Here is a 53,578-nt window from a genome sequence, read left to right as displayed (position 1 = left end):
TGGACTGGGATCCAAGGCCCAGATTCAGAGGGTATAACTTCCATCTAAATTCCTGTATCTCCTCTTGTTTTTTGATTGCCTCTAGGCCTCTTGAGATGTCCGCGCAATAGGAAATATAGAGACTTAGGTGGAGTTAAGCCCTCCGAGTCTGGACCCTGGACCCATTACAGACCTTTATGGGCAATGGAGAAACTGAGGAACAATTGTAATGTCTGTTAGACGATGACTCTGGGGTTTAGGCTGAAGTTCTTCATAAGAGTATAAGACTTCCAATAGGAGAGGACCTGTAAGTCCATAAAACATCTTTTAAAATTCCATTTCCAAACCTCAAGCCTTTGCTTCAGTGGCTTTCACTGTTCATTATCATTCAATGACAATGAACGTGTTATCATTTTTTCCTGTATTACTGGTTATTTCTACGGTGTGGTACGTTTTACTGGAATATGCATAGCACAGAGGATACCAGTTGCCTGCTGAATTTACCTCTCCAGATCTGAAAATTCATTTACATATTTATGTATGCAGGCGTGTGCCTGCATGCTTATGTCATATCATTTTATCCGTGTAAAATCTGCTTTTCTACACTCAACAGTTCCGCATGATACCTGAACTTCTTACTGCTGTTGCTAAACTGGGGCACTCAACACCACTGAGAAGTGAGGAAAAACAACGCAAACCGCACACGAGAGAAAACTGAAATGTGGGGGCTGAGGCTCAGGGTCTCTTCTGTTGCGGGGTTTCCAGAAGGACCGAGCACACACAATTCCTTCTTCTTCTGTTGCTTTCCTATTTCTCATTCAGCTCAGATGTTCTTTCAGTAAAACGCTGTGATGGCGTGTTTATTTTGTTATTTATATATTATTTTTATTAAATAATTGAGCCATACAACCCAAACTACCAGCCCCCCCCGCCCTCCCCTTGCACATTAATCCTTTCGGGATTAAAGTCTGCATACATCAGCAGGCTGTAATAAGGAAAACCGACATTGCAGCTTTCGTCACCATGAGCAGGGAATTGCGGCAGGCTGCAGTTGCTCAATTGCGCATCTCACTGATGCAAGCTGCAAAAGAGAAGCGAAAAAAAGTAATTAAGTCACTCAGCAGCGTGTTCCCCTCCTCTCCTCACTTCCCTTCTTTGCCTCCGGTTCCCTCCCTTCCGCCTCCTCTGAGTTTTTTGCCCTTATTTTGAGAGACTGACTGGTTGCATCACTTTCAACCACCAGCACATTGGGCCACGTGCAGGCACCGGATTTCCTCCCAGCCTATTTTGCCCACCGCTGGCTCCCACACATGGAGCATCCTCTCTCGGCATGGCTTATGCTTATGCGGCTTCTCCAAAGCATCTCTGAGGGTGGTCATCTCCTGGCCACCATTTCGTGAAGCCACCGGCCCCAGCTCCCCCAGCACAGCAGTGCAGGTGGTGGGGCGAGCAAGCGGTCTTAACCTTGGTTTTTGGTGCCGCAACCCCAAGCCCATAGCCAGTAAACAGATGTCGGCGGTGTCTGTGGGTTGTGGCGGAAAAGGGTGGAACTGTGTGGCTGCCGGTTGGGTTGGGGCTGAGAGGCAGCCAGAGCGGAGATGGGGGGAAAAAAAATGCAGCCGGGGTGCTGAGGGGCTCAGGGCCATCCTGCTGGGGGGCTGCCGGCCACGCCGGGGAGCTGGACGCTGTGGGGGCCTTTGTTCAGGGATGTTTGTATGGGAACATGGTGGGGAAGCATGAACTTTTGCCATTTTGACCCCTTCCATCCTGGATGACTCACGGATGAGTTGGGGCAGATACGTCCCTCAAGGACTCTGGGATTTCCTGCCCAGTCCGATCGAATGGAGATATCACAGCCACTGGGTAGATCCTACAAAGAACGGCGTTTTTGCCTAGGTTGTGGCTTTTGTGTGGCGTTCATTGCGCTGATGCCTGTGATGAAGAAAACCAAAAGTATGTTTTGCACAAGATGTTTGTTTTGATGTTGAGGTCTGTGGATCTGTGTCTAGATTGTATCACTCTTTTCATGCAGCTATTGCAAGCATAACCATTTTTCTTGGAAATGTAGGAGTAAGGCTACTCCAACAATATATGGAGTATAAAAGACATATACTTTTTTTCCCTTAAATAGATATATATTTTTTTTAGAGTGAAGAAGGCTAAGGACAAGATGTTATGCTAAAAGGCATGCTGCATGTGGCATCAATGCGTTGCTGGACGTTCATGCCTTTGGAAGCACTCATCTAAACAAGCGTTTCCCCAAGACTATCACTGACCAGCAGGTATCTGGGATAACGACAGCAAATCGTGCCAAGTCACTGAAAATGGACCATACAATGTACCTCATCAGAAAGAACAGCGTTCGTTACATTTGACTGATAACACGCGTCACCCCCCGGCTATGTCCCTGGCTTGGCAGTGTGGGTCTGTGGTTCAAGTCTAGAGGAGAAGAGGGCATGGTGTGCCTCCTTACTCCTGTTAGGAGACAAATCTGTGGGAAACAGATGTCAAAGCGGCTTTCTATTCCCTCTTTCCTGCATGTGGCACAGGCTGGCTGGCAACCTTCTTCCCTCCATAGACAAAGGGGAGCAAGGGCTGAATTGTGCCTTCCTGAAAGGCAGCTCTTTCCCCTTCTGGAAGTGTTTTAGGGAACGGTGGAGAACACCCCTTGCCATGGTCTTCACGCTAGGGATGCAGTCTGGCCCTGAGAAATCATCTGCTGCCCCCCACCTCCCTCTAAATTCCCACTGAAATACTGGAATTCAGCATAGTGTGCATCATGGCTGCATGGCTGTAAGACTGGCTGCATTTTTCTTTCACTGATCGTTAGTTTGTCGAAGTCAAAACAATACTGAATTAGGAAACAGATTCAGCACGGAGGCTGCCAGCTTCCTTTAGCTTTATTTTGTTTACTTTTGATTTGTCTGCCGCCACTTCCTGGCTTTAGAAAATAGCGTTGTCTATGACTTGTAAATAAAATTAGGTCAAATAATAAAAACTGTTAATGGCAATATAATCATTTTATGGCAAGTGATTAGAAAGATGTAAACAGAACATTATGACTTTAGGATGCGTACCGACGATACAGCATGACTTCCACAGGGAAAGGACGTACCCAGAAATCTGGGGCAGCAGACTACAAAGAGCAGTTAAATGGAAAATGAATCTGTTCGCATATAGATGCCCAAGGATCAAATATAATTTTCCATTAGATCTTTCTAAAAACCCATCCTTTATGCCCGTTTGCTAGCAGAGAGAATTCTTTAAATCAATAGCAAATTGGCTAAGCGACAAACTTGATCAAAGCCTCATTATGTATGAAAATTTAATTTCGCTGGTTAGGGAATTGCGAGGGGGAAGGTTCTGTGCCTCTCTGCGTTTCCTTTGTGCTTCTTATGCAGTACAAAGGGAATTGCAAATTTCCGAGACCCCCATAGCGGGTGTAGAGGAGCAGAGGACACCACCCCCTTGTGCATCAGTGTCCAGGAGGACGGTGACTCCAACGCCGTCCTCGTTGCCAGGCCCACAGGCAGGGTGAGTGTCAGGGCTGGGGTGGGGGCTTTCGGGGTGGGGAAAAGATGTTCTTGCAATGCTAAGATGACAGGTCTTTTTCTTTGGAGCTGATGCTAGCTGGTCCACACGGCAGCCACCCCTCGGCTTCTCCAGCCTGCACTGAGGCCACAGACCATCACAGTTCGACAACCTCAAAAAGACAACGCAGATCTTAAGAGAAGATGCAACTGCCATCCTACAGGGAGAAGCAAGGCAACACATTGATGCCACCAGCTTCTCCATATCAATGCAAAGCGCACAACGCCTTGGGTAATGCTAAATGTAGGAGGGAGCTACCTTCCCCAGCAAGTCCACAGAGGCTTGAAGAGATGCCTCCCTCTCCTCTGTGAGCCATGGCGAATCAGGAAATCTGGCCCAGGGCCTAAAAACGCTTTTAAACTTGTGTCTCCTTATCTCTCCTCCGGAGCTAGAATACTCTTTCCTGCCTCCCAAGAATTATACAAAAATAAATCTTCTCGGATCTGCAGAATGCTTTGCTGACACTAATTGTGTTGTAAGAAAGAAACAGATTTATTTTTAATGGAATGGGATACTCATTTCTAAAGAACATGTTTAAAGGTCTGTTACCAAGATGAAAAAAGTATTCAAATTTAATAAGAGGAGCAACATGACCTCTGCATACTTCCCATTGCTTTAGCAAGGCCAAATCCTTCTCACTTTACCTCAGCTTGTGCTAATCTCTGTCAGGGCTGCATGCACAGAAGCCTTTGCCAGCACAGAAGCCTTTGCCGGCACCGAAGCCTACAAAGACGACACCAGTTAGGCTGCCCAGAATCAACCAGATGCTGCTGCAGAAAAGATGGACATTGTTAATCTTCTCCCTCCACATTCATCCCCGCCTTGCCATGATACTGTCTGAAGTCTTCTGTCTCATCTCTCCCCGCTTCTCTTCCCTCCCCTCAGTCCTCAACCCACACTCACTTGCTGGGGCAGATGCAGCAGGCTTGTTGTGGGCATTTCCCCCTTAGGACCTAGACACGAATCTCAAGAACTCTGCTCCATCAAGGCTTTCATGGCCTTTCTGCCCTGGCTTGATAAAAAGGAGGGGTTTCGCCTTTCTTCCCCATGTGCCAGCTGGCACCCACAGAGTATGCCCAGGGTTTTCCAAGGAGCTGAAGGGGTGTCGGTGCCCAGATCTCACTGGCTTTGCACCGAGTGACACACATCCTCTGCTCTGTATCACTGCGGCACGAACTCTTGGATGTGCAATCTGAACGTTTGCTTTCTGTGAGTGGTAATGCTAGAGAAAAACAAAAATTAGTGCTGGATCATTGGGGAAGGAAAGCATGAGGTGGCGTGGGGCATATTCATTTTTAAATGGGTGAATTCTCCTGGGATGTCCCCCTCTTCTGCAATTTTCAGATCCATTGTGAATGTGTAGATCATGTGTCTGATAGAGGAAAATGAATTAGCTGAGGTTATAATTTTAGACACGCATATTCGGTGGGGAAATGTGATACCTAGATTTCTAAGATTTCAACCTGACCATGGCAAAGGCAATACTCACATGAGACAAGACAAAGGAAGAAAGGTGCTTCTTGCCACCGCTTTGTCTAATGTGATCTCTGGATACCCTTCGTGAAAGAGAAGAAACCTGCTTTGCTTTAGGGAGTGAAGCAGACCCTTTCTGTAGCACCACCAAGTGGTTGAGCACCCGTAGAAAAAGAATGTCTGCAAAACAAGCATGCAGCAGGGCTCCACAGCAACATTTTTCAACAACTTTACAGTCTTTTAAGCGTTAAATATTATTTTCGGCATGCAAACCTGAGTGTAAATTGGGAGTAACATCACTGAAGCTGGCCAGAGTGTGGGTGAAGACGGTATTAGACGTGTTGCACTCAAAGCCGTCAGAAGAAGACTGACAACACCTTAATGCTTATGTGTTGTTGCGGGCGAGCAGATGTCTTGAGCTGTGAACCAGGACCTGGCTGCATTAGAAGCGCTACAGGCAGAGAGTGATAGACAGATCTTTGTTTGACCAATTTTCCACTGGAAAGTGGTATCGGGAATCGGTGATAAGTGAGATTTTTTAGTGGTTTTTGAGCAGAATTTACTTTTCTTCTCCTGAAAACAAAATATCTCCGTGAATTTATAAATCAGATTTGAACATCTAGGAAAGGGGATGTGATCAGAAATGAAGACAGGGTTCCTTGTTCCATGAAAGGCTCCTGGTGTAAAATTGCCCTGTGCTAGTGATAAATGATCAGTGAAACTTTTTCATATGACGTGTTATAAGCTGTTGCTGCCCTAACTGCAAGGTTTCTACTCAAGAAGGCCTTGAGTCTTCTTATGATGGAGAGGGGCCTGTAGTAGCTTGGCTGCCCAAGCTCACCCCCACCACAAAGAGACTTACAGGCAAAGGGATTGCCTGGGATGTCCCTTGCAAAACCTGGCTCTTCATGAGCACACAAGCATCCAGCATAAGAGTCCAAGCCACTGGAATTGTCCTGGTCACGGCTTACTTGAACCTGCCAATCTGACTCATGGAAAGTCCTCCTGGAACCAGACCATCTGCATAAAACTGATTTAATGTGTTTCAATGCGGGAACAAAGTCCTTGCATCTGTGGTAATTAGCCCTTAAAAAAAGCACACTGCGTAATATGCCTCTCAGCTATCACGTCCCGCTGTAATTGCTGCATTCATCAATTGTAGGTATCATTAGGTCTCAGCCAACGACCCCAGCTTGCTTCCTGGCCAAAAAGGAGGACACTCGGGCTTGTGTTCGTCACTGACCTTTTGCAATGCCACAGCAACATTAGCTCCATTCTGCCTCCAGGAACAGGGTGGGCCAAAGGTGTCTCTGCTCTTCATGGGGGCAGCTCAGGTGAAAAGAGCCCCAGGAGGAACAAAGGCCCCCTTCTTCTGTACCAGCTAATGCTTCTGTAATTAATAAAGCAGGTGCTCGGTGGCCATTCTGTTTCCCTGCCTGCAAACTTGCAACGCAGCCAGAGATGCCTGAGGTGATGCTGTTTGGAAAAGCAGCAGAAGACCCAGCATTCCTAATGACAGAGATAGATGCGCTTTCAAAAATACATTTCTTAGCACGACAGGCAAAGCTGAAAGGGGCCTGAGGTGAAGTCTGAGGTGAAGCTTTGCAAAGTCCCATTTTCAAGAAGAGCAGCTGCCAGTGATACGGTTGTTGGATTCATCCTCCAACAAGATACTGCAGGCATATGATGGGAATATTTGTATTTGAAAAGAAGAGAAGCACCAACAGATCACGACCCATCATAAGCAAGCTTGTGAGAGCTAAATGTGATTTTCGGAGGAGGTGGTTATGCATGGCTGCCACAGCGTTTGATGGGAGCAGTGGCTGTTCAGCACCCCTGAAGAGAAGGCTAAGTTGACCCTGAGGGAAAGTAGATAAATTGAGTCAAAACACATGGCACTGTCTGATTTCTAAGGGATTATTAAAATCAATAAAAATTCTGAGCATTCGTGCATGTGTGTCTGTGATATAACAAAGAGCAACACATATATATGAATGTATATAAAGAATAGTATCTACATATATATATGTCTGAAGTTGCGGCGGGGGGGGTTAGATTAGACATTAGGAAGAATTACTTTACTGAAAGAGTGGTCAGGCACTGGAACAGCCTGCCCAGGGAGGTGGTGGGGTCACCATCCCTAGAGGTGTTTAGGAAACGTCTAGATGTGGCACTTCAGGGCATGCTCTAGTGGCAGAGATTGTAGGGGGTTGGGTTTTTTTTGTGTGTGTATGGTTGGACTCGATGATCTCAAAGGTCCTTTCCAACCATGAAGATTCTATGATTCTATGATTCTATGTATGTACACACGCAAGCTCATATTGCTTAAATAGCTATAATAGGGATCCTGTCAGTATCAGCCATCCATACCAAACCTCCTTTTGTGTTTATCTATCTTGATGCTTGAGGATCTGAAAGCCAAAATTGACAAGCAGTCAAAATATTGTTCACTGATAGCTCTAAAAATATAATCACAGTGGAGCACGTCACTATGTTCAAACCAAAGTCAAGCTGCCTGTTTTAATACAAAGCTGGGCACTCCATTGTCGCTCAGGCCATCTGCGTGCACGCTATATTTAAAATGGAAAAAGGCCTCCGGGGAAAATGAACCAAATTCACCATGGGTACAAACAGGCATGGCTCTTTTGAGGTCTGTGGAATGCATTTGCTTACACCAGTAATGGATTTAATCCAGAGACCGTTGTTCTTTATGAGACCTCCTTTTTCTTTGTGTTTATGCCAGTGTAACTCCACTTGTTTTGGTAGGAATAATACTAATTTATACCAGTGTAAGCGGCAGAAATTTTTATTTTTGCTTTTCAGCACAGATGCTAGGTAACAACTTTCATAGCCTGTTTCCTTTCCTACTTTGCTGTAGTTTTTCTGCAGGTGCTGTTCCTCTGATTTTTCTACATTTACTTCGGGTTTCCTTAGTCTCAATGAGAAGGCAGCCAGGCCTTCACGGTGCTCGCTCCTTAGAGTCGATGTTTTTCCCCAGTGCGTATCCCATTCCTGGTGCTGAGGATTGCCCTGCTGCCTTCACCAGCACTTCCCTCCTGCCACCATCACAGCCACCACCGTTCTGGCAGGGAAGGGCTGCGCCCTCCAGTAGTTCATTAATGCTACTTGTTAATTGTCCAAAGACTGGAGACGGGGGGGTCTGGCTCCATGTGCATGAAGCATCCCTTCTCTTCCTTGTGGCTTGGCTGCACAACCTAATTTTCCCTGGAGAAATAGCTTGCGGTTAATAACGCAGGCCATGTCAATAAAACTAGGTAGAAAGTAATAGTGTGCAAGTAGCAGGCAGCATTGTAGAGCATCAGAGATGATCAAAAGGGCTTAATATTTAGTGGTTGGAAGAGTAGACCAGGATGAAGATAATCTTAACTCTCCCTATGATGCAGTTAGCAAAAAGCACACATCTATCTCTGCCTCTTTTACTGTCAGGCTGGGTCTCCGGACTTAACCTTGCACTGCCACCAAAAGCAATTCCCTATTTCCTTAAGTTTTACGTTCCTGAAAATCAGTGGCAGAAGAGGTGAACGTATTTGGGCTATTGACTTTATACAGGCTACTAAAAAAAGAACAAAGCAGAAAAGGGTACCTAAGCATCGCACCAAGGGTGTGGTAGGAGATGTTAAAGTACAAGCTGCCTTTCTTAAACGCCTATCCTCTCACCAGCTGATGTCATTTCCCCCGATAGCTCGAGCATTAGCCCTCTCGTCGGTTGAAAAATGAGTCCCCGAGGAGCCTAAATTAAAGACGCCCGTACAAAAGTGCAGGGCCTGACCTCTCGCAGCTGCGCCGGGGGCTAATACTGATTCATTGTGCTGCTCCGTGTCACCGTCCGAGGGCAGAACAAGGGGGCAGGGGAGGGATACGGAGGCATTTCGGGCCCCTCGTTAGCTCATTCATAGACACCTGGTGTCCCGCCTCCTCCTCACGCTTCGGTGCATCCCACCCCTATTGTATAGAAAATCCACTTCTTTAGAGATCTGAGCTGCCTGGGCCAGACAAAGACCAAAATTAAATCCGCAGCTGCCCAGGAAAAGGCTCTCCCCATCGGGGGTTATTATCGAGGATCTCTGATGAGCGAGCGGCGCGGGGAGCTCCTCTCGCCTCTGTCACTTCCAGTTACAGGTTTGGAGGGATGCATCCGCACATATTTTAAATAACGCGGGCCACTGCATAGCTGATGCGGACTGTCATGCCTCCGTTGACCCAGTTTAGCTCCAGAGCATTACGAGAGGTATGTGACCCGCTGCGCTCACCACGTTTGGCTGGACAACACTCCAACTGTTTGCAGCCTGCAGGAAACACTGAGTGTCACGGGGCGGTGAGGCCAAAATACCCTCGTGGCAGCTCCCTCGCCCTCAGTGAAGCTGCATCAAGGGTAAATTTGAACCGACAAGGGCCAGCTCCTATTCTCAGTAACCCCAGAGAGTGTCTGGAATTGCATCATTAGCGTCCGAGGAGTTATTTTGGGTCTACACGGGCACAAGCGCAAGCAGAGTCTGGCACTGAGTTTAAAGGAGCAAAACAAAGAGAGGTTGACGTCAAAAAGCAACAGCGGCAGGCAGCACATGTAGGCTATATAGTCCCAAGTTTTGAAAGGAAAAGGAACATAAAGTTAATAGAAAACCTTTGCGGCTACTAAATACATTTTATTCTTGAATCCCCTGTGGAACCAATCAGTCCCTTGGCTTATAAAAATAGATGCAACAGGTGTTAGTTTGAAGACTTTTGTGCCTCGTGTTAAGGGCACTAATGAAAAGTTTATGGTCAGTGAAACCTGGAGGAGAAAGCAGGATTACAGCAGAAAAAATTCTGCCCCGCTACACTAGAGAAGATCTGGAGCCGTGCCATTGACCAGGGGAATTTAAATCTGCATCTCAAAAGCTTTGCATATCTGATCACCATTCCTACTATCGCTGTCTAAATAGCCTCATGCTGGTAACCTGACCTATTTCGTTGGTGGCAGCTCCTTCTGTTCTCTCCATCTAACTCATTTCTTTCAGGGCGATGCTGAGGATGAGTGCTGTTATCTGATTTTCTCTTGATTTCCTTCTTTACTCTGATGCGTTTCCTGTGTTTTCTTTGGGCACATCAACTTAATTGCAGCTCTTTAAGACAGCCAAAGACAAGTTGCCTCCTAGGGACTGGCGCTAGCCAAGCTACAGCATGGGGGTGTGAACATTATGCACATAGCAAGATATGGAGCTGAGAGTGGGATTTTCACAGCCGCCTAGGGGAGCTGGATGACTGAATCCCATTAGGGCTGCAGTGAGGTTTGGCAACCTTGCCTTTCCTGGCCGCCTTTGAAGAAGTCTCAGCACAGAGCCAAAGTCTAAATCTTGCATGAAGCAAGACATGCTGTTCCTCCCACAGGACTGAGTGCTGCTCTCATTGCTGTTGCAAGAGCTGAGCTGGAGGCTGTGGAAGGATCCCCAGGCACAACTCCCATTATCCTATATAAGGACATAAGGAAATAAAAGGAGAATTTCAGGCACTGTCAGAAGATATCGTCAGAGTGTTGGAGATCTGTCTGAATCTGTGCAGGCAAATCAGCTAGAAAGATAACTGCAGTAGATCCTTGTATTTGGGAAGACTTGTACGTGTTTATAATTATACAGCATTTACAAAAAATGGTCAATGTTCTACTTCAGAGGTCAACATGCACTTTAGCAAATGGTGTGTGAATTACTCATGTGATCTCTTCAGTCACCAGAGAAAGTCTGGTCAACAGCAGTGAGCCTCCCTATGCATCGTTACAGCAGCAAATGGGAAATTCTGCCCCAACTTGAGAATAGTATGGGATCTGGGACAGCAAGAGGCAGTTAATTAACATGTTTAGCCCAAAGATGGGCACTACCAGACCTGTGCTGCACGACATCTTAAGTAATGCAAGTTCTTGACTGATTATGGAATTGTTTTTACTTTGAAGTACATTTGCAACTATCAGAATGATGAGAAGGGACTCTCATGTCTCAACAAACCAAGCTGCAGAATTAGGAACTTCAGCATTACCTCTCATCCTAAGGACACCGCAGTCTTCCTTTGCCCTCTGCTGTTGGAGCCATGCAAGAGGGTGACCAGGCACCAAATGAAGCTCTGCTGAATCCAGGTGCTCTGGGAAGATCTCCCACAGCTGCTTACTTACATTTAGACATTTAACATCATTACAGCATCATAACAATGTGCCATTTTCCTCTTGTTTATAGGTACGCAAGAGTTTCTTTGACAAGCAAAAAACCTACTTTAAAATGGTTTAATTTTGACCTTGAGAAGAGTAAATTGAGTTGAATCGCCTTGAAATAGAGTGTTTGTCTGTAACAAATACTCCTAATAAAATGAGCAGGAGAAGGCAGGGGAAGAACAGACAGACCCAACAGTTCCCTTCCAAGGGTTAATACAAGGTAGACCAATATTGTGGTGGAAGCACAGGAAGCTGTAAGATTCTCCACAAGATTCAAAACAAAGAGTTGTTTTGAATAAACTTACTGGTAGTACCTGCCTTAGAGATCTGCCAAAGCACCCAACCTTTTTCCTTGATAACTGTGAAGGAGACTCAAAAATAGAGCCAGCCGGAGGTTTTATTGTCAGAAATGTGCATATAATGCCTAAAATCAAAATGTATAAGAAGAATTTCAGCTACGCCTGAAATGTTGCTGTTATTTTTGAAAGCGGGTTAAGTGGTGGTCTTGAGTCTTTCACTGCACTTAGGATCTTTCCCCAGAGGGAATTTTCCTTGACTGCAAGGACTTACTCTACCTTACTGTACTGGAAGCGATGTGGGAAAAGGATTTCTCCCGCGGTAAAAGCATTTCAGCGAGTGCATTGATGAGGAATGCCTGAGACTTAATTGCAGGGAAACCTATACCTGACAGCCTGGAACAGAGGGAGGTGTAACAAGGCAACTTTAAACAAAAATATAAAAAGCTAATTACAAACATGTGTAAAGCATAAGGCAAGAAAAAGAAAACAGAGAAAGAACGGCGAGGATGCTGTGGCAAAGTGGCAAAGTGACCGGTGGGGAGCTGTCATGGCCAAAGCCACTGGATGAGGACTGCAGCGTTTATTGCTCACTGGAAGTCATTTTTCAAGTCAAGGAGCAATGCTTCTCCAACATAAATGAAAAATTCCAGGCAGCAGAGGGTAACTGAAGCCCTCTTAAAACAAAAGTATCATTGAAGAGAGACTAATAAATCACACAGTGACTAAATTTTTTCATTTGGAGTGGAGAACTCCTCTCTCAAACCAGGTCCCCGTGTCAAGCCCACCCCCATAGTATTAACAAAGCATTTCAGGATGTGTGTTTATCTTTAGTCGGTACAAACTTCAGAAGGATGTAAGCACTTCGAGTTGGGGCTGGGAGTTTTGGCTGTGCTGGTGGGAGAGCGAGCCGCTAGCCTGAGACCCCTTTGCCTGTGAACACCCACAGTAAATCTCTGCTTCTGCTTCCTGCTTGCAGACGGGAAGGGAGGGGAGGAAAGGAGCTCCTCTGGGCTCCTCTGCCCTAAAATGTACTAAATCCTGCTCCTCAGTACAGGCTTTTGTCCAAACGTTTTAGGCATGAAGGAAGTTTGGGATCACGCTCAAGATGCAGAATAGCTGCACCCTCTGAAGCTGCCTTCCCTTTCGCAGGCAACGGTATTGAGGTCGGCTGGATTCACTGAAGAACACGGTGATGTACATGTGCTTGTTCCGTTCTTGATTCCTTTTTTCAGGAATCAAGTGCAGATCACTAGCCTCAGCCATCATCCTGAGACAAATTTATCTCCGGATTTTGTCCAGGAAACCTTGAAATGAGGGCTGTATTAACCACCTGGCTGCTTCTAAATAGTTCACAAAAATGCAAATGCTGAACTCCACTTGCTACAGTGCATCTCTTCTCAGTTTGCTTCTCTTTTGCCGACGCAAAAAGCACACCTAGTCCTCAACTTGGATTGCGCAGTGAAGATTGCAAGCACTTAGATTTATTTCATTGCTCTTCAGGAGGAGGGTAACTTTCTGTTACGGTGACGTGAGAGAAATTGAAAGGAACAATAAACAGCACTCCAAAACCTCTTTTTAATAGACGTGCTTCTTTTTATAGTTCAAATACTTTCACAAACAGGGATTTAGCTCTGTGCAACCATTTGAAACAGCAGCTTTGTTACTGAGTTAATTTTATAGGTAAAGCAGTAAATTATAGCAGTTCCAATGAATGCAAAATAGCAAACCTAAGGAAACTGGAGAGCTTTGTGAAGGCAAATGGAGGCAAATCAGGATCTGAACAAAGGACAATGCAGATTGGATAGATTAAGCCTTTACTCCAACTGTTTGAGGATACGGGACAGACCTCCACATGCACAAGAGCTGCATTACTGGGCCGTGTTAAGTAGAGAGTCAGCATGCATGCTGCAAGGGGCAGGACCCTAAGACATTAATATGAGACACACACTTCTCTGCCTAAAGTATTTGCAGAGCTTCTACAACAGCAAAATTACATGTGAGCAGTGATCCCCCAAACGGGATGAAAAAGTGCGTGAAGTCCAAATGCAACCCCTCACCCAACCCTCGGTGATTCCTGTGGACTTTGGCGAAAATACGCTAATTCTGGAGAGTTCAAACATGTCATTTCTGTCTTGCATTATGGAGTTGACAGCACTTCTGGAGCACTTAGTTGCTATGCTTAAAGTCCTTGATCTTCTTCTGTGACCTGACCCAAGACCTCAAAAACTATTTTTAAGGATTGTATTTATCAAATAACACCGCTATCCATTGCCAGCTGCATTACAAGTATTCCCTGTCCATACTGAAAGAATGGACAGAAAAAATAGAAGATTCTTTGCCCTGGAAGATGTTATAAACTAATAAAGCTTCCCAAACCCTGGTAAAATATGTCGTGGGGCTGGAGGCTGGAAAGCAGTAGGTATCTATTCTATTTTGTCCTTGCAAATTTTGCTTTGTAACTGAATTCTTCACCTTCCCCTATCCCTGTCCCACACACACCTCATCCAATTACCGTGAAAATCAAGAGAGAAGAATCTATCCATGTCCACGGGCCTCGGATAATATCTCATGAAAGATGTGATCCCACAGAAGACAGGGAGGAGAAGGTGCAGAAACACCTAAAAGTTAACATTATAAAAATGTAACAGGTGCAATGGTTGCCACCAGCCACCTGAACTGGCTGACCTCTCTCTGCTGTGTGCCGTGTTGCTTTAGCACACTTTGTCTTTGTCCCTCTGCTGTCTTTGGTTGATCAGCTCCTTTGGGCAGGTAGTCTCTTATATGACTGTACAGCAGAATAGAATGGAATATAGTAGAATAGAATAGAATAGAATAGAATAGAATAGAATAGAATAGAATAGAATAGAATAGAATAGAATAGAATGGAATGGAATGGAATGGAATGGAATGGAATGGAATGGAATGGAATGGAATGGAATGTGTTGGGTTGGAAGGGACCTTTAAAGGCCACCTAGTCCAACCCCCCTGCAGTAAGCAGGGACATCTTTAACTAGATCAGGTTGCTCAGAGCCTCATCAAGCCTGGCCTTGAATGTCTCCAGGGATGGGGCCTCCATCACCTCCCTGGGCAACCTGTTCCAGTGTCTCACCACCCTCATTGTAAAGAACTTCTTCCTAAGTGGAGGGAGGGGACAGTGACACAAAGGACAAATGTAACCAGCACCCTACAGCTCCGCAGCTAAATTTTTTCCCCGTGTTGTTACAGGATAACCCAAAAGTGCGTGTGTGATAATACACTCTGAAGGCTTTAAGATGTCCTGCCCCTGACTTAATGAAAGGAGGTTCCCCTGAACCCAAAGGGGGCCAGAAGGAGTCATCCTGCTGTCTCTACAGCTGCTGCAGGCTTTAAAACCCCAGCGATGACGGAAGGAGGTACAGGGCTTTTTTCAGTTGTGCCACCAACCTGCAGTCCCTGGAAGCCTGTGACATTCTTCTGAGATGAAGTAATGCAGTTTGATCACCGAATGCATTCAAGTACAGAGGTATTTTTATGGGTCTAAGAGGTTATTATCACCTCAGTTAATTATCTGTAAGGATTCAGACTCCAGCAAATGTTAATTACCCTTCCATCAATCTCATGTTCATGAAGGCTTAGTAGGGCTATTTTTAGCAATGTAAGTATCTCCTTCCGGAATGGAAAAGCTGTTATTTTCCTTGCATATCTTATTTTAAAATGTTAAACACATTAAAGAGAACTGAGTGTTTTTCCTCTCTCTTAGAAACCATCCTAAGGACGTGTAATACTTCATGAAATTGCTAAGAACAACACCATCTTCAGACCTGAATGTATGATGTTAGAAATCTGTTGTGGGGATGAGATAAAAATTACCAGAACGGGGTGCTTGAAGTCCACATTTAATCCTACAAAATATGCCATTGGGAGAGGGGTTTGGTGCCCAGAGCATTCTAGTGGGCAGGTGCCTAAACAAGTCTTCTCATCCATCGTCTGTTAGGCTAAGGTTTGAACCTCTGGGCAATGGCGTTATACGCATGACGTAGGAATAACAACAGCTTCATTCACTCAAGGCACTCCATTAGTCAATGTCCCTTTTGTTTCTAGCTCTGAGGGTTGTGAGGATCTCTGAAGGCATCAGCTCATCGGGTACCGGCATAGGTGCTCTGCCTGAAACTCAAGGCAGCTGGAAACAATAGCATGGAGAAGGCTGTCCCTCGGTTAGATGTTTACTCCAGAGCTTAATGATGAGCATTGGGCTGTCTGTACTGTTAATGTTTGCAATCTTTTAGAACAGAAATAGCTAGTAAATATACCCTGAGGCCCCATAAACCATATTTATGTAAACCATAAACCCTACAAGCCTGTACTACCTCCTTTGATAATGTTCTTACGTTGCTGCGTCCAGACCCTGAGAAGGGGACTTCAAAAAGGAAAGGCTCTCTCAGTATGGAAAGATCTGTTAGCTATTAGGTATTCTGGGAAATTGCTCTGATGCATTCGAAGGAAAGGAGAGGATTTTTGGAGCTTTAGGTACTGGAAATCATTGCTGGGTATATTACAGGTTTTCTGTGTGGCTTTGGGCGAAGTACTTTGGCCTCGATTTTGTACCAGGAAAGGAAATGGGAGTGTAGCTACTGACTTCAGTGGGCTCTGGATCAGGACGCTTGTCTCTCCATAATTTCTAAGCTTCCCATCTGGATGGAAATTTTCTTTTAAGACCTCACTGTTTTCAATTTACAGACTTTGAGCACTCCGCAGACATCATCCGAGCGAGGCTTCCCAGCCTGCACAGCCCGGAGGCAGCTGCTGCCATTCCCAGGTCTCCGGCTCCCAGGCAGACCACCTTGCAGGCTGGATCCTGCTCCCTTGGGCAGAGTATTTTGAGTTCCCAGGGCAGGGAAGTACCTGGGAGAAAGGTTTTTTGGCCTGTGTGACACCAGTGTGAACTATCCAAACACACTCTGGGAACAGCGATGGTTTGGTTTTATCTGACACTAACAACCATGTCAACATATTGGTTTAGATCATGTCCCTTGCAGTGCTCTCTCTAAACAGTATATGTTTAGACAGCATGTATATATTGATGGGAAGTTTGATAAAAAGGAAGAAAGGATGGGAAAAGAAAATATTATCGGAACTTTGTTTGAAAGTCAGCGCACTAAAAAAAAAATGAAAGTTTCAAGGTAACCCTGATTCTTTCCTCGCTTGTTATGTTTTCCATCCTTACTCATAATTCTAGGACTCCAGCCCAGCCCCAACCTAAGCAGTATTGACAGGAAAGGATTATCCGCAGGAATTTGACATATTTACATCTAGAGAGTGCCAAAGGAAAATCTTTGTGAGTGGAACAAAGCCAGCCTTATTTAACTAACTTCTTCCTCTAGAATTGTGGATGGACACCAGGGTGGGGCACAGGAATTAACTGGGTAACAGGTATTTCATCATAGTTTTTTCTAAACAGGATATTTGGTAAAATGAGAAACTGTTTCTTTTGCTTTTATTCCTCTTACAGTGAAACTGGAATCACTTGAGAAAAGATTTGTCCACGCACGCTAAGCTGAGCATCTAGATAGCATCACCTTGGAAAAGATTTTGAGATGTATTATTTATATATCCATAGCAGCCAAAGAAACACCTGCTACATAAGCTCCAATATAAAAAACCCTAGAGTTCAGGGATCTCTTTGTCTGAGGTCTAGCGGGCTACAGCTGTGATGCTGCATTAACTCTGAATAGCTCCGGGGTTTAATATTTGCATTATAAATGCAGGAATCATCCAACTCTGCACTTACAAATGGATCTCTGAGTTCCTTTCTCAGTGCATGAGCAAGCATGGACTCCTGAGAAGATACATTATATTGGGAGCTTGCATCACATTGTATACTAGGTACTCTGGAGAGGTTGTGCTGCGGAAGCAAGCAGAAAATATACTTTTTGCTTTGGTGTCCAAGGCAGAATTGCTCTTTGAGCATCCTTGGTCAGTGTTAGACCAAAGGGGTTATTGGGAAAATGAATTGTTTTGTCCGCTCTTTGACAATTTCATCCCAGGATTTACGAATAAGTCCTGCCTGTAAATATTCTGACTCTGCATCTCTGGCATCGGTGAATATCTGTTCCTGGTTGGTGGAGGATGATGGTGACTGAAATGCATGCACGAAGGGCAGGGTAGCAGCAATGTACGAGCACCCAGGGGACCAACAGGGATTAGCACCACACAGTGCTATATATCATACACAGCTGATATTAAAACCAAAACCACCACAGCTTCCCTTCCAGCACAAACGGGAGCACAGGATGTACCACGAGGAAAAACGTCTTTCCTTTGAGGGTGGCAGAGCACTGGAACAGGCTGCCCAGAGAGGTGGTGGAGTCTCCATCTCTGGAGACATTCAAAACCCGCCTGGACGCGTTCCTGTGCAGCCTGCTCTAGGTGACCCTGCTTTGGCAGGGGGTTGGACTAGATGATCTCTTCCAACCTCTGCCATTCTGTAATTCCCCCTCCCTAAACATCTATGAACGAAGCAGTTGGTGACACAACAAATGGGCCAGGGACCAGTTATTATTAGCAAAATGGCTAAATTGGGCAGAAAAAGTAGCAGCTGCTTCTAGAATCAGCCCGGCACCGGATGGCGGTGTTTTCAGGGATGATACCACATTGATTCACGGGATATCACAGAGTATTGAACAGGGGACCCGGAGCAGGGAGATGTGGCGGGGGGAGCTGCCGCCCGGCCGTCGCAAGCAGGAGCCTCCGGGCTGGGCGCCTTCCCGTTCCCTGCCCAGGGAAGGAATTCCAGTGCGTCGGACAGACGGACGCGGAGGGGACGGACGGGGCAGACGGACGCGCAGCCCTCCCCGAGCCGCCGGCTGCCGTGCCCTGCCGTGCCGTGCCGCCGCCACCGGGGGGCGACCGCCGCCCGCCGCCCTGACCCGCCACCCCCGCCGCCAGCAGCACCGCCACCGCCTTGAGCACACGGGCTCGTTCTTCCCACAGAACAGCCGCTGAAGATTCTATTTCTCTCATTCCCCTTTTCCCTTCAACCCTCACTCCAGCCCAAATTGCCCGATCTTTTTCCCGGAGCATTTCAGCTCTGACCGTCACCGTTTTCCCCTTCAAGAGTGTCTCCAGCTCAGCCACATCTTTCTTGAAATGCCCCCGAATCCCAGAGTGTCCTTGGCAGCGCCGAGTAGAATGGAGGGCCCACACTGCCTGTTTTTAGGCTATTCTGGTGTTTGTACATCTTGGAAAGACTTTTTTTCCCCTGTAGTCGTTTAACTCCTTTGCAGCTATGTTTACACCAGCTGAGGATGGCAAAAAGACTAAATCGCTACTCCGTTTTCTAATAAAACCTCTAACATAAACATTTAGGCCACCAGAAACTCTTCTTGCCGTTACAGGTTATTTCCCTTGAAGCGGTGGTTGAAGCCCTACCGGGAGAAGTCCCTGCGGCAGCACAAGATTAATCTCCGTCACGTTTGCCAGCGTAGTTATTTGGGCAAGCCCTTTCAAGGGTGATCAAGTCCACAGCACCTCGGGCTAATGGCTTCTCCATTTATAAGATGAGAGCTGGAAATGAAGACAAATGCTAATGAACTAGCTCGATCAATACATCATCAATCAGGTGGACAGTTTCCGCTGAAATCTGTTACTGTAACAGCATGTTATTGATGAAATACTAATAATGTAAAAGAAGATTGGCAACATAGACTATGGCTTGCTTGAGACCTTCTCCACTGCTTTTATTGGAAAGTGTGAAAACACTGGTAAAGAGCAGCACTAGGACTGGATGTGCTCTTTTGGATGTGCATTTATGAGGGAATTAGGAAGTGTTTCTGTGCGATGTGCCTATGAAGACAAATATAAAAGCTGAACCTCCAGCCCACCAAGGGATCCTGCTGTGCCTGCCTCCAGCCGTATTATTTACAGAGAATTATTGTTCCTATTGAGTGAAATAGGTCATTTCGATAGATTGACGTAGAATTTAAGTTACTAGAAGGGTAACTAGTAATTTTTCATCTCGAGATCCAATTTGGCCCAGCTGCACTGCTGGCTTTACAGCAGCTTTAAGTTCCCTTATCATGCTGCTACTACTCTTCAGAGCCACTGCGTCCTCATTGAGAGCTTTAAGTCAACCTGGTCAACAGGTTATGTCAAATCTCTTCTAGATGGAAGGGCTTGTGTGGCTCACCTATTTTGTTGAACATGTAGGTAGTCTAATAACAATATTACCTATCATCTCTATGAATTTGGTCTCAGGAACTGCCAGGACATGACGATGCCCACACTCCTTTACAAACACTATAAGCAGTACAGGAGAAATTAGATTTGGCTCTCACCATTCCAAAGCTGCTTATATGGCAAGCTTGGAGTCATCTTCACAGGCAATCAAAATGAAATCACCCTTTCCCAAAGTTTTGAAAGCCAGGCATCCTTCATGAAGCTGGTATCCGTATATGGGCCTTGTACTCCAGTGCTCAAAGATAATGAAAAGGAACAGCCACTTCGGAAAGATTATCTAGGTAGGTCCTTTCTGCACATTAGTTCTGTTCTACATGCTTTGGGCATTCAGAAAGTCTTACCAGGGCATTGCTGGCGGTGTCTGACACGGCGTTCCTTCAACGCATAAATCACCTATTTCACACCTTGCATCTCGGTCTTCTGTGCACTCTGGTCAATACCACTGCATTGAACTGGCTCAAGTCTGTTTTCAAGAGTTCCTCTGTAACCACAACAGACAGGATTGCCTCCACATTCCCCTGTGAACAAGTACAGGGCTGCGTCACATCTGGTTCTTCCCGCAAGCCCTCTCCTGTACCCCACTGGAAGCATCCTGGGATGCACTACGTTAAGTAAGCAACAATCAAAAAAAGCTGCAAAGAATATTCCAAATGTTTATTATGTATTAAAAATACCGCAAATAAGCCATACAGTTCATTTCACAGTAACCTAAACAACATTGTTCAAGAACTTGAGAAGTCAACAAAGAACAGTGCAGTTCTAACAGTGACAACAGTTACCTTAATGCCGCTGGTGCCTCTTTCTTTGCCAGCAATTCTCTCCCGTTTACAGTGGGAACAACACTAGATATGGTTCAGTATCTTATTTACCGAGGAGAACTCGGAACCGTTCCCACAAGCACACCACTTGTGGGACGTACTGTTTCTAATTCTTCTTCTCATTAGAATTATTCTTCTAATGTAGCCACGGATCCAGCAAGAGCAGGCTGAGGTGGGCATGATGTGCACAACCTATTTCCAAGGTATCCACGTGCAGACCCTGTTACCAAATCTTCGGATAAAAAAAGTAAACTTGAAAAGGAGGGGTATGAGAAATCTTTTACAAAAAGACAGAAAACCTAGCAAGTTCCATGAGGAAGTGGTTTGTAAATGAACATCTCGAGAATGACATTTTTTTCCTCACTCTCAACCAGCTCCTAGAAGGATCCGTTGCTACCAGTGCCCCAGGCAGGCACCCGGTGACAATAATGGTGACAAGAATCAGGCACCAAGTCCTGAATATGTAACAAGAGTTCAGGTCACTGTCAGCTGTGTGAAAACTTGGAAATGTATACACCTTAGAAGCAATTCTGCTGATTTCATGGTGATTTTCCCTTTTCCCCCTTGTGTGTTTTGGAGTGTACTATTATCGTTAGCATGCTTGCTATACATGGAACACGAGAGGTGCAATTTTGGTCCTTCTCTTTCCTCATTCAAATTCATGAGCATTTTTACAGAAAATCCTGTATCACAGACAAATCAGGCCTTTCCAGGAAAGACACAGCCTCATCATGTAAACAGCCCCAAAAATACGACAAAAATATTACTGTACCCTCTTGAAACTAATCCCATCCTTCAGATGTCCCTTCTAAGACCTGATCTTCTGCAGCAGCACCTGAAGATGCTGGGAAAGAAGCCTGTGATCCCAAAAAAGGAATCTCTCCAGCCACGTGGTGGAACACCTCTCTTAGGTCTTTGCCCCAGGCAATGCCGCTTACCTCAGACCTTCCTTTTGGGGGGTTCAGCTAACCCCTTGTTTAGGTCTTTGGTACAGCTGAAGGACTCACAGAAATATACTACAGCTCAACTGACGCCTGGTAAACTGACCACATGGCTGAGTCCCAAACTGCAGAAACGGATGAGTTGCTTCAAACCTGGTCCACACTGAAACTTACCGGTCTAAACAGTTTAAGATAGGGGTGTAGTTTTGTTCATTTGTTTCTTAAACCAAAACATACCAGTAAAATTCTCAGTGTGTACAGCAGTACGCTTTTCGTACAAGAACAGCTGTAGCCCTTCCGTGGGGGGTATCTAGTGTCATAGTGTGAAACACCTTCATGCCATTAAATATGTGCCCATGCTAACGAGGCTGTAGTGCCTTAGTTACACCACTACAGTTACAGCGGTACAACTTTATAGCGAAGATGAGCCCTTAGAAACTCAACCCCCAACTAAACTCATGTTTTCTTAAAACAAAATTTTTAAAAAAAAAAAAAAAAGGTAAACAAAAAACCAAAAACACTACACAAAAGAGAAATAAAGGAAATAAGCAGAACTGTCTCTATTATTAAAGTATTCTTATTCTTTTTGGAGGTATCAAATTGCTTTTAAAAAGAGTAAAAAACTGGGCATAGAAAAGCTATTCTCCTTGATCCATTATTTGCACAAGGAGCACCGCTGCCTAAACTTTTTCGTGTATTTTTTCTACTTTCACAAACAACCTTTCCAGATCATTCCTCAGGTCGTCTATTGAGCTCTTCACAGACTCCAAGTTGTTCTCATTATTTTCAATTTTCACCGAGTAGGAGACTAAACTATCCACTGCAGTTCTTATCATTTTCAAATCGGAATCAACCTGGCTGACAGAAGATCTCAGTTCATCTACAGAGCCTTCCACAGAAGAAAATTTTTCAAGATAGCCTTGAGAATGTGCTTGACCTGCCTGAAGATTTCCTTGATCCAACAAAGTACTAATTTGTTTCTGGACATCCTGAAGAGCGCCAGAGGATGGCAGGTCACTGATGCTTCTCCTCAGGTTTTCCACGTCATTGTACAGCGAGGTCTGTGTTTCACCAAGATTTTTCAGAACGTCTGTGACTGAAGTTATGTCCATGTCTGAGATCCCCTGAAGAGCAGTAATGCTTTGTTCTAGGGTACTGAGCTTATTCTCGTATTCTGCCTCCTTAGAAAAGAAAGATTGCAACTTTTCACTGTTTTGAGCAGCAACAGAAGCTAGAGACTCCAGGCTGTCTTCAATGTGCCTCAATCGAGACTCCAGTCCTTCACTGTTCTTCCCAAAAGTTTCTAATGCTTTTCTAAAGAGTTCATTTTCTTCCCATTTGTTGAGGTCGGCTTTGACTTGAAGTAAATCTTCATCAAGTCTTTTAATGTCACCAGGGAGCTGCATAATAGAATCCTCAGCTCTCAGAACTTTCTCTTGTAAAGCTTTTAATGAAAGGTGTTCAGTGTCTGCAGCCTCTTTGAATTTCTCATGTTCTTGTTTGAGGTTGACTAGCTCTTTCACTTCAGTATACACATCAGACTCCATAGAGTCTATAGTACTCTTCAGGGTCTCTATGTCCTTTTCTTTGGTTTTCATGGATGCTTGCATCTCATCAAAAGCCTCTTTTAGCACCTTAATTTCATGTTTGTACACATCTGCTTCTCCTAGTGAATTAACCTTTGCTTTCATATTGTTGATTTCATCTTGGCTCCTTTGCTGGACTTCAGTGAATACAGCAATGTTATCATTTATAGACTTGGTTAGCTCTGTTAGTCTCTCTTCCACTGTGTTTTCCAGAGATGTGAAGTCTCGTTCCCTTGCATCCTTCACCATGTGGATGCCGTCAGACAAGTCTTTCAAAATTTCATTTTGCAGCTTCTGAAGCACTTCGCTGATCCGGTTTATTTCACTCTCCCCTTGTTTAACAGCCTTCTCAGTAACCTCCTGCTTCTGCTGAGCAATTTTCATCATGGACTCAAATTCTCCAAATGTGGCTTGAAGGGAACGCACCTAAAACAGAAATCCACATGGTTAATTCTTACAATTTCATCCTTACCTACATTCTCACCCTTTGTGTCTAAGATCCTTATGGCCCTTGTTACCACATGAAACAATCACCTTGCAATCCTTCATGCTCCCTACCTGAGGTGACCCTATGGCATACAGGAGGCACAAAAAGCCCAGCATCTAGAGCCTTACAGCTCTATGGATACATACATCTTCTGCTCGAGGATCCTTGGCCTCACTGACTTGCCACAGACAATCCAGGAAATCCACAGCAGTAAAAATCAAACTCAAATCTCCAGAGTTTGCATCTGGACCCCTGAGCCATCCCTGCCCTATATGATTCCTGTTTCTGTGGGCCACAAGGGAGGAAAGAAGGGGAGGGAAACAACAAAGAGTATCTTGCCCCGGCTTCTGAATACAGAAAAACTGGGATTAGACTTTAGCAGGCAATCGAACCAAGACCAATTCCTGAACATGAAAGAAGTTTCGAAGTAGACAAGAAAGAGTAACAGGAAAAATCAGGGGGAAAGGGGAGCTGGGAATGGCTCCGGAATGGAAGTAGTAATCATGACATTCTGCTGCACCTAGACACCAATGGAGACACAGATTTTTCTTGTTAACTATTTTTTAAGATAAAAAAAAAAAAAACCAAACATAGAAAGGCTTTAATGTTCTAAATACTTAGTACCTCATTACTCACACACATGCATACACCCACATGCTCTTAGTGAACAGGGGCACACATAGGTAGACAGACAGAGAACAAAGCCGCAGCAGCTGCCAAGGGAACTGACGCGCATCTATCTCAGGTTAATACTCACAGAAAGTTGTAACCACTGGATCAGGCAGGCCGTTAAGCCTCCCAATTACAAAAACTATCTTTACAGCTGGTTTTAGTAGCAGCAAGAGGGAAAAGGTCAAGAGGTGAGTGGCCACCACATTCATTTACTCTCACATTCAAAGGCAAGATCCAGGCACAGCGAAGGGGAAGTATGCCTTACTTAATTTTGGGGCCAAGCAGAGTAACAGTCTCAAGACTGCGGAGAAATCTTTTTGTGCGTGTGTGGGTTGTATTTTTTTAAACTTCGTAAAGCAATGTAAGAACTCCCACTGGCTGCAACCGGAATCCATCACGTAGCAAATACCTCAAGGCTTTGGCAGGATGGCAAGTGCTGAGTAACGCGTGTTGCCTTGCCTCACGCTGCTCCCTGTGTCTGAGGGGTATATTAATCAGCCGTGCCACATGGGCTGCCATGTTTACTGATTAGATACACAGCTGGAGGGGTGGTTTTATTTTATAAATAGAAGGAAGTATATTTTATATGTTCTTCAAAAGAAATATACAGAGCTTCTATTTTTTTCCTTTTTAACTGAAGGAGGCTCCAGCAGTTCCCAGTCAGACTCTGAAGCTAGAAATTAATCTCAAAAGACCTAACAGGCTTACTAATAAGAAATTAAGTTATTCGCATGTATTTTTGCATGGTACATGGTATCCCTGGCCAAATCTTCCTTGGTTTTCATGGAAGTCTACACTGTGAAAGGACTGTAGAGTTTGACCATGAGACTTGCCCTTGCTCTAATAGAACCCCGCAGTTTGAAGAATACCCATAAAGATAGCTTCCTTTTTTCCCCCTCTTCTATGAAAAGGTTTGTATTGACTTTCCATTCCCTATACTTCTATTCTGTAGCGCACACATATGCAACTAGAAATGAACTAAAGAGTAGGTATGACCATATGTATTGCAGCAGGACACCAGCCATTACACTGATCTATCAACCTCATTTTCATTACACCTTAGCTGTCATTCATTCTGATTTTTTCCAAATAGACAGCTTTTTCTGTATCACTACAGATGGACGTCAGGAATCAGGAAAGTTCATCTCCTCCTCTTATGACAGAAGTTATTTTCTTTGACACATTCCAACCAAATGACCAAATTCATGTTTGCAATTAACTATCTTCAATTGTTAATCTAAGGACAGGCATCAGAAATGGCCAGGGAAACTCTCACGAGGGCCAGGAGGTCTCCACTGCTGTATATCTGACAGAGACAGATCCCACCCCTCCGCAGTGGAAGTACTTTATACCTGCTCCTCCACTGCAATTTGGGCAATGCTCAGGGCGTAACATGAATCTATTCTCTTATACTTCCAGCTGCAACGGCCACTTGAAGATCAGAGACCTCTGACACAATAAAATGGGCCGAGATCTTCATGTTAGACCAGCTTATAATCTGATCTGTCCTAACCAAGAGTGACCAGGGTCCAAAGCAAACCCCTTGCACAAGACAGGTAAAACTCACAACTTTGAAGTAATAGTTCACATTCACTACACAGCTGGTTTGCATGTGCAGCTGCATCTGTTTGGTGTTCATAGCTGGTAAGGTTTGAAACCATAGCCCTTGAAAGGTTTAACATCATAAATAGCAGATAAAAATACCTTGATAGAAAACAACTATGTCTTCTCTAACCAGTCATCCTATCTTGCGTTTAAAACACCAAACCACCCTGGCCTCTCTGAGAATTGTGCTATATTGAAGACTAAACTTCCACATCATTTCCTTTCTCCTCCTACTGCTGATGTGTAAAGCAGATGAGTTTTATGTAACGCTTACTCCTGACAGGAGCTCTCTGCAGTAAAAGACTGAAGGGAAAAGCCAGATCCTTCTGGCAGCAGCCTGCACTGAAGGCACTCCCAAAGTACAATGCAAGACCCTGCACTTCTGTAAAGCAGTGAAATACAGCCTGCTCTCCTCTCCCTCAAGCATCATCTTCTGTAGAGATACCCCCAAACCACAGCAAGCAAAGCTTTCAAGGGTTACATCGAAACTCTGCATCATCTCCTCCCTCAACTTTTATTCCTGCACTACTGCATGTATGTCTGACATCGGCCACCTGCTAATTACAGGCAAATAGTTTCAGTTCTCTTTGAAAGAAACTATTTATAAACTTCTGGTATATACCTCCCTCCTAGAATATGTAACATATACCTATGATTTTCTGCAACAACATGGAGACGGAGGCAGCAAATTGTATCCATCTCTATGCTTAGGAGGGCTTATATATTGCACATATATCTGTGTTCTATACTCATGTATTGTGATCTTACATCCTGTGTGTCCTGCCATTGCAATGTCTTCCTTCATACAAAGAGTCTGTAAAAAAGCCCCAAAAACTAGGAAAAAACAACAACCCTTGCTAGTTCAAATCACAGCCCAGTCATCAGTGAGTGAAACCCCAGGATTTAAAATTAGCTTCAGAAACTACACTATAGCCCTGCCTTTAACAACCCTTTTCCCTCCCTCTTGCAAGATTTCCTTTTCCTCCTTCTTGGAAGGAAGAGGAAACACCAAGACTGACCCTACAAACTCCACACGTGCCGGCTGCCGGGCTTCCGGGAGCGTCACAGAATGGCTAGAGGATCTCTGCCAGTGCCCGTCCAACCGCCCTGTCCCCCCACCACCAGCCAGGGCCTGAGCTCAGAGGGAACATGGGGCACCTGCAGGGCTCCCGGTGCAGAAAGCAGTCAAGCTGAGACAAGAATTTCCTTTTCTTTGATCTGACTCAGCCATAACTTTACATACCGCTTTCTAACCGATTTACCTACTCCCTAGACAGGCGCTTGATTATATGTTGGTGATATGCCTTCACGGATGCCATTTTTTAAAGGTTTTAGGCACCCTAAGACATATCCAGATGGATAGTGTCACTTGTGAAACTCTAGCTTGGGGGCTAATAAGGCCTGAGTGAAAAAAAACATGGAAGGAAATGAGCATTTCTTTGGTTTCACTTGAGCCACACCCTTTGCCAACAACTTCACAGCTCTTCCATGGTCCCGGACTGCCACGGGCATGGTGAGTCTCGCTCCCTTGGCCAGGGCAGCGTCAGGAAGGTGGAAGGCTGGGTACGGCAGGAGTGGCATTTCTGGCAGGGGCTGTGCTCCTCGGTGAAGCTGACACGGCTTTTGTTCTCCAGAGCGTGCGGGGACGTCGAGGCAGGATCCTGCCACGTCCCACCCCGCCACCACACCATGTCCCTCGGCGCCCACACCTGCCCGCTCGACGCGGTGATGAAGCGCAGCCCGTCTGCCACACGCAGTTTCAAGTGACTTGCCAAGAGGTGAAGCTGTAAAACCACCGCCGGCAGGCTCTCCAAGCTGCAGGTCTGCGCTTCTGCCAAGGCAGCAAAGCGTGCTGCCTGCACGGCATAAAATGGCTTCACGCCCCAGCCCCGGAGCAGCAAAGCCGGGCACAGAGCCGGCTGCGGGCAGTCCCGGGGGCCGCCCGTCCGCCGCGGGGTCCCGCCCCGGCCCCGCTCCGCTCCCCGCCAGGGATTTCTCGCTTTACCGAGGCCACGTTTGCAGGCCCAGACTCCATTAGTCCCGCTAATGCCATGAAAGCATCTTTACGGAGGGGGGAGAGACGGAGGGGGCGGGGAATAGGACACGTTTGCTTTCTCGCAAGCCGGGCTACCCGAGAGCTGCGCGGCTGCCTATTTTTAAGGGGTGAAACCCCCGCTTCCATCCCCCCTCCTGCAGGGGGGGGCGGCTGCTGCCCCCCGCCCCGCCGCTCTCCGGCCCGCCTTCTCCCGGCGCCGCCACGGCGGAGCGCCCCGGCGGGATGCCCCCCCGCCCCGCCTCGCCCCCCGACGGTGCCCGGCGCCGCGCTACCTTCTGCGCCACGGCGTCCAGGGTGGCGGCCAGCTCCTGCCGCTGCCGGCCGGAGGCCTCCCTCTCCCGGGCGCTCCGCCCGACCTCCTCCCGCAGCTGCCGCACGTACCATCCGGCGGGCAGCGCGGCGCCCAGCACCAGCGCGGCGCCCAGCACCAGCGCCCAGCCGCGGCGGGGGCCAGCGCCAGAGCGGCTCCCGCCGCCCCCCGCGGCGGACCTGCCGCCCCGGCCGTGCGACGACGACGCCGGCTTCTTCGCCGCCGCCGCAGCCGCCTCCTCGGCGCCGCCGGGCTGCGCGCCCCGCTCGTTGGCGGCGGCGGCGGGCGGGCTGCCCCCCTTAGGGCCCCGGTGCTTGGCGGCCGACATGCCGGGACGCCGCCGCCGTCGTGAGCGGAGCGGGAGCGGCGGGAGCGGGCGAAGGAGGGAGGGATGGAGGGAAGGAGGGCGGGGGAGCCGGCCCGGGCAGCGCCGCGCTCCCCGCCCCGCCCCGGCCCCCGCCCCGGGGAGCCGCCACGCACACGGGGACGGCTCCGGTCCTTGCTGGGGGGAGCAGCCACGCACACGGGCCCGGCCCCGTCCGGAGGGAGGCAACGGGACGGGGGAGCGGCGGGCAGGGCGGAGGGGCAGGTTCTCACCCCGGAGGTGGCGGCGGACCCTCGCCCGAGCGGGACCGCCTCAGCGCGGGGTGCGGCGGGCCATCACCCCTCGCAACACCCCCAGGCCCAGCCCGGCCCCGCTGCCGGTTTTTAGCCTTGCGTGATGGAGTTTTGGTGGCAGAGCCCCCGCCTCCCCCAGCTTGCGTTCTGCTTGATTGTGGTGCCGCCTGGAACGACTGCAGCAAAGCTCCGAGAGCCAGGCGGGGAGAAAAAGTTTTCCCTATGGGCAACCCACCCCACACCTCCCCTCGTTTCTAGTGCCGCCAGAGCGGAGGCTCGGCGCTGGGCCGGTCCCTGGGGCACACGGCGGCTGGCAGGAAGGGCCCCAGCTCCCCCAGCTTTCACCGGCGGCTTTGTCTGAGCGCGCTCGGTAGGGGCTGGGAGCTCAGCACCGAAATTCCCGGCGGAGCCTTGCCGCTCCGAGCATGCTCCCTGGGCGCTCCACGTCGGCAGGAGGCCGCTGCGTTCATCTTCCCCAGCAGAGCGCGTCCCCGCTGCCTTCATCTGCCCAACCGAGCGTGTTCCCGCTGTGTCCATCTTCCCAACAGAGCGTGTCCCCACCGTGTCCATCCTCCCAGAAGAGCGTGTCCCAACAGAGGGCAGGGAAGGCTGAGCAGGTCTTCTCCTGTGCCAGGCTCCAGGCAGGGCCTGCCGGGATGTGGAGCACAGACCCGCCATTTGGTCGTCTTCGTGCTCTGGGTTTTTCTCGTGCTAGGAAGGAGGTGGATTAGAGGGAGGTGGGAGCTGATCAATTTGGAGAAAATGAGCGCGAGGCAGAGCAAAGGGATGAGGTGTCAGTGGAGGAAACAGTCTGCTGCGCCTTGAATTAATCAGCAGTCATATCGGAGGGAAAGAAATGTCATCTGGTCGTGTAGTAGAAGATCCTTATGCAAGGGAACTGGGTGCAATTTTAGGGCACTGTTAATAGAGGGCTGGGGGGTGGGTGCTCTTCTACACAGGGGAAAGGGAAGGAGAATTGGCTCTATGCCCGCATTTGGGTGGAGATACCATATTGGAATAACTTTAAAACTTCTTTTGAAAATCCCTCAAATTTTCCAGCTTAAACCCTTTTCAGAAACCGAGTAGTTATATCTTAAATTGTTACTACATACTCGTCTGATTGTGGAAACTTGAGAAAATAGAGCCTAAGTCCCCTCCTGCTGTCTGCCTGCTGCTTTGGGCCAGACTATAGGAGAGGTGATAGCACAGAAAAGCTTAACTGTTTCAAAAATGCACCTTGAATTCATAAGTATTGTACCTCTTTTTGCTTCCATTACCACTGACTGAACAGGTTAACGTAGTGACTATTGTCTGGTAGACATTTAACTGCTCTGCCAGGTCACTAAAGAATTTTATGATGTGTTGGGTCTAGACCATACATCACTGATGGCTGACAGGGGAGGGTTTTTTGTAACCTTTTACATAAAGTTGTCCACATAGGCACCGTGCAAGGCTAAGATGTGTCACTGCATCTGATTTTTGAAACTCTGGGTTACTATTCTGGAAGTGAGTTGTAATTTTTACAAGAAAGGACTGGGGCACATTTTCTGTTAATGTCAATAGGTATACTGGAGGCAACGGCAATACCAACTTTTTCATATACTGGCTGATGGAGTACATTGCGCTTGTATTTTCTTGGTCCTCTTCAGTTCTCAAGCCCCTCCTCCCCTCTTCAGTTCTTGAGTCCCCTGTGCTGATGTCCTGTTCACAGCTCCCTTCAAAACTGGAAGCAAGACTTATTCTCCTATCCAGAAATTGTGTTTCATGAGTTGCCTGAAGATTCAACGCAAGATGCATACTGGAAGTTGCTGTTTCGGAGTTAGTAGAAGCCTGCAATCAGGTAGAGTCTGCATGTTGGTGGCAGCTTCCAAGAAGCACTTGGACCCAGGATTCTGAACCTAGGACAGCATTGTACCAAAGTGTCCAATGTGACAGTATTTGTACTGGAGAATCCTAAAAATAAAATCATGCTAAAAAGTCTTCTCTGCTGCTTTATCCCCATGGTTACCAATGTTTCAGACAGGAATAGAATAGAATAGAATAGAATAGAATAGAATAGAATAGAATAGTTCCAGTTGGAAGGCACCTACAACATTATCTAGTCCAGATGCCTGACCAATGAGGCTACTCAGTTTCTAACACCTCCTTTCTCCTATCTGATAGACAAATGGAGCAGCTAGGGTATCAGGACAGACTATCAAGTATTTCTGGAAATGGCCTTTCATTTCATCACAAAACGATCAATGAACGAAGTAAGCTGGTCCCATTTTACCCCTTTCTTTCACAGTTATTAAGACCCGAGAGGCTTACATGGTAGACTTCTATTACCGCCTCTATCTCGTGTTCTCTCGCGGGGCTTCACAACTAGGATCATCCAAAGTAATAATGGATTTAGACCTGGGCTAAAAGCAAACAACGGCTAGACAACCAGTAGCAATGATGGTGGTTTCAAAATGATTTGTTGTTTGTTTTTTGCAGAGCAATGCAATAAGTTCTTGGCAGTTGTTTTCTCCCTCAGACATGTTACTTCTGTATTTTAATGCGTATCTTTCTATCTAAAGCTAACTTCTAAAATGCCTGTATTTGTGTTTGTGTCTGTTAAATTTGCCCGTATTAAAGATCTGTGTGGGATGAAAGAAAATTCCGTTCAAGACACAGTCAATGAATGAAAATAATGCTTTAAAGCTTTACCGGGGCTTCTGGGCAAAGATCTTACGCATGTAGCTTCAGCCTCTCTGAGACATAAAAAAAAGTTAGTAGCAACAAGCTCTTTCCAGTCCTACACCTAGGCTGCTGAACTGCTAGTGCAAATTTGATTTATTTCCTTCTCATGCTTTTATGTTATACTGAAATGCATTTGCTTGCCAAGAGTCATTCCACGAGTGGAAGTTCCTTGCATTAATGTGCAAGCCATAACTCCTTGCAAGATAAAACCTGAGGTCCTAATTTATCTGCTTCTCTGTTTGATTACAGCAAGAAATCCAATCAAGTTTTTGTCTTGGAAGACATTTTCTTTTCTTGGTCTTTCCTTTGATTTCCAGTACATTTTTAGGTTTTTTAAAATAAATTTTAGGTTGAGTATTCTTCACAGACTGAATCTTAAATGTAAGCAGGATCAGATCACAGCCCCTGATGCCAGCCCAGCAAATCCGGTTCTGTTCAGTACGTCTGCCAAGGATTAGGATGAACTGAACTCCTTGGTCTGTATGTGGTGTTCTAGCCAGTGACTACTAGCACGGGTGACAGCAGGAGAATTTATAGTTGATTGTCTCAGGCATTTTGTCAGCACAATTCCGTCAAATGCACAGGCCAAAAGTCACTAGCTGGAGAGGATGCTGGAGCAACTGCAGGTTATGGACACTACAACTTGGTTAGCTGATTGCCCTGAACCTAACAAGTAGCAGAGCACTTGTGCAGGGTCAGGAGGTTGTCTTAAATACATCCCAGAGGCAGCTGGAGCTGATAAGGGGGTGGGGCTTGCACTGAAAAGGATGAGGAACCCTCAGAATACTCTGTTCTTGTCAATACTGTGGGAGTAGGAACCCTCAGGAGTAAACAAAGCACCCTGGGAAGGCCAGAATAGCAGAGTTTCCACCGTGAACCACGGCCTTAGCTGTCTCACATTTTATGATAAGGGGGATTTCAGATTTCTATTTAGGAAGGGACTAGAAAGGCCAGGATTTGTAGCAGTACCCTAACACCCAGGATTTTAGCTCTGAAGCCGTTTATTTCAGAGAGTTTACCATAAGAACTGAGCCATATGGACGTAAGCAGAGACAATAATCAAGAGGATCATCAATGTTAAGCATCGAGGGATGTAAATCTGTTTCAGGTAGTAAGGCAACTGTCATACCATTTCTCCTTCTCCAGCTTGGCAGTGACAAGGAAAATGTTAGCGATGTAGTAGCTAAGGCGCTTTCTCACCAAGGAACCGATACAAACTATTTCTGACCACTCTACACACACCTTCTTGTTGTATTTGACGCAGCGGGTCAAAGTCTTTATTTCCTATGTACAGAAAGACAGACCACTAGTGCTGAGGGGAGCGTGCATTAGGAATTTGCTGAGGTGGTAAAGTAGCTAGACACCGCAGACTGGTGCCGTTGGGGAATTTACTGTTGTACCATTGTTTCTCAGAAGTTTCAATATTCTGTTTTGCCTCTGTGTGAATTTGAAGCTGGATACTTCAGTGGGGAGAAGCAGCAATCCTGTTTGCCTCTCAGAAGACCTATTTCTCCTTGGAATACAGGAAACTCCGCAGAAGAGCAAGCTGAGAAAGCATCCTTACACCTGCCTTGTAGACTTTTTGTCTCACCCTTGAGCCTATTATCAAATCTGGGCCTGATGGTCTCAGTCAACCCAGAGTCTTAACATCCATCTGTTAGCACTAAAGCCAGCCTGGCTGGCTCAGTTATTAGGATTAGGGCAAAATATCTTGTGACTTCAAGTTATGTTCTCAACTTAGTTGTCATGGGCCCTGGTGTAAACAATAACAAGCCTTGCCCTTTCCCTCTCTTCCCACTCTGACCACCAGTTAGCCACACACTGGGACATTTCTGACCTGCGGGGCCAAATGCAGCTGCATGTCTTACCCACTCAGTAGCTGCGTTGCTGTTTGCTGGATAAAGCAGTGCGTTAACTGTCAGCTTTGTTGTCTTTGCCAGTTTCACTGGTAACAGTAAGGAAAGGTTATGAACTAACTTGCTGCAAAGGCTGAGCACAAACTAGACCTTCATTTCAATTAACGGCGCTTCTGTAGTGAAAGGCGGAGAATTAAGGCCAACTTGAGACACTAGTCAAAATTCCAAATTTTTACCTTGTCATGATTTAACCCCAGCTGGCAACTAAGCACCACACAGCCACTCGTTCACTCCCCCCAGCGGGACGGGGGGAGAGAATTGGAAGGGTAAAAGTGAGAAAACTCATGGGTTGAGATGAAAACAGTTTAATAATTGAAATAAAATTAAATAATAACAAATTGTAATGAAAATAACAGAGGAATAAAACCCAAGAAAGACAAGTGATGCAAATGAAAACAATTGCTCACCACCAACTGACTGATGCCCAGCCAGTCCCCGAGCCGTGCTCCCCTGCCAACCTCCCCCCTAGTTTTATTGCCGAGCATGACATCATATGGAATATCCCTTGGGTCAGCTGGGGTCAGCTGTCCTGGCTGTGTCCCCTCTCAAGTTCTTGTGCACCCCCAGCCCTTGCTGGTGGGGCAGTTCGAGGAGCAGAAAAGGCCTTGATGCTGTGTAAGCACTGCTCAGCAGTAACAAAAACATCCCTGTGTTATCAACACTGTTTTCAGCACAAATCTAAACCACAGCCCCATACTAGCTACTATGAAGAAAATTAACTGTATCCCAGCCAAAACCAATGCATACCTGTATGTCCTATATAAGACACAAGGACATTGACCTTAATTGAGCAGAACAAATTTAAAGGCTATACAATTATTTTCCTGCTTGACATTGCAGAAGACACAGACAACAAGAAATGAGCCACATTTCTCTGTGGAGAAAATCTCCACAGTAGGAAATCTTCTTTGAGATCCATATAATGGCCTATAGCTTCAGTGCCCCTCAATCTGGAATGAACTGAAACAAAAAAGGAGGTTTAAGTGCTGAGTACTGCAGTGTCTAACTTGTTCTTGGCCTTTGGACTGGAATCCTGATGCATGTCTTTGGTGCCTCAGCTACATATACAGATGCACATCTCAGGTAGATAGATAGGAGGGAGGGAGGTAGAATAAGCTAGGTACTTAAGAATGGGCTCCAAAACAGCTGGTGTGCCGTGGGAGAAGGGCACTGCTACAGCTGAAAAAAGCAGTTGTTTAAAGCCATTCCTTTCTGGAATTCTATCTCTTACTCCATGATGTAGGGTGATACCCCTGAGATACTTTTTCCTTTAAAGTTGCTCTTTCATATAAATATTTAGGATATAATTTACTTAGTGAGGCTGAAGCATCCCTTTCCCTCCCTGTGCAAGCCAGGCCACTGAGCACCACAGGTTTCCCCAACTGCCAGTCCACACAGACAGCACACAACATGGACCCTGAGTCACAGGCCCTGGCCTCTGCTGCAACTACTCTTTGTGCAGTTTTAGATGATACAGATGGTTATTAATAAAAGGCATCAGCAGCCACCACAACAAAGAACAGAACTCAGGTTTCCCCCATCTTTCAGATGGCATTTAAGCCAAAATAGGTGCAAGAAAATAATAATAAATAATGTCCTCGTAAGTGAAAACAGTCCTGGACAAGGTAGCCCATCTGCACGCTATCACAGACAGTCTTCTCCAAAGCTCTTTGAGCTTCTCTCAGATTGCCGTTGCCATGTGACATGCACAAACTGGGGCAAAGTAGCGCAAACACGGTTATTTAAAACATTGTCTTCTTTATGGAAGTTATCGGATTAGGCTGCTGGATGTAATCCCATTTAATGTCTCTGAGGGCTGGGCTCAGAGCGGCAGGGCTGACAGGTGCTCTGCATCGCTGGGAGACAGCGCTCCCGCTCCAGCTCCAGCGGGGCACTTGGCACTTGCATAGCTGAACTGCGTTCCCAGCCTCGGACCTTACTTTTATAGCGGAGGCTATATTAATAAGACCTACAGTGGGCTTCCATCTATGCGAATACAACATCTATCCCATATAGTTCATCACGCATGTTAAAGATGACATAATTATTTGCAGGAAGGGGATCTCTGTGTCTTCATGTTGAGCAAGGTTTGACTTAGCACCTGCCTCAGAGATGACTGTTTTGCCCTCCACACTTCCTGGTAGGTGAGGCAATGGTGGCACGTAGCCCCTGTGACAGGAAGAGATGATCACCCCAACAGGTACTGCTGGCCCAGTGGGTGCCTGAAGCTGCTCGGTGGGTGAGGTCAATACAGCAATAAGCAAAGCATTTATAATAATAGTGCTCAACTGCTTCACGCTGCGTTCCTCAGTGGGCGCTCAGCAGGCCTCCGAACACCACAGCCCTGAGCAAGGCAGGTGACTAAATTCGGCAGTTCCACAGCGGCTCCCCTGGGGCTAAGATGGCGGGGGGTTGGGAGTGGGGGGCCCAAGATGGCGGGGGGAGGGGGCGCCTCCCCACACTCCCCCGTCGAGAGACTAAAGAAAGCAGGGCAGGATAGCTCGCGGGGGCATATTTAAAGCTTCCTTAGCAGCGCAGTGAACAGAGACGGGCAAATACGTCCTGAGGCGCAGCCTCTTTTCCTGACGAGAACGGGCACCCTGGGCCCCCCTCCCCGCCCCGGAGTCGCCCCATCCCCTCAGGCGGCTCCGGGGCGGGGCTAATGCGGAGGCCCCGCCCCGCCTCGGGGAAAGGGGCGTGGTCAACTCGGATCGACGCGGCTCTTCCGTAAACACCACCCAGCCCTTTCCCCGGCCTTCCTCCCCGGGAAGGGCCCATTCAGCGCGGGGGGAGACTGCCGAATCCCCTTCACCGTCGTCACCTCATCTTTCTCCCCGCTTAGCGCTCGGGCAGAATGAGGAGACACGGCATTTTTCGGCGCGGGTAGCGGCGGGTTGACCCAAGTCCCTCGCCGTTGGCAGGCAGGTAAATGTTACGTGTACCCCCCACCACCCCCCCGGCAGAGATGGACGCGCCCAAGGAAGGCACTAATAGCCCGGGCTGGGCATACAAACTCGGGGGGGCTGTTTAAAGCCCCGGCGAGCGCTGCGAAGGGAGGGCGAGCTCCGGGGCCGCGGTGAGTGACCGGGGCGAGCGAGGGGCAGGGCCCGGCGCACGCCTGTGTGTCCGTGCGAGAGCTGGCCCGGGGGCTGCCGTGCTGCCCTCCCGTGCGGTGGGGGCGGTTGGGAAGCGGCGGGCCTGGCGCTCCGCTGCCCCGGTGGGGCTCCCGCCGCAGCAGGTGGGTTTCGCAGGGTCTGCCGTGCACCCCGTGTCTCCGGGGCTGTCTCCCTCCCTTAACCGTCCCTCCCGACGGGCGCAGCCGCGGGGGCTCCCACACACATTCCCCTCCCCCGCCGCGAAGCCCCGCTCCGGCAGCGCACAGCAAGGGCACCCCGGGCTCCTTCCCCGGAGGACGCGGGGCCGGGACTCTCGCAGGCGGGCAGCGCCGGGGGCTGGCAGGGAGAGTGTTACCCCCCTCCCCCTCTCTTCTCCTTCTCCCTTCCTCCCCACCCCTCCGGGCCTGTCCTTGGAAACGCTGTTTGTTTTGGTCGGCGGGTGCCAAACTCCTGCCTCTGGTAACTGTTAAAAACATGGGGTCGGGGGAGGAGACGGGCAGCGAAACAGATGGGAGGAAGAGGAGGAGCCGGGGGCGGCGGTGCCGCTCCCCCCCGCGCCCCGCTGGGGGGGCGAGCGGGAAGGGCCTCCCCGGGCTGGGGCCGCGTCCCCCAGCATGGCCGAGGAGAGTGTGGCAGCCCCGGGTGTCCCGCACGCAGAGCCGTGGGGACGCGCACTCATCCCCCACTTATTTCGGAGCCTATAGGTGGAGGGGAAGAGCCGCGGAGCTAGAAGGCTGGAGGGGAGGAATGTCGGCTACAAAGCTGTCAAAAGTGAGGCGTGAGGAAATTCTGTAACTCTTCTAACAAAGGCCCTTTTCTGCTCCTGTGCCCCGAGTGCTGGCAAAGGTGGGGTCAGTGAAAGGGAAACTCGAGCCCCGACGAGATTCTGTCGGTGCCAGCTTGAAGAAAATAAGGATGTAAGCCCAGTAGAATACACAAAGTTAAGACATTTGTAGTGGTAGAACTGGACAGAGCACTTAAAAAGTGAGTGTGGATGGAGGGACTTATTTGAACAAAGCAGAGCTGTGGAAAAACTTCTCTTGAAGATGGTATCTGAAGGGGGAAAAAAACCCCAACAACTTCCGAGCTTTTTTTTTTCTTTTCTCCAGGTGCTTCATAAAATAACTTAGAAAGGGAGCCTTCAGGAATAAAAAGCATGTTTGTGCTCTCTGAAACTAATCTGATCTTGCAATCTCAATTAGTTCTAAGTGAATGATCAAGTTGGGTGATGTGGTGGCCGTATAAGACCAAGATGTCTTTATGCTTCTCCAGTGTTGTATTCATTGCATCTTTACTAAAAAAGAATAATCTAAATAGCAGCAGAAACTGTGATAATTTAGTTCTGCCCTGGAATCTTGGTGTTTGTACATTTAGAATATATATTTATCTTGGTCTGCCGTTTAGAGTTCATCATTTAAAAAAAGCCCTGCAAAATAGTACTGATTGAAAGAAAGCAAACTTTATTGAAGCCCACTGTGAAGGTATCCAACCTAATATAACAGTATACGTCAGTCCTTTTTAACGCAGGAAGAGTAAGGCAGGCTGTAACCACAGGCTGACCCTTTAATAGAATAAGTAGGATATTAAGCTGTGTATTAAAAGCCTAATATGTAATACTTAATGAACAATGCAAAAAATAAGAAGATGGTATTGTCTACTCAAGATGGTGAGTTACAAAGAGATCTTGGAAGCCTAAAGGGCTTTCTGAAATATTTTTACTTGGACATTATATTAATCTAAACTTAAAATTACACGTGAACTTGGCCTTTAGTAATTTATGAGAAGCTCTATGCTGCCTACAAAAGCATAAGGGAAAAGCAGCTCTTCCAGTGTATGCTGTAAAGAAAGGACCAAGTAACTTGGTTGTCTATTGTAACTAATTAGAAAAACCTTTTTTTGGTTGGTACTTCCCTTTGATGTGCTCAATGAATGTACTTTTCTCTAAGCTCTTTAGCTGTCGGGCAGCATATTTAAAAATTGTAGATGGCATATCGAGATTCTGCTTGTGTATTCACGTATGTTCACTTTGATGTGCTTGCTGCCTTGTTTATCTTTTAAACTTAGAATTTAGCAATAGTGTTCTGAATCCGCGGAATGCACCCGTTCTTCCTTACCATTCCATCTGAGGCCTCCTACTAGGAAACATATTTACTGTGGTAAAGATTGCAGTGTTTTTTCAGTGTGTCATCTCTTGTTACGTTGTTGAAACTTCTAAACTAAGCCTGAAGCGCTCTACTGACAGCTCTGCTTTCCATATGTGCATGTATTGTAGGAACAGGTATGGTCTCGCTACATCAAAATATGTCATGAGTCTCTTTGAAATGCAAGTATTTATTGCCGAAAGATCCTTCGCTGTGTGTAAAGATTTGTATGTAAAGACCTGATGTATATAGAATTTTAATTTCCACTTTAATGATTTGGTCTTTTGGGGAATCAAGATTAGGGTAGAAAATGACAATGCTGACTTGCCTCCATGGCTGGTTTAGTTCTTGCTGTCAGGAGCACCTTGCAATCTGAATATATGAATACTTACAAATTTGAATATTTATTAAAATTACTGTACTGACAGTTAAGAGGAAGTTCTTGAAATGATGATGTATAAATTGTGTGAGAACTTTGTTTTTTTTAATGGTCTTTTAACTTCTTCCATGTTCTTAACACCTAGACGGAAGCAATAGACACATCTTGAAGTACTTGTACTAGGCGAGTGATTTACAAGATCTTTTGGGCCAGTACACCGCTAACAACATTAATCAAGTCTTTCAATGGACCACATGCAACGTTAACCTTTTGGAGGTTAGTTATTTATGTATAAATAAAGGAGTTTTATACATGACTAAAGCCTGGAAATAGTGTTCTGATGCTGATCCAGAAACAATAGTGGGAGAGTAATATAAGCTTTGCAGGCTCTGTAGGGTTACTGTATTTAAGTGAGCGGTTCCACATCAAAAACCTGGAGCACGTTCTACAGTTAGGTTAGGTTACTTGTCACAACTACTTTCTAGTTAGCACTAGCTTTGAGATCTGTAATACAGATCTGAATCGAATAAATAGTTTTAGTGTCTTGCGTAACATTAACTAGTGACTCATTTCTAATTGTAACTCAGACAAATACAATTTCCAAGTCAAAAATATCTCAGCCTTCTGGTTTTCTAGGTTTTCTTGCAACTCTCAGTCTTGTTTAGTCAATGCTGTTTTAAACATCTGGGTTTTTTTTTCAGTTGCTTGTTAGAAATTACAAAATTGGTGTTCTAATAAAGAGTTACGATGTTAATGATCATGACTAACACTGTAAGTCTTGAACCCATGACCTCTATATCCTGATCAAAAGTCTCTCTTACTGGCTTCTCCAGTAAGGTAACAAACTGTCAGCTGTGTTTTTGCTGATATGATTAATTCTTTTCACAAAAAGCAGCATAAAACATTACATAAATAAGGCACTCAAATACATTCTCTTTCCTCTTGGGAGAGGAGCAGGAGGAGTAAACATATAGTTAACAAATGTTAATCATCTCAATTAACAGAGGAGTAGCCATCAGTTAATACATCATCAAGTTATAAAGGCCTATTTAGGATGAGCTGGTACCCAAAAAATCAAACACTCCTAAGCTGTAACTAGGTGCCAGTGTAAAGAAATCTTCACTCTTACTCGCTTTTGTCTGCCTTTTGTCCCAACAATATGTTGATTCACATAAATAGACACAAAGATCATCCTTTTGCTGCTGAAAGTGGCTTTTCCCAAGTTCATCAGTTGCAGAGTATTCTTTGCCTGCTGAAGTTGATGCAGTTTAATCGTAAATGAAGTCATCTTTCTTAAATTTGCTGATGGAAAGCGTTGTTGGCTGTGTCTCTTCATAAAGGCTACTGCAGAATGCTCCGTGGCCATAATCAAAGATGGACAGCTATTTTTGGTATCTGGGCCAAATTCCTTTGGTAGTAATTATGGCTGACTTCCAGTTTCTCATTTTAATATGATTATGAACATACTTTTCACTTCCTGTCATACAACTACTAATCATCTCTATTGCACTATGCAGCTGCCCAAATTCTCTGCAGTTGCAGATTATCTGCCTGGGAGGCAGTTTCTTTATGTAGACAGAAGCACTATGAAGCATGATGCTTCTCAGTGCTACTTGTCATGTAAGCTGAATGTGATGTTAGAGGCTCAGAGTTATCGTTTGACTTAAAACAGAAAACCCATTCACCCTCACCCCTAGGAGGAGTATTTTTTGGGTCTATGCCATTGTTGATCTGATTCTGAGCAGAGACACGCCTAAAGTAGCAGGCCAGACTTCTAGCTACACCCTGTCAGAAATGTAGTATTCTGAATTATTTGCCTATTCTCCCCCAGCAACTTCTATGGTTGCTTCAGAGTTGTTATACTCAGTGCAGTCTGTTTGTGGAAGGAAGCTAATTGCTAAATACCACTTCTTGGTGAGGTCGGGTGAGGGATGGTAACATCATAAGATACCTTTATGGTTGTTGAGAACTTCCAAAATTTTGACAAGAAGCAACTTCAGGGGTTACTGTGGGTAGTCTTTTATTTTTTCAATATAGCCAATTTGCAGACTGTCTCTAATACAACATTAAGGTATGAAACAGCAGAACTTTCTTGCAGAACAGGTGTGGCTTGTTAATAACTGTATAAATTTGCATGTCAACCCAGATCCTTTCTGTAACACCTTTTTAGGAAAGGCAGCTAATTGTTCTTGATTTACAGTATAAGGATCCATATTTGTCTTTTGAGAAATGAACAAAAAAAAGATAGTAAGTGCTGGTTTTGTGTGGTGTGTATTTGTCTTTCCAGGTATTGTTTACTGTAGCAGCTAAAGTGAATCAGAATGCCTCTCAATGATGACCAGAGCAGTGATTCAGATTCTTCACGCCTCTCTGAAAGCACAGCTTCTTCTAGCGACTCTGAATATTCAAGACAGAGCTTCAACAGCGATTCTTCAAGCAAACCCAGTTCCCCAGCGTGTAAGCCTATTTCAACCTTACCTGCACCGTACATAGACAGATAAGGCTAACTTATCTCATTTCTCTTTGCTGTTATGGGTAGAACCTGGGATTCTGAATCTCTGTTTAAGAGTATTAAGAGAAAGGCATGGCTTTCTCTCTGCTGTGAAGCAGCGCATCTCCTTGTGTGTGGAACACCACCAGCAGCTGTATCCGTGGGGGTCTCCCTGTGCACTCCTTCCCTTCAGACAGTGTAAGAAAAGTGTGCCACCATGGACATCCTAATCTTGAGCTAATCTTGATGTTGGTAGCAGTCTCCCACTCAAGCAGATATGGCTTTGTGCAAAGGGTGGGTTTCTTCTGTTTGCTCCACATACGCTTAAAAATTAAATCTGTAACTTAAGAGATTTATAATACTATATGAAGTTACATGAAATTAATCTTGAACCCACATTTTTTTTTCTGTCATAAATATTAGGATCAAACAGAAAACACACACTTGCACAAGGAAGGTGTTTTGAGTAATGCTAAATAAAACCTTGGTTAGGATGTGCATCATGCCTGTAAGGATTCTCAGACCATGCATACTTTTTAGTGTCTATGTAAGTGAAGGCTTACGTTAAAACAAGCTTGTTAGTGGAGCTGCAATTGGCAGCTGGCTCTTTTTTATTACCAGTTGTCAAAGGCTTAATTCCAAATACTAAATTAAATGACAGAATTTGTGGGTTTAGAAACCTTGGGAATTTACTCTTGCTTTCCAATGTAGAGTTTCTGTTATGTTGTTAATGCTCATTTGTAAAAAGGGAGTGTAACTTACGATGGATCTGTTATGGAACATAAGTGGGGGGTTCTCAAGTCAGTAACTTCATAACCTTCTCTACAGGCAATAAAACCTGTACAAATAAATTAATAAAACCTAATATAGCCATTATGTGCTCAAATTATAATGGACATCTGGTATCTGTTATTGCCCACGCTTTTGGTCTGGTGGATTTTACAGAACAATCAATAGGAAATTTGTGGAATGCAAGATCCTGTTTTAAAGGAAAAAAAGATATCTTAGTTAAAATGTAGAAATATTAAATTGCTCTTCAAAACGTTTTGAGGCTTGTGTGGTGTTACACTCACACACACCCCTGATAAGCTGGGAGTTTCCTGAGTTAGTGTTTTAAGAAGATATAAAGACCTGGTAATCCTAGGTTGTTTCTTCTAGAGTACTAGCAAGCTGTAAAATTTCTAAATTTTAATATTTTTCAATTACACTTATGAACTATAGATATTTGGCTTGAATTGATCTTGTTTGTTCCAGCAGCAAGCCCTCCCAAGGTTATTACGTTTGATGAACTGATGGCAGCTGCAAAAAATTTGACAGACTTGACTCTAGCTCATGAAATTGCAGTAAATGCAAATTTTTGCATAAAACATGAAGACTTCCCACAGAACAGGTAAGAGCCTGAATCTTGCAAAAAGCAGCATTGGGGTTGGGAAGAGAGGAGAAATGAACGGAGCAGCAAATTAAAAAAAAAAAAATAACAAAAAAACCCAAACCAAAGCATCTTGAAAGGCTACAGATCTTTATCCTGCATCTCCAGGAGTCACTGTCAAAGCTGTTTTGCTTGGAACAAGTGTTGCAGTCCAGCTGAGCTGATATACTGTCTTTGGAGCATGTTGCTCTGTCTTAAATGTCATGTGGAAGATAAAAGGCTAATACAATGTGAATGCACATAGTGGAGATGGGTATCAGTCTGTTCTGTGCAGTTCCAAGCCCTGTGGAAAAGATGAAATGGTGGCCGCCTCTGCAGTCATATGTAGTAGCTCATTGGTGCCATAAAGATAGAGCTTATCATGAACGTAGCTGTAATTAGCTAGCCCAGAACAGTTGCAAAAATGCCTGGAGATCTAGAGGAAGTGAGTAGGATCTAGAGGAACTTCCCTAGAAGGTAGCTAAAATGTTCCTGCTTACAGACATGTCTAATTTAAAAATGACCTGATCTTTACTTTGAGAAAACTTACATAAAAAGCAAACAGGCTTTTAATTGCTCAAGTCCCTTGACTGATAATTTGTTACATGACACAATAGTTTTTGAGAAAGCTAGTAGCTAACATACCAGGTTAGGACAATGAATACAAATTCACTAAGGAAAAAGGAAAGGTAATATCTCTTTACCTATATCTGAGTTGCCAGCAGCACTTTATAAAATACAGGTGTTTCAGGAAAGACTCGTCAGTCTAGACCGCATTTTGGGAGCTGATGATCCACAGCCCAAGAAAGATACGGTTGCAGGGCACAATCGGTGGTGAGGTGGTGTGTGCTTCCCAACAAATGATCAGTCTCTCAGTTTCACCTAACACTTTTACCAAGGATGAACACTAGTTGGGAGTCTTTTCTGTATCTAATTGACTTATTCCACAGCTTTGCAGGCACAGTGAAACAAATTGTACACAAGGCATTTTGGGATCATTTGGAATCAGAACTGAATGAAGATCCTCCGGAATATGAACATGCTATCAAGCTTTTTGAGGAAATTAAGGAGGTAATGATCTTCTTTCCCCTGTGCCCCAGTATTGTTTTGTCAGCTTAGGTCTCAAGAGTCCCTTACTTCACTGAAGGGTCTGCTAACTCAGTCAAGCAAACACCCTCAAGTTCTTTCTTCGAAGGTGAAACCATGATTATTCAGAACTGCAAATATGTGTCTATTTCTATTAATCATGAAGATGTCCATGAACACACAGTGGCATGTCCACTCAGCTTTCATTGCATGATGGTTAGTTGCAAGTCAGCTCTTCTCTCAAAGCTTCACATCTCTACTAGCCTCTTTGTAGCAACACAGTGTGAGCTTGGGGCATGAACAGGAGTATAAACATGACTGCACCTGCCCAAATAGACTTTGTTTGTCACACAAGGGAGCATACAAAGGTTCAATCATGGCACAATACTAAGTCTTTCAAAATTTTAAGTTGGTAAATGTTTATTTTACAGGGCAGCCTCCTAGTTTTTGAAAGAGTCTCATTGTTGACATGCTTTCTGGCTTACTGGCTCTGAGGATTTTTGCAGAACTGTACTGTGATCCTTTTAACAGTCCGTTTCTCCTGCTACCTTAGATAATGTTCAGTCTTGTTATAGCTGGTCAGCTAAATACAGTTGTTGACATTAATATTAAAATTTTACTTCAGTGTGTGGTTTGTTTTTTATTGGTAACGCTTTCTTTTTCTTTTTCCTACTTTAGATTCTTCTTTCCTTCCTGACTCCTGGAGCAAACAGGATTCAAAATCAAATTTGTGAAGTTCTAGATACAGATCTTATAAGACAGCAGGCAGAACATAATGCTGTTGATATTCATGGGCTAGCTAACTATATCATCAACACTATGGGAAAGTTATGTGCTCCAATAAGAGACAACGATATAAAACAGTTAAAAGCAACTGACAATATCGTAGAATTACTGAGGTTGGTATTTGGGTGTGTGTGGTTTTTGGTTTTTTTTAGAGGAAACACCTCTTCTCTGAAAGAGTACTGGGCAGTGGAAGAGGCGGGTAAAGTCTTAAAAAGAAGTCTTAAATTGTGTCAGTTTACATAACATCTGTTTTCAAACTATAGGAAAACTTATTTTTATACAAAAGCATTAAAGGGCAGGAGCTATGACACTGTAACCAGAATATTATATGTGTCTTACTTTCAATGAAAGGGCTAGAATGCCTAGATCAAACACTATCAGCTCTGAATATCTAAGCCACTGAACAAAAAGCACTTTTGCAATAACTTGTGTTTCGGAGACTGCTTTTTCAGTCTTGTTCATTCTTACAAAATTTAAGCAGCATGCTTATCCTGTTTCTTCTTGAAGCGTTTATTGCATGCTTCCTCTGGGAGGCCAAACTTTGGATTTCAGTTCTCTTTAGGAAGATCTTACTACTTGAACTTGAGTAAAACACTTGCATAAAAGGTCAGAAACTGGTTTATTGCTCCTTTGGTACACGGAAATATTAAGAGTAAGTGGTAGTTTTGTTGCAACTTGGATCATATACAGGGACCCAAGCAACTAGGTCAGAAGGATTGTTTCTCTTGGTGCAATTAGTGACTAAAAAATTAAAATCTGTTCATTTAGGCTGAAATGTACCAATTGATACAGTTCTTGAAAACCCTTCTCTTCCTGTTAGGGGGTTGTAGCCTTTAGTGATGTTACATATTTGTCATGTTCTTTAACTTACACCAAGCCTTATACGCAATACTCTTCCAAGTATCCTGGAAGATAGGTAATGTCTGTTATGCTGAAATACCGTGAAGGAGTTAATTTCTCCCAGAACTGAAATTAAAGTGCTAATCTAGGTGTACCTCATATGCGCTGGTTAAAAGCAATAGACTCTCGTAATTGTCAAATTTTGAACTCCTCCTTTCAGACAAATATTCCATGTTTTGGACCTGATGAAAGTGGATATGGCTAACTACACAATTCAAAACCTTAGGCCATACCTTCAGCGTAATTTGGTGGACTACGAAAGAACAAAATTCCAGGAAATTCTTGAAGAAACACCAAGTAGGTATCATGCTATATTTAATTTAAAGCTTTCTTTAAAAAGAGGACTATTTAAAGACATGCTATAAAATCTATCAGTTGGAGTTAATTTGGAGGAAAATGTCAATTTCTTGTCAAAGGATTTTTGCATTAGTTAGATGCAGACAAGCAAGCTACCAATGGGGAATTGCTTAACTTGCTATAAAGTGTGTTTATGTGTAGTTTGGGGTGCTTTCAGACAAACTTTTATTTGCTAAATCGGTTGGTATCTGAAAAACAATAAACAGTGGCTCTTACTGTCTGGAGGCAGAAGCCCTACATACTGAAAGATGGGACTTTATCTCTTTTTTTTTTTATGCAACAAGTCTGTTGTTCATCTGAAGTAAACACGTAAAACCAGTTAGTGTGCCCAGAAGTTGGGAGAGACAGGATCAATTTTTTAATAAAAGGCAGGCTCTAAGGGAAACTTCTTAGGTGATGCAAAGTCAACTTGATCCACTATTAAAGGTTTTGTGTAGCGTGGCTAAACAATCTTCAGGAAAATAGATTTTCCAAGAAGAAAAAGTAAACTTACTAACATCTGGAGCAGGGGCTTCTAAAATGGGAACCTTGAGCCGTTGATACAGCCTGCCGTGTTTATATATACAGCCTGTGAAAGAACTCTTCAAAAACTTTTGATTTGCTCTTAATATAGTTTATCTCCCATCACCTCTACTTTCCAGTCCTGTGCCCCAACCATTAAGTGGCCTCCCTGAAAGAAAGGCTTTGGGAACTCAGACTTTGAGGCTTTTTTTTTTTTTTTTTACCCAAAAATGTTGGCTGAAGTCTAAGAACTTTGTTTTGGGTTTGTACAAGCTAGCTAGAATATTAAGGTCACCAATGGAAGAAGATCAGTGAAAAAAAAGTGAGGGAGGGAATTTACATGTGTGAAGACTCAGCTGTTGGCTATGTTTGTTTAGTCTTCAGAAGTTCAATGCTCTTCTGTATGTGTACAACTCTCTTCCTGAAGCTGGTGCTTATTTTGATGAAAGCATGCAGTAAATCTGTGCGGATTTGCAATGCTTAGGTGCCCTGGATCTCACAACAGAATGGATAAAGGAATCAATAGAAGATGAATTATCATCTATTTCTGATGAATCTTCGTCATCCCCTGGTGCTGATAGTAGTTCTAAACGAATTATTAGTCCTACACTGGTGCTAAACAACGGCTACTTGAAACTGTTACAATGGGATTATCGCAAAACAATTCCAGAGGTAAGAAGTATATTTCAAAAACATTGACTTAGTATAATAATCCTGATATTGTCATCAATAAGTGTTCTCTTGCACTTCTTAAATTTCTGAATAGTAAATTTGGAATTTGGAGAGTATATGCTAATATCGTTTCTGAAATATGGGCAAGTCAATGACTAGAAGAGAACGCGCTGAAAGTTGTTTTCCCTCTATCCACTCATAGCTCACCAGCTCCACCCAAAGAGCAGTCTTGGCCACAGTCAAAGGGTGGGCCTTGTACTGACAGCACTTGGCTCTCTGTGTCTTTGAGAGAACTGACTTACAGCATTGTGTTTTCCTAACAGCAGCAGGAATTGGTGGGATCACTCTTGCTTTAGGATAGAACCAGTAAAAACCTGCAGCCCTCTAACGTAGATATTCACCCTTTCTCAGTGCATATAAACTATTTCTTCAAGAATCAGTGTTCAGTTTTTCCCTCCAACTCCTGATTACTGACCTCTGCAACTTTCCGTAAAGCCAATTTGAAATTGGCCATCAGTCAGGGCTAAAATTAGCATCTGCAGTGAGTGCCTTAGCTATACTTAGGGTGGCCTGGCAAAGAATTTGCTAAGTATGTGGGGATGCTCTTAGTGCTCTCAGTCAGTGGACTGAAGGGAAACTACCTTACTCTTTAGCTTCCTTTGAACAGTTTTGAATAAGAGGTATACAGAGGAATCCTCTGGTGGATCTAGCTTGTCGTACTATGAAATTACTATGAAACAGTTGGATGTTAATGCCCCTGTGCCTCTCAGTGGAGGGATTTGGTTAGATGAACTTTTTCTAACCTAAAATAAGTCACTGCAGCTACATCTTGCTGTGGGGAGTACTTACAGTCTTGGTATCAAGATCAACTAGCTTTTTGCCTGTACCAGGTTACAGCACTTACAGAACCTGCTCTGGTGGTTGTCATGTGCAGTTGTTATCCCTGTCCATCAGTTACAGATTATGGCACTTTTCAAAGGACAGCTGAATCCAGAAGACTATTCTGTCTGTAACCGTGATCACTACAATGTCCTCTGGATCCCCTGAGCATTCCACATCGTGGGCTGAATTGTCGGTCACAGATCTCTGTCAGCAGTGATGAGGAATAAGGTGCAATGTCCGCTGTTTCCTCTGTACCAAAGGCATTGCCTTTCTTCCTACCACAGGCTTATAATTTCTGGTACTCATACATAATGCCACTTTGTGCAATACGACATATTCAGGGTATGTCAGCTGCTGTCTCTTCTGACTTTACGTATTTGTGATTAAAAATATTAATGCTTCATTATTACATCCTACGTCTGTCCTTTTTCCTGCCTCTCCCTCCGTATTCCTAAATTAGTTTTATTGTTTCAATTCTAGACTCTATTAACAGATGAAGTTCGTCTTCAGGAGTTGAGAGAAAAGCTCAATCAATTAAAAATCATAGCTTGCGTTTGTCTCATAACAAACAATATGGTGGGTGCAGCAATTGTAGATGTGCCTGACTTTGCTGACCAACTGAAAAGGATCTCTGTTCCCCTTCTTGAAGGCATGAACAAGAAGTAAGGCCTTGTTTTTATCACTCTTCATATTTTTTTTTTTTCAACAGGAAATACCAGGTGGATCTGAAAACGCTTGGAAACTCTAATAATCTATATCTATATTCCCTTTACAGTTTCAGTCCGCTGCATGTTAGGCATGTTTTCAAAGTTATATTTTAATCTTGATGTTAGTCTACAGAATTTGGCACCTAGTACTGAAGTTTATTCATATGCTCCTAATATTGGAGAGACTATGGAAATACATTCACTAAATTGTCTTGGCAGTTACTTCAAACCCGTAGGTAACTTACACTATTGGGCTGCCTATTTCTGCTGCCATTTGCACTACAAGCAAGTCTGATGTCATCTGAAAGGGCATCTCATAAAATAGTTTTCCACTATGCTTTTTCTTGTGAAATGTGGCCCAGGATAGCATAAGGGCAAAATGAACTGGTGTCACTGCTGCACAATTTAAATTATTTTTCCCATTTGAATCACAATTAAGTCCTCATTTTATCTTCCACATAGAGATTTGTCCTGTATCTGCAGATGTATGTAAATCTGGAAAAGCAAAAGATAACTTTTCTAAATGCTCTCATTGCAGAGAGCAGGTAGAAAATAAAAGGGAAAGGAGACACGTGAGGTCACCTTACAACCTGTGCTACAGAAACTGCAAAAGTTAATGTTTTTCTATTTCTTTCTTCCAGAACTTTTGATCTGAAGGAGGCTCTGAATGCTATTGGTGTCCAGGTTTGCAGCAAAGTAAACAGGTCTCTAACTGAAAGAGGTCTTCCCATGCTTACCGAAGAAATGCAGAGTAATTTAATGGGTCAAATCGCGCATATTGTTGAGGAGAACAATCCCGTCAGTTCCTTGATTGGTTAGTAAGATAATAATAATTGTCTTATTGTACGTGTCTGTATATAAACTTATTCCCAGCAAGCTTAATCAGCTGTTTAATTATTTTTTAAAAGCACTGTTATTGTGGTAAAATACTGGGTCGATTAAGAGTAAGGGAATGTTGTTTATCTATAGATGGTGTTCTTGGTATGCTGCAGAGCATGGTTAGTTGCAGTGAGAAATAATTTTAAAAGTATCTGTAAAAACAAGCCCAGAGATGCTAGTATTTTGGAGAAGAATTTAGAAAAATGAGTGCTATTCAGTCTCCCTTCTGTCAGTTCTGGGTTTAAACTTAGTGCTTGCTTTCTTTGAGTCTGTTTCATATTAGGTAACGTAACTCGCTGCAGCAGGTTTATGCTGTGTCCGCCTTGCAGGAGCCAACTTTAAGAAGCTTTCGGTATTGTTCCCCATTGCAACGCGGGCCTGGGAAAGAGTTGTTACCTATATGGTTGGATTTTTTTGCTGTGCTGATGTGCAGGGTGCTTAGAAAGCAAGTATGGCTTCATCCTGGGTTTCCATTTGTTCTGAGTGTACTTTATATTCCACTTCAGACAAACGAATCCAGTTCTTCATGAGAAGCTTGCTTGCTCTTCCGAATTTTCAGAAGTGTATGCCTACTATGCCAGGAGGCCTTTCTGTGATTCAGACAGAGATGGAGTTTGTCGGATCTCAGTATGCGAGCATCGTAAACTTTAATAAACAAGTGTATGGACCGTTCTACGCAAACATACTTCGAAAACTACTTTTTCCTGATGCACCAATGGGGAAAGCAGAGACAGAAACATCTACCAGTTGAAAAATATGACCTATTTCTGTACCCTTTTTTTTTTACCTTCCAAGACAGTGATCTGATTTCCCCACTAAGAACAGCCCACTCCAGTGACTATTAATGAGAGATCTTGTAAAATGTATGCAGATAGCTTCTAAAATTCACTGGAAAGAAATTAATTTCAATGACATATATATTTAAATAGACTAAATTCGTTTAATGGATTGTGTCACTTGTAATAGCCAGTGAATTATTAGTTTTCAAGGCAAGCATTTATTCTGATTTGCAGTGGGGGAAGAGCTGGCAAAGTACTTACTGTTTTGCTACCATTAAAATGTAACATTATGTTTCAATTTAAATATATTTTACATATAGCAATGCAATTATGAAATGTCAAAACAATTGTAGATAAAATGTACTATGCTTACATTGTATTTTTGTAGAGCAAGATATAATAATACAATTATGTTTCTGAAAAGACTCTGAAGCAAAAAAGCACAGCATAACTGCTTTTGTAACCAAAACCAGGTTCATACTAGGCCAAGTTCTGGTACTCCTGCAATTACTGGAACCAGAACTTTGCTTCTGTTACATTAAGGAATGCCAGTATTATAAGCTGTGTGGAGTATAGCAGTTACAGAAGCAGCATTCACCACTTAAAGTAGGAATCATTCAGAACTACTCAACTGTAATTGAGATTACTGATTAAACACCTAAGAAACACGATGTTGGTGGGGGGTGGAGTAAATTTCTGTATATAATGTTTATAAGCATTTTGTTTATTCAGTGCAGGTCATCCAGATCTTAAATCTAATCTCTAATCTGTGTATGTACTGATCTTTGATCTTAATGGGTATTAAGTATTTTTTAAGTGAGGTCTTTCTGACCTTTATTCCCAAAAGCACTTGGGAGTGACCTTACAGAGTACCACAGAGCAACTTCCCCTTCTGTATTCTGTTGGATGAGGGCATAAGTTTTTCAGAACATGTTCTTGGGTCTGAAAGCAAGAGCCCAAATCATTAGTCATTCTTGAAAACATGATTAGATTGACTTCACTGAGTCTGTAAGAAATACTGCAGTTCTCTTCAAATTGCTTTGGAATAGGCCCCAATACTTAGTTCCCATTTAAGGCAACAGGAATCTTGCACACAGAAAAGGAATAGGCTTGAAATTGAGAAATGTGGAAGTAAACTTCTGTGAGTTTACACAGGCTTTATTTTGCGTATTTCAGATTACTGGGAATAGATACTGCTGGAATACATATTATAGACATGTTCTTGTCTATGAAATTGAATCATAATTTACTTGAAAATGATCTTCTAATATATTATCATATAATAGTCCTTTTAAAATGTCATATATATATAAACTCTATGTGGTACAAGTTATATAGCTTGTTTTTAATATTTTATATTACAGTCTATTTTTTATGAAGAGATAAAAAGTTGCCCGTAAAAGCTTAATGTGTCTCACAAATTGTGTATGTACATTACTATGTCTATCCTAAAGGTCTAAAAACCTGGGCATTATTAGCACTGTGGTTTTGTAGTCCATTTTTACAGAACTGTGTACTCTTTTTAGTAAGGGAAATGACTTCTAGTCAGTTGTTCCTCAGTGTCCGAGGACTTTGGCCACATGTACATGAAACTTTCTTCAAAATGCCTTTTTAGAAAAGAGATTCCTCTAGTGCACTTCTGCTTTCTGTCCCTGGTAAAAACATTGCACAAAATAAAGATGAATACATATTTTAAAGGGAACTGTTTCCTGAAGCCTAAGAGAAAGGAACTCATAGAATATAGTAACTGTGCCACTAGGTGAAACAGGCTTGCTTATTTGAATATGAAATTTTGATATGCAATTTAAAATCACCAAAAGAAGAATGCATTTCAAAAGCAATTATGGGGAATGAAATCTTAGTGGTTTGCTACATCTTTAGAAATACCTGAACTATTTTGAGCTTCAGCCAAAAAATAATTTTATGAATGTTTGAAGATGATTTATAACATGATCATGACATTTTTATCATATACTTTATATGCATTCTATTGTAAAAATAAATATCAAACTATAGATCTTTAATGTACTGGGGAAATTGTCATACAAGTTTTTACCAGTAAATACTCAAAAAATGAGGATTCATTGGGTTTTTTTGGCAATTAAGGTGACTTGCAAAGGGCATTTTATAGCATGGCCTATGTTTCAAGTGATTGTTTAATGTATCTTAATTTTTATTTAATGTTTCAAACACAGACATTGCATCTGTTTAATGTCATGTGTTGCATGCTGTTTATGCTACTGTGGCTGAAATGCACTTGCCTCTACTCTGAAGGTGTCCTTGTGAAACAAGATGCCATTCTGTAGCAGCTTTCTTTGTTGAAATACAAATATTTGAGGTTTTGTATGCATTAAATTTTGTTTGTGATACTACTAGTGGTGAAAAGTCATTTATGCAAACTTTCTTAAATGTAATGGACTGTTAAATGCTGAAGATAAATTACTGCACTAATAATACATTGTGACTCTTTTCTTTTTCTGTAACTTCCCAGTTGAAGCTGGTGACTCTAATCCAGCTGCACAAATAATACTCCAGTCACATGCTTAGATCTTAGTCCTTGGAAGAAGATTGTATTGGGTTTACATGGCAAGTTTTGGTAGCAGGGAGGTTACAGGGGTGGCTTCTGTGAGAAGCTGCTAGAAGCTTCCTCCATGTCCAATAGAGCCAATACCAGATGGCTCCAAGTCAGACCCGCCACTGGCCAAGGCAGAGCCCATCAGCAACAGTGGTAGCACTTCTGGGATAACATAGTTAAGAAAGGGATAAAAAAAAAATCTGAACCGTGGCGGAACAACAGCTGAAGAGAGGAATGAGAATAGGTGAGAGCAACAACTCTGCAGACACCAAGGTCAGTGAAGGAGGTGCTCTAGGCACCAGAGCAGAGATTGCCCTGCAACCTGTGGTGAAGACCATGGTGAGGCAGGCTGTTCCCGTGCAGACCATGGAGGTTAATGGTGGGACAGATAATCCACCTGCAGCCCGTGTAGGACCCCACACTGGAACAGGCGG

General features: G+C 44.5%; 2 protein-coding genes across 10 annotated transcripts; one reads left to right on the top strand and one right to left on the bottom strand.

Annotated features, from left to right (window-relative positions):
• Positions 1-20,385: 20,385 nt before the first annotated feature.
• CKAP4 (cytoskeleton associated protein 4) lies at positions 20,386-28,660 on the bottom strand. Its single transcript, XM_074581013.1, has 2 exons — positions 28,190-28,660; positions 20,386-23,523 (listed from the first exon to the last, which is right to left on the bottom strand). The coding sequence occupies exons 1-2, from the start codon at positions 28,553-28,555 to the stop codon at positions 22,192-22,194; spliced, it is 1,698 nt and encodes a 565-aa protein (XP_074437114.1). The 5' UTR covers positions 28,556-28,660; the 3' UTR covers positions 20,386-22,191.
• Positions 28,661-36,285: 7,625 nt separating this feature from the next.
• Positions 36,286-53,025, top strand: TCP11L2 (t-complex 11 like 2). 9 transcript variants are annotated; one of them, XM_074580957.1, is made up of 11 exons: positions 36,286-36,410; positions 39,267-39,397; positions 41,409-41,578; positions 42,867-43,002; positions 43,971-44,091; positions 44,785-45,005; positions 45,953-46,089; positions 47,135-47,322; positions 48,685-48,866; positions 49,553-49,725; positions 50,297-53,025. In XM_074580957.1, the coding sequence occupies exons 3-11, from the start codon at positions 41,443-41,445 to the stop codon at positions 50,539-50,541; spliced, it is 1,539 nt and encodes a 512-aa protein (XP_074437058.1). In that variant the 5' UTR covers positions 36,286-36,410; positions 39,267-39,397; positions 41,409-41,442; the 3' UTR covers positions 50,542-53,025. The 9 variants fall into 9 exon arrangements, 7 of the variants coding, with proteins under 7 accessions (XP_074437058.1, XP_074437067.1, XP_074437041.1 ...); XM_074580966.1 differs by lacking the exon at positions 36,286-36,410 and adding an exon at positions 36,456-36,561 and having other exon boundaries at positions 42,870-43,002; XM_074580940.1 differs by lacking the exon at positions 36,286-36,410 and adding an exon at positions 36,456-36,561.
• Positions 53,026-53,578: the final 553 nt, after the last annotated feature.

This window comes from Larus michahellis, chromosome 1 (assembly GCF_964199755.1).
Source record: "Larus michahellis chromosome 1, bLarMic1.1, whole genome shotgun sequence".
Lineage (NCBI taxonomy): Eukaryota > Metazoa > Chordata > Aves > Charadriiformes > Laridae > Larus > Larus michahellis.
The sequence above is the reverse complement of the archived record's forward strand: the minus strand, read 5'-3'. Positions and strand labels throughout refer to the sequence as shown.

Bases quoted from the DNA above. Each gene is read 5' to 3' on its own strand.
- CKAP4 (XM_074581013.1), bottom strand. From the start codon at position 28,555: ATGTCGGCCGCCAAGCACCGGGGCCCTAAGGGGGGCAGCCCGCCCGCC. The intron at 23,524-28,189 runs GTAGCGCGGCGC...TTTCTGTTTTAG, and splicing joins TGGACGCCGTGGCGCAGAAG to GTGCGTTCCCTTCAAGCCAC.
- TCP11L2 (XM_074580957.1), top strand. From the start codon at position 41,443: ATGCCTCTCAATGATGACCAGAGCAGTGATTCAGATTCTTCACGCCTC. The intron at 45,006-45,952 runs GTTGGTATTTGG...TCCTCCTTTCAG, and splicing joins AATATCGTAGAATTACTGAG to ACAAATATTCCATGTTTTGG. The intron at 47,323-48,684 runs GTAAGAAGTATA...TTTCAATTCTAG, and splicing joins ATCGCAAAACAATTCCAGAG to ACTCTATTAACAGATGAAGT.